Genomic DNA, 71,428 nt, shown 5'->3' on the forward strand with positions numbered 1-71,428 from the left:
TGTTTGAAACACTGCTTGATCAAACACGGGTTTTCACAAAGTTCTGGGTAGTCCTAACCCACCCTTAATCTTTCTTGGTTTGCCTAGGATTTGTTTCAGCTTATCCTAGCTCCAGAAAACCTATCTAGATTTTCCTCAAGAACCTCTACATTCAGCTCTCATGTATCTTCTGTTCTTCTTTAACAGGACAATCAGATCTTTTTCCAATTTAAGCAGACATAATGGAATACACTTCCTTCTTTAATTTCACAATTAGCATTCTGATCGCTCTGATTAACTTGAATATTTCCTGGTTTTCAGGCAAAGCAGAAAGAAAAAAACAACAGTTACATTTAAAGTTTATCAGAGTCAATTTTCCTCCTAATCACTGATCTCTCGTCAACTAGCTTTCTGCCCTCCCAACCAATATTTAGCAGTTTTGCCTCTAAGGTCATGTTATTGATCGGTCTGCATGCCCTGAGTGCATGCTCTGTGACAGGCACTGTGTAAAAGAATATGGTTTTGCTTTGTTTTGTTTAGCAAGAGCAGTTTTATTTTATTTTTTAAACTTTTTTTAAAAAGATTTTATTTATTGGGGCGCCTGGGTGGCACAGCGGTTAAGCGTCTGCCTTCGGCTCAGGGCGTGATCCCGGCGTTATGGGATCGAGCCCCACATCAGGCTCCTCTGCTNTGCTATGAGCCTGCTTCTTCCTCTCCCACTCCCCCTGCTTGTGTTCCCTCTCTCGCTGGCTGTCTCTATCTCTGTCAAATAAATAAATAAAATTTTAAAAAAAAGATTTTATTTATTTATTTGTCAGAGAGTGAGCGAGAGTGAGCACAAGCAGGGGAAGGGGCAAGCAGAGGGAGAAGCAGGCTCCCCGCAGAGCAAGGAACCCAATGCAGGACTCGATTCAAGGATCCTGGGATCATGACACGAGCTGAAGGCAGACACTGACCAACTGAGGCACCCAGGCGTCCCAAGAATATAGGTTGATGTACAGATAGATTATTGTCTGACAGAGGGTCTGGGGCAAACATCAGCCTCACTTACTGCGGGCTTCAGTGCACAGAAGTACCTCCTGTTCTCTTGGCATCTGCAGAAAGTTGTGCTTGGATGAGGACACAGCCGAATGTGCTTCAGAACTTTGCTGCAGAACACGAAGCCCCACCCCTGCTTTTTATGGAGCATGCACGGCAATGAGCATGCGCAGAAGAAACATGGTGGGCTCGGCCATGGTCGCCAAGCACTCTGCGCGTCGGAGGTGGCTGTTGAGAGGAACACCAAAAAAACACTGTCCGTCCAGCTAGATCTCAGGCGCTCGTGAATTGGGGCACAACCTCTCCTGCTGGTGGAAAAGAATTCCTCAAATCTCAGTCAGTCCAGTCAGGCAACGTGGGATGCGAATCCTAGTTCCGCACCTGGACATTGACTGCTCGTCTCCGTCGTTGAGAAGATGGATTGGATACGGTCCTTAAACACAGGGAACGCCGGGTCTAAAATGAGGGACTTTCATGGAATCAAATCATTACGGGGCATGTGTGACGGATACATTCTTTAAAAGCTTGCCTGAAGTCTGTTTTTCTATCCAGTGGTGCTTAGCGGAATCCTGGGGTGAAAATATTGCTCAAGGCCCTTGTTTTCTCATGGAGGCAGCATGAATGCCCAAAGGGCCTGTGAATCATACAAATGAATAGAGTAGGCCACACATAAGAGACCCAGGGTTGGTGGCATGCAAATTCTGGCAAAGTTGATCTGTGGGCTGAAACCCACTCATGGCAATGCCCTCTACACTAAGCTTATTTTTTCAGTCTGGGCCCCTGAGGAAATCCCTCAGCACTGTCTGCCTACATCTAGAAAATGCAGTGAACTTCTCAGCTCATATAGCAGGAATGATGAACCTCCCAGTTTGCAGGTGGCACCAAAGGGAGCCATTTCCTGCCATTTTTGAAAACTGCAAAAACACCACCGAATAGTTTAAACCCATCCAGATTTTTGGCTAAGCCACGCCAAGTTCTTCCACATCAGTTAGGCTAACTTCTATCATAGTTTTCTACAATAAATTCAACCCAAATACTGTATCTATGAACTTGCATCTAATCGATTGAGTTAAATTTTTATCCCGGTCTCTCCTTTGATGCCACTGTCTCTGGGAAGCACTGTCTGGTCCTCGGGTCTGCATTACACGCTCCTCGATGGCAGCTTGGATTGACCTCTATTTGTGAAGGGATCATTGTCAAAAAGTGAAAAACATGCGTCTATGAAATCGCACAAACCCAGGTTTTAAAAAATATTCATTTTATTAATTAAAGGGGGTAGCCAGTAAAGCGATAAAGCCAATTTCAGGAACATTGGAGCAACAGAGGTTTATATAGCACATCATGAAGGCATTTAAAAAAAAAATCTTAGAATAAGATGACTGGGTTAGTTACAAAATTGGCTAATGTCTTACAGGGTGATAAACGGTAAACCTTTGGGGTTATCTTTTCTATGGAACAGAATTCATTTCATTCATATTGGTAATAGACAAGAATCAACTGTGTGGTTATCAGTTTTCAATAAATGAACATCTACCTTTCCAAAACTGTAAAATATCTGAACCGATAGTAAATAGGAAGTCCGATGAAGGTACAGTTAACCCTGGAATGGGTCTGCCGCTACAAGGCACTACACAGCACTACACTGAAAAGACATCCAGTAATCCCTTTTGTCTACTTCTAAGTTTTTGGACAACGTTTGGATGAATACCCGTTTTGGGGAAATCGTTCTTCATATAATAGAGCATACATTATTATTATTAGCTCATAATAATAATAAAACAATTGCTAAGCTTTACGGAGCACCAGCTTTGTCAGGCACATACATTTTCCCATGTGTGTAAAACTAAGAAGCCGTCACTTCTCACCCATTTTATAGATGAAACTGAAGCTTAGCCAAATGAACTTTCCTCAAATCACTCAACTAGTGAACAAGCATTAGAACCCTGATCTGCCTGTTGGACTTAATATCTCTGCTCTTAGCCACTCATAGCATTTATTATCTAGTAGTAAAACAGCCCATTTATTTGCCTCTCTTCTCACTGGACTGTGAGTTCCACAAGGGCAAAGGTTATGGTTTCTTGTTCATTGATATTTTCCTTGTATCTGTTGATATCCAGCACATAATAAGCACTCAATAAATATTTCTTAACATTAAATTGAACACAGGACACCTGGGTGGCTCAGCTAAGCGTCCGACTCTTGATTTCAACTCAGGCCATGATCTCAGCGTTGTGAGATGGAGCCCTGAGTTAGGCTCTGTGCTCAGCACTGAGTCTGTTTAAGGCTCTCTCTCCCTCTCCCTCTGCCCCTCCCCCATTGCGTGCACACTCTCTCTCTCTCTCAAATAAATTTTGAAAAATTAAATTGAACATATAAAAGCAGAGAATCAGATTCCAATTCTAATATATTTTTATTAGCTCTCACACTTCTCTTATAATATAACCACAGTAGCCTTCCTTTAAATAAACAATTCAGTTTGAACATTAATATTCATGTGTACACAATGATGTTGTACTCAGCTTTTTAGGATTTGCTGATTAGGTACATGCAGGTGAACTTGTAACATAAACGATGTCATGGCCTGGAATGCCTCTCAGGGAACTGGGCAGAAATGCCTTATAATTGGTCTTTACTCCAGATTTTCTTGGAGCAGAATTTACTTTTTTTTGGTTTCTCTGACTGCTTCATATATGTATACATGAAAGAAACATAAACAGCTTCATATTTTAGGAGAGCTGGCAGCAATCCATTCTCCTTGCTTTCTGGAAGATTCGAGCACCCTTCTGTGGTAATGGAATGGAATGTGCTTATATTTTGAGCACTTCGTTGATATAGCGCTGGTATGCTTGTTGACAGGTTGTTATGCCTGTCATAATTAGATAAGTATGCCACCAATGGGTAATACGTTGCATATGACACCACGTGCTTGTGTATGTGTGTGTGCACGCGCATGTGTGTTTATAGAGTAGTCATGAAATGAGTTCTGGTTTCTATTCTTGACCTGCCAATTCAGTGAGTCATTGAGTATCACTTTGGTCAGTCATAAGCCCTCAGTGCCCTGATATCATACCTTCCACTAGAACACATAGGAACTCAGGTAAAAGCTACTGTACAGAAATCTGAATGCTCAGGGCTCTCAATTTTTCATCCTCAAAAGGTAGCGTAATTATTTAAGGCTCATATCACTTTGGGAAAGAACGCCTGTCCAGTTTATCATCATCAGAAGAAAAACCGTAGAGGTCACATGTTGGGGCACCACATGTATTTTAAATGAAAGTAAACTCCATGCACCTGGATTGCCTAAGAAATGGACTCGAAGGGAACAACCTAAAAAATGATCATTTTTACTTCTATGGCAGAAATGATTTTGAAATACCATAGCGAGGAATCTTTTGCAAATCTATTCCTTTCTATAGTTTATATGAAATGTTCCATTTGTTACCATGACTTTTAAAAATATGAATAAAAAGAAGATGAGAAAGCTATTTATTGTGTGGTGTTAATAGCCCACCACCACTAGGTATATTTAAGAGAGCATACAATGGTAAGAGTTGTACCATTCATTATACAGCAGTGTGAATAACATAGTAATATATGAATGAATATATTCTCACTGTAAAAGAAATAAGCCATTGGTATGTATAGAGAGTAAATCAGGAACATCTCCCAATCTACCCTCCCTAACAGTTTGGAGGGCTACTTTTTAGTCCATTTCTATGCATTTTATAAATACAGAATACACATATGGTCTCTCTCATGCAAGTTCTCCCTTAAGCAGAAATGGTATCACCCCACAGTCATTGTTCTAGAACTCGTGTTTTTGTATGAAACAGTCTATCTGAGGAGTCACATTTCTTAAAACTTTCCTTTATGTCTTCTGAGTTTTGCCTCTTATTTTAGAAATTCTTCCTGTATCCCACTGGGTATACCAATGGATTTTTAAAGCGAGGGCATAAATGTTCATCCATGTTGGACGGACTGGGCAGGCATTTAGAAAATGACCATCTGCTGGTCCAGAGGTGGGGTAAAGACAGTGACTGTGTTGGCCAGGGCTCTGTGCCAACGCCTCTTTGGTTACTCATAGGCGCTCCTTATTGCTTCACCTCTCCTTGGTCCCTCCCACTTCCTGCCCAGCCCCGTCTTCCCTCCAGGTCATCACTGTCTTTGCTTTCCAGGGGACAACAGTGCTTTCCAGGTAAGTAGAGGGGGCCCATGGAGGGTGAAGGGGGATGGGTAGGTTCTAAAAACATTTCTCCTTTTAGTACGTGAGGAGAGTGGGTCTGGGTCTGTATCCAGATGTGAGGGTACAGGCAACTGAAATGAGAAGTAACCTCCAATTTTATGCTAGTTCAGTTCAGAGAAGTCAGAAGGAAAACTGTTTCTTGTGCTTCGGAAATTTGATCAAGCATTAGCATTTTGGTAAACGGTCAAAACTGGTCAAGGATCTAAATCTCCTTTATCTTCAAGACCAAAAGAAAAGGAATGACAAAAGCTGATGAAAAGGTGTGGTCAAATTTTGAACATTTAGTTACCAATTACCTAGTTTATATGAGCCAAATTTTTTTCTACCTTCTACTTTCTATTGCCTTTCCCTCCAATTTTTACTGCTTTTTAGTCCTTCCTAGCACCTTAAGATGGATGGAGGAGAGAAAAAGAGATGTATTCCATGTAATCAATTTTCCACTCCAGTAGAGTCATATTTTATGTGAAGGTTTAGTTTCCAAAGGGAGAACATAAGGCCAAAATCACATGCAGTCAAAAAGGCCATAAGACCTGGGATATAACCAGTTTTGTTTTGGTTTTGTTTGTTTTTGCCTATGGCATTGAAACAGGTATGTTTATTCAACCAAGCGCAAGATAAAATTATTGATTTGAACAGGTGAAGGGAAAATAAGTACATTTAAACTCTAGACTGATGTTCTGTGTGTTGCGACCATCCACATAATTTGCAAGGTCTAGTGCAAAATGAAAATGTGGACTCTTCATTGAAAAATTATGAAGAATTTCAATGGCAGAAGCAGAGCATCAAACTGAGTATAGGGCTCTTTCAAGTGTAGGGCCTTGTGCACCTGCTCAGTTTGCATACCCATGAAACCAGAATGTAATGGGTAAGAAGCTTGGAATGTAATAAGAAGCTTGGAAACTGAGATCGACTCAGGAAGAGAAGCCTTACAACTCCCCTAGAGAGAACAGGGGGCAAAATCACTGCCTATATTTAAATTATTCTGTTGTGCTCCCTGCACCCTGTCCCATCTGAGGACATATAGTTGAATTTACACTGTGCTTAATCAACACAAGATGCAACTCCACTATATAAGTTAAATGGTTGAGAGGTTGCAAATCTGTATTCAAATTATATTTGGGGATCTTCTGGGTTTTTTCCAAGGACTTATTTTAATTTAAAACTCAGATTTATGATGTGTAAAAAGAAAATAAGTATTTCTATTTCTTCACCTCGCAATAATTTTCATCGGCCCTTCGTCATGTATGTGCCAAAGCAATAGAACAAATTTAGACTATTGTGTAATTTATAGGTGGTAAGCAAACTGCATTACTATGAACTTTCTAAGTAGTTCAAAAAGTAAAGTTAGAAAAAATTAGGTGTGAAAATAAAAAGCTTATTTACTAAAGAGATTGCCTTTTAGACATTTTCCCCAGAAGGTCATGAACATAATCTGAGCAAGGAAGATTTTATTCTATGACTGCCTGATCTCTCTGAGCAAGAATGTGATACAAGGCTTGTTTTTTTAAGGGAATTGCCTAATATTTTATAGTACTATATTTTTTCAAAGTGACTTTTTATATACAAACCAGACTGAGGGCAGTTGGTCAGGTAATTGACCAAAAGGTTTCCAGATAGCAAGTTATTTAATGTCAAAGTAACAGTAGATTGTGTTTCCAGAATATTTTCTCTCTCCAGAGTGGGTCTCTGATGTTACCCCACTTCCTCCACCTTAAGGTTCTCACTCCAGCACATGCTGAAACTTGACTCATCAGCTGTGACAAAAAAAAAAAAAAATGCTTCCTTGTGGTTTGAGAGTTACATATTTGAGCTTTGAAATAAGTACCATACCTAGGGTCAGGCCGCTGGTCACCCAGGTAGACTGGACAACTTTCCTGACTCATGCTCACCTGTTCCAAGTTATGTAATAACACAAAAACAATACTTAACAAGTGCCTATAAAGCTAACAAAAAGAAGCAAAGCCGCAATGTGTCATTGTCACAGTGTCCAAAATTTGGGAGGATATTTTTGGTTAATCCTTCTATTGTGGAGTTTTTAGGGTGGTGATGGCAGTTGTTGAGTGGTGGTTGTTATTTGGCAAGAATCAAAATTGGAGGCTTCTGTTACCCTGACTGCTGATTGCAACAAACAATAGAAACAAGGGCATGCTCACAGGAAAGAACCTATGGGTTGCAACAGCATTTTAGCCTTAATTTCCTGGTTTGTATCAAGTTGTATATTTTAGAAGAGGGGAGAGAGTGGCATAAGGAGACACACATACAAATTTATAGAGATCAGCAGCCAAGTTTGTTCAGAGAGATTTGCCTAACAATTTCAATAACACGGATCAGTGTTTACTGTGTAAGCGCTTCAGATGCTTTACCTCATTCCATCTTCACTATAACCCAATGAGATAGTTATCATTGGTTTTCCATTGACCAAGATCTCATGGGTAGTTAATGTCAGAGCCAGGGTTGAACCCAAAACAAGCCCATGTTGTAACAATGAATTATTCCATCTGGAATAAGTGGCTTTCTATCCTCTTTAAAATGTTGCCTGTCTGGTTTTTTTCTAGAACCAATTTTGCCTCCACAATTCAGACATGATTTCAGCACGAGACAGAAATACTTCAGGCTATACAAAATTCACTTACATTCCTGCATGAAACTTTCTTCCAAATAATGCCAATTTACAGAAGATACAGTGGTTTTTATGTGTGCAGTTGGGGGAATGGTGTTTCTGTACATCCTTGAAGCAAACCCACAAGAGCTGGGGGCTGCTTATTTATATTAACCAATGTTGAAACTTCTCCGGTAGAGAGGTGCTGCCCAGAACTCTAGAGGAAGTGAGATGTTTTATCTTTTGCGTGCACACGAAGTTTACAGTTTAAGTTTTCAGAGAGCCTGGGAGGGTGTGACTCCCAGGAGCTAATCTTTCAGTCCAGCCATATGCAAATCTGGGCCGGTGTTTATGTGGACGTGCAGACACAGAGGTGACAAGGTTGGTTGCTGACGCGCGTGGGAACGCACCTGCCCTGTTTGTTGGGCTGTGTCTGTGCGGACGGCGTGATGGTGGGCACCCAATTTGGATCGCCCCGCCTAGATGAGGGGTGTTCGAGTAGTAAAAGTTCCACCCGCTTGTACCATCATCCACGCTCGCGCTCCGCGGAAGCCCAAGCCAGCCCCGCTCTCTACAAGCACACCCAAGAGGGGACCCAAGAGGGGACCCACGCGCAGCCTCGCCACGCCCCCAAAGCCCCCGCTCCGCCCCAGACCCCCGCCCCCGACTCGGTCCCGCCCCCAGCTCCCGACAGCCCCGCCTCCAACGCTGGGCGCTCCCAGCGGTGCGGCTGCCCCAGTTCCGTAAACACTTTTCTCCCCGCCCCTAGCAGTCCCCGGACCGCACCACTCGAAGCCTGCGGGGAGGGCCGTTTCCTCTCGCATGCAGAACACCGTCAATCCAAGCTCTCCTCGGCCTCCTTCTCCGAACCTGAGTTAAACTATTCTGTAGTAGGTCCAGTCTGTCAGAGCTCTGCGATCGGAGCCTGAAGTGACCTGGATTTCCGCCCCTACCGCGGGCCGTCTTCCCCCGCTCGCCTGTTACACTGCTCCTCCGTGGCTGTCTCCTCAGAATCCCTCCCGGCCCTTTAAATACCGCGTGGGGCGCGGGGGGGAGACCGGGAGGCTAGGGGTTGTTGGACTGGTGAGTTTTCGAGGTGTTTGTGCGGTGCTCGGTGAGGGGACACCCAGAGACCCCTGACCCAGGCTCCCTCAGTCGCCTTTCTCCTCCGCCTGTCTCTGCGCCGGACCCGGTGCGTATCCATCCGGGGGAGGGAGTCGCCGGCTCTGAGGTGACGGGCCCGGGTCAGTGGACCAGGGCACCTCGCCCCAGGGCAGCCCGAGGGCCTCCCCCGACCCGCCTCGGAACTCTGTCCTGGGAATCCGGTCCTAGGGGTGTTAAAGCCTGGCTTCTTGCTCCCCCATCCCCTTGTTTGACCTCGAACCGCCGTCCCGCGTGGGAGCGGGGCACGGGCACCGAGTGGCCGCGGCGGGTGTCAGCGTGGCCGCGGGCTTCTGGCCCCGGCGGCGGGGTCGCGGCCGCTTGGCAGCTGTTTACGTCCTGCTGGATCCGTGCCAGCGACCTCGCAGCGAACGGCTTCCCACTATCCGGGCCCCGGAAGGGAGCCCCCTCTCGCCTGCGACCCCAGCCCAGCGTGGGTGGGAGAGCCGAGCCGCGGTGGGGGCCGGGTGCGGCCCAAAGCGTGTGTTTGGGGTTTGTTGCCGGGGTTTCCCTGGCACTCTGCTCGGCCTCCGGCGTCACCTCCCCCAAGGGTTTGTTTTGACAGGAAACGTGCTGCTGGAGGGGAGGGGCGGCGAGAGGGCTAGGTGTGCAGACTCCTGGTGCTTCCCCTCTAGCCGACTGTCCCGGGGAAGAGGGGGGAGATGCCGGTCAGGCCCGGGGCTCGAACCTCTGGCCTCTCGGGAATGACTTGTGCTTCCCAAAACCGCTCCTCTGGATGGCACTACTGGGGGTAACAGCGCAGATTTGAGGTGGCACGTGGACGAACAGGGTTCTGCGTTTTCGTTAGTATTGGGGAAAAACTCCCATTACACAAGCGATTTCACAATGATATAAAGTTTCCTTCTAAAATAAATGTATTTAAATGCAAAAATCTAGTCAAGATAGAACTGATTGATAAATTAGGGTATAGATGAGGTTGGAGATGTGGAAACAGGAGTGAACGATGGTACCCAAACGACTGAAGTTTGGGAAATAATTGTCTTAGGTGGTTGTCCTGTTCCTTTAACCTTGAGAAACCAGACAAGTTGTCCTTGTCCCCAGTGGGCCCCTCCGCTCCAAGATCCCTGTGGTCCCATGGCCTCCAGCCCAGCCAGAGACCCTGCTCTTTGCCACCTGCCTATCAGAATGAGGCTATGGCCATGGTTCCCACTTTAGGTGGCTTCCTGCCGTTCTTGTCCTCTTGCCTCCAGGGGTTTCATACATCACTCTGGCAGCTTGTGGAGGTTGCCTCACTTGAAGTGGCCCAGGGCTGAAGATACTCAGTCATGTGTGGAAGGAGCTTCAGTGCCATTCTGTGAGGGGTTGAAGCCCCCCAAGGAGGAAGCACAGGTATTAAACAGGCCAGCCAGGGGTGGGAGGAGAAGTGTTTCCAAGTGTGAAAAGTGCCTAGAAATCCTTCTCCCTGATGCTGTAATGTTATGTGTTGCATGAACATCTGCTTTCTTAGACAATGACTGGCTTGTTGGCTTTTATCTAGCTCTTTGTTGGCTCTAATTTGATGAAGACCAGTATTCTCTAGCTGAATGGATCAGGAACCTATCTCTCTGCTCTGTGGTTTATGCCTTGCTGCATATGAATAACTTTTTTGCACTGCTGTTTGGGACTGGTTCTAAAGCAGCATTTTGCAGAATATGGAGATTTTCCACACCATCTACAATTTTTCTTTTCTTCAGAGCCCAGGCTCATTCCTCTGACTCTTGTCCTTTACTACACATATGTGAATGCTTGTCTTTGCATGTGACCTTGATCTGTTCTTCAAGGATGACACCCACTAGATAGCTCTTGAAATTTCTCATTTCCGTGACCCAACCTTAAGTGGTTGGGCTCCATTCCTTGTCCAGAGCACTGCTGGCTTTTCTGAATAATTCCCCTCAAAATGTTTTTGATATTAGTTGTAAGCAGTTAAGACTTTTGATAATATGTGGGTTTTAACTAGGGATTTTGCAGTGATTAAAGAATGGCTCCCTGATAGAGGATTTTCATTTACTCTAGTGGGGTGGTTGAGAATTATTTGGACAATAGACTCTTTCAGTGATGCCCTTCACGGTATAGCACTTTGAGCAGCCACCCCGGGGTAAGGTCAGCTTGTTACCACATATGCAAGTGTCCACGTGGTGTTGGGTAGATCGATTTGGCAGACTGAGAGTGGAAAGAATGAGCAGCACACCAAATTTTCTCCTGCCATCGAGTGGTAGAAAGCATGGGCTATAAGAATCCATGGCCTGGATTTCAGTTGTACTTCTGCCACTGCTGCGATCCCCAGCGCAAGTAATTTACCCTCTCTGGGCCTCAGGTTCTTATCTATAAAATGGGGATAATAGCAATACCTCAGATAACAAGGTTACAATAAAAATTCAAGGAGATAAAACACTTAAAGCACTTATGGGGGCTTGGATATAATAAGCACACAGTAACTATTAGCTCTAATTGTTATTATTTACTATCAATGAGCATTGAGAAAGTGGAAAGACACAATGTAAACTTTCTTTAAGCTCTGGAACTCTGAGCCTTTGCTAGTTTGAGTTATAGGTTCCTGGGGAATGTGTTGAGGTGGGCACTGGGAATTGGAAAGGGGAGACATAGCCTTTCCTGCAAGCAGCTTAAAATTTAGTGGGGAGGCAGATATGTAAACAGCAACTATAGTACTTAAAGTGACTGCATAATGAGAATATGAGCAATGTGAGTGAGGCAGGAGAGAAGGAAACCTCAAGTTGTAATATGAATAGGAATGTGGCTTAATTTGTTCATCAGCGAGACTCCTCGGGCTCCCCCTCTATCCCAGGAAGTGTTCTGAGCTCTAGATGGCTAATTTAGATGGAGTGATGATATCAGAGAATGTCACTTTGAAGTTGTAATGTTTAATTTCAAACCTGAATGATAACAAGGACTGCATCCCATGGAGATCAGGGACAAGAACATGCTAGGGGAGAGATAACATACTCCAGAATAGGAAGTTTGGCATATTTGAGATACGTGAAGAAAGCCACTATGTCTGTAGCAGGACGGGTTAGAGAGAGAGAGAGAGAGTGATATGGGATGGTTCAGGCAGAGGCCAAATGACAGAGGAATATAAAGCATTGCCAGGAAACTTCTTAAGAAAAGGGAAACCACCTGGAGATTAACTCTTAAAAGGGATGATTTATTGTGCCTCTTCTGAAGGGTTCTGGCCTACTTCCTGTTTTATTCTCTAGACACTGTTCAAGAAGGACATTGGGACAAGCCAGACTATCTAGAACTTAGAGAAAAAGTTGTAAGAACACTACAAAGAACTCCTTTTTGTCTACCTTTTACTCATATTCACCTGTTAACATTTTGCTCCGTATGCTTTATTGTTTTCTCTTTTACTCATTAAATTAGCCGTGAGAAAGTTGCATACATCATGGCCCTTTATTCCTAAATATGTAGTCAGAGTACATTTATCAACTTGAGTAAATTTGACATCGTAATACAGACAGTAAATTCAAGTTTGTATCAATGCTGTCAATTGATCCAATAATAGTGTTTTTCCCCCTCTGATACAGGATTCAGTCAGGGATCATCTCTTGCACTCAGTTGTCAAGTCTCTTTTCATCTGGAACATGTCCTCAACATTTCTTTGTTTTTTGTGACATTGACGTGTTTGGAAATCATAATTTCTTTTAGTAAGAATAAAATAATAGTTGACAATCTGTCAAGCACTTACTAGGAGCTTAAGTATTTGCCATAGACTATTTCAGTTAATCTTCACAACAATTCTGTGAGGTAGATACTATTATTAAACCCCTTTTACAATGGCTAAGTTCCCTCTGTCCAGTCAGTAAATATCAAGAGTTAGGACCAAGAACCCAGTCCACCTGATTCCAGAGCCAGTGTTCTTACTGCTCCATGGACATGTACATTGTCACTGGTGGATCTTTGTAATCCTGAACCTGTGCTGGACCATTTGCAGATGAGTTTGCTATGGAAAGGAAATAGAAAAATAAAGTTGGTAGTGTGGACACAGGCTAAGAAATCAACTAGCAAATTAAAAACCCATCTCCCTTCTATCTGTTGTGGGACACAGAACTATCCCCTATGGATCCCTTTACCCATTTCCTCCTCTCTAAAATGTCAGTGGTGGTCATATTGCCATTCATTCAACAATAAATGTTTAAGGGTTGGCTGCATCTCAGTCATTGGTCTTGGAAGGGATTATATAATATTGAACTTATTAAATGAGAAAGAATGTAATGAAAAATGTGATTATGTGCAACTGTAGTGTTGGAAGTTTTGCTTGTAGTTATCCATTGTTTTCACCTTTGACTTTACCTTGGGCCAGCAGTAAATCCTCCAGGTAGGATGAGATGTGGTGTTTCTGAGAAGTTGTATGGTTTGCTTGTGATTGGCAGTGGTGAAAGTTAAGTAGGTCTAAGTTTGTCAGTATGAGAAGCATTACCTTTCTTAAAGAAATAGACTGGATTTATTATCACTATTCTAAGAGAGAATCCAAAATAGTTTTTAAAGCCATCTAATTACCCTCAATGGCTTTTGAGTCAAGTAGCTTTGTCCCCAGATGACTTATATGGAAATCCGAGACCAAGAAAAGTAAGAACAGATGTGAAGGAACTTGCAGAAGACCATTTGCACTGGGATGGGCCATTTGCTTTCAGCTTTAGTGTCTCAGACAAGTACAGGAGTTCTGTTGTAGGTTAACTAGCAGTCTTGTGTATCTGTAGGGGAATATGCTTTTATCATCTTGGAAAAAAACAGTTCTCCCCTCTAGAGTTTTTAATGCCTGAAATGATAATAACAAGAAAAAGATTCAAATAATACTAATCATAGCAACCATCTATATCCTGTTTTTTCTGTCAGACACTGTTCCAAGCACTCTACATATATTAACTAAATGAAGTCCCACACCAACCCAATGCATTGGGTATTATTAGTATGCCTAGAGGAGGAAAGAGGCAATTTCCTTATAGAATAATAATGGGCATTTGGGCTTCAAAGGAAAGTTTCTTCTTGGATGCATTAAAGCCCAGTTGTGCTATGGAGCCTTTTACCATCCAAACAAGAGTGTCTAAATATTTTGAAGCTTTCACATTTTCTGTTGCATTCCCTGTGCCAGAAACTCTACTTCCAGTGAATTGTTGGAAGGAAGCGTAGTTGCACATTATTAAGTATGTCTGCCATGAGCACATTTAATTTCAGAACTTCTAGCAAAGCCTCATGGAACTCTGGGTTTATAGAATTTTAGCAACTCCTAGCTGAAAGGGACCTTACAGCTGGCCCAGCTGCTCAGAAAAATGAGGTGAAGAGAGCCATGTGATGTGCATAAAGTCACACAGCAAATTAATGACAGATTCAGGCCTCAGACTCTAGCCTTCTAACTCATAACCTACATCTTTTTATTTTTAAATCTTTGTACTTTCCTGCCTTGTTAAACACAATTAAGGAACCTACAAAGTGTGCTGTTCATCTGGAGTAGAAAAATGAAATGGACAGTTATATTAACCTAGTTCATAAATTCCAATGGATAAAAGCTTTTATTCACCTTTACTTGGAAAAAAACAGCCAAAGTGAAGAAAAATTAAGAGCAGAGCATACAGAGCACAGTTGTTATGGTGGAATGAACTGAAAATAATAATAATAAAATGAAAACAAAGTTTAAGATATTCAAATAAGAGTGTGACTAGGACCAGGGAATGTTGAGTCTTAAACCTAATAAAGTAGGTTTAGGTGGTAGGTTCTCTGCTCCAGAGTTTTAACTTTGGCAGTACCAGCCCTGTGAGTGTGTAGTGCTATCAGTTTGCAAATGTTCTGGCTGAAGCTGTACCAAATGGGATTCAATGATTCCGATTCAGCTGACGCTAAATGAATACTTGTCACGTACTTGACACTGGCAATGGACAAGACACAGTCACTGCCTTATTAAGGAGAGTCAGATGTAGCCATGGGAAGAAAATAACTACAAGAGACTCAGCTCGATGGTGAAGATATAGGACATGTGCTGCAGATGTAGAAAGAAGAGTGTCATTCACTCTGGCCAGGAACTAAAGGCTTCCTGAGGAAGGTAGCATTTTCAAGAAATGCCATCAGTGAGGCATGAAATGTTGGCAAAGAGAGAGAGAGAAATCTAGAGGGAAGGGCAAGTATTCCATTTAGGAATGGGGTTTGGTGGAAGTGAGAGTTAGAGCGGACCCTTTTCTTCTGTCCTCTAGTCCCTTCGCCCTAGCAGGTGGTAGTTAAAGCTCAAGTCGAACCTAGTTTGCATGTGGTGAGGGAGGTTATTTCCCCACTGGGGTTGCAAGGATTCAGGGCTATTTTTATAGCCTGTGTTGGTGGTGGTTGGCCTTGGGAGTCTAGGACAAGGCCGACCTCTCTACATGGTAGCTTCCTGGCAGCTTCACTAGATTTCCTTGCACAGGCAGCCTCTGAGTTAGTTGTTTTCTCTTTGTGAAAGTGGTGGGCCCAGGAAGGGTGCACTTGTACAATTGGCAGGACTGAAGAAGGTTGTTTAGGTGAGGCCAGGGGCCAATGCCCTTAGGCATTGACCTTTAATTAAAGTCCCTCTGAGGTTCATCCTAGTCTCTGTTACCACCCAACAGATAAAAAATGGTACCATGGTACCATTTCTCTCAGCAAAGTGTAGATTTCCCATAGGCCCACCCTGCCCCTCTTTTCTTGTGCTTCCCCGGCAACTCCTTGTTTCCCCTTTTCTGGTGTTCTAGCCTCCAGCACACACAGTTGTCGGTGACTAGACTCGAAAGCCATGAGAGTAGGGCCCTGTCTCTTTTGTTCACTGTTACCTTTCCTGGTGCTGCTGCATAGTAGGCAGTCAATAAATACAAAAGGAATCATCGAAGAAACTGCGCAGGATTTCCAGACTTACTATGCGTAGCTGTGTTTTCAAGTTTTTGTAGCTTTAAAAGCTCTGTATACCTCATTGCATGGGCGGGTTCAGGTTTAAAGAGACTCAGTGAACCCTTACTATCATTATTGTCTATTCAGGACTTGTGCCTTCCTCCTTGGGCCCAGGTGCCCCTTAGTGTCAACTAACACCATACGTATCAGGGCCAGCTCCCTCCTGGGCCTTGGATGAGGCTCCTGGGCTCAGGCTAGGACATCCAATGTGCCCAAGATCTCCATTCAAGGGGGTGACTGGGCCCAAGTGCCCTGCTCTTACCTGGCAATCTGATGTCCCAGGTACAGCACTGGACATAGATAGAGTCAAGGGATTGGTTTTATGGCATGGTAAGTCCCTTCATCCCTCAGAGTCTGTCTTCTTCACCCGTGAATCAGGATCTTTGGTGCCTGTTTGTTCATCGGGTGGTAGTGGGTACGACGTCAGCTGTCAAGTACAAACCCAGTGTCAGGCTTTACTCTTTGTATCATGGCAGTTCACAGGAAAATGGAGAAGAATCTGAAGACTTGCCAGCCAGAGATTTTAGTTTGTCTTCTCCTTTCCCCAAGAGGCTCACAAGGAACTAAAGAAGCTGATTTCAAAAATAGTTTATTTAAAACAAAGCCATAGGAACAGTAATAATAGCTAACATTTGAGTGCTAAGCACTTTAATAAGATTAATCCTATTTAATCTTCAAGCAACCCTAAAAGTTTAGTCTTTCAGCCCAGTTTTACTCATGAGGTAGGTGGGTTAGTGACTTCCAAGGTCACATGGCAAAAGACAGCATGAGCTTTTAACCTAGGCAGTCTGGCCTCAAGGTCCCACCCTCTTACTCTTACCTTCCATGTTTTAGAAACCCAGGAAGAGAGAGACTGTGTGTCTTCTGCACATTTTTTAAATTATTATTATTTTTTATTATGTTATGTTAGTCACCATACAGTAAATCATTAGTTTTTGATGTAGGGCTCCATGATTCATTGGTTGCATAAAACACCCAGTGCTCCATGCAATACGTGCCCTCCTTAATACCCATCACCAGGCTAACCCGTCCCCCCACCCCCTTCCCCTCCGAGACCCTCCGTTTGCTTCCCGTAGTCCATAGTCTCTTATGGTTCGTCTCCCCCTCTGCTTCCCCCCCTTCATTTTTCCCTTCCTTCTCCTAATGTCCTCCATGTTATTCCTTATGTTCCACATATAAGTGAAACCATATGATAATTGTCTTTCTCTGCTTGACATATTTTACTTAGCATAATCTCCCCTCCCAGTTCCATCCATGTCGATGCAAATGGTGGGTATTGATCCTTTCTGATGGCTGAGTAATATTCCATTGTATATATGGACCACATTTTCTTTATCCATTCGTCTGTTGAAGGGCATCTCAGCTCCTTCCACAGTTTGGCTATTGTGGACATTGCTGCTATGAACATTGGGGTGCATGTGGCCCTTCTTTTCACTGCATCTGTATCTCTGGGGTCAATACCCAGTAGTGCAATTGCTGGGTCATAGGGTAGCTCTATTTTTAACTTTTTGGGGAACCTCCATACAGTTTTCCAAAGTGGCTGTACAAACTTTTCTGCACCTTTTTAAAGGACCTGTTATTGCCAAGAGCTCTTCCACATTCACACTATGTATGTCCTGGGTAAGTTCATACTTAGGACTATGGAGTCTCTTTTCCAGAAGGCAGTCTTGAAGGCCTGGTAATAGCCTGGCTGCTATGGGAAAGATGAGGTTATCTTCTGGGGCCTTTCCAACACTGTGACACATGTGGGCAAAGCTGTCTACACTGGAAGAAGCATCTGTGATGCCGGTGGAAGTACCACAGAACGTTGACGCAGGATCTGTTTGTCTATGCAGGCACTATCTCTTTGCCCACACTTGAGTGACACAAAATGCCCTTCAATGGTGAGAAGCAGTGTGTGGGCGAGGACCAGCCAAGCGATTCAGACTCTTCCCGGTTTTCCGAAAGCATGGCTTCACTTAGTGACTATGAGTGCTCCAGGCAGAGCTTTACAAGCGACTCTTCCAGCAAATCCAGCTCTCCTGCTTGTAAGCTGACAGGGGAGCAGAGATTTGGGGGGGAGGGGGTGTTGGTTCTAGATATGTGTGTTAGATTTTAAAACTCATGAATGAATGAGAGCAAAGTAGAGACTCCCCCTCCTTTGTAGATGTACTGTAATACCACTGCAAAGGCAGGAGTAAGTAGCCACTAAAGTTTACAACCTGCCCGTTTTTATTTTCATTACTGTCTCTGATCTGCTTTGGTTTGACTATAAATCAGGTCCCTAAACCCCGCCTGTCTTTTCTCCCGAGTAGTGGAAATCCACTCCCTCTTGAGATCACTTCTTGGGCCACATTCAAGAATTAATTCAAATTGGTCTTTTCTGACAATTGCTGATTTACATGGAAGGAAGCTTGCCCCAATTCAAGGGTCAGGCAGGAAGTGAAATAATCTAAAGGGTTTCCTGCTGATTTCAAAACCTGTTGTGCAAATCACCCCACAAAAGTGCCCATGAAGACTACACTAAGGGTGTGATAAAGTTAAAAAAGTGGCTGTAGTGAGGGAGATGTCTTTTCCCTTTTTTGTGTGTGGAAGCTTGAGGTGTGTAAAGCAAGTTTGTTTGTCTTTTTTTCTTTTTCTTTTTTTTTTTTTTTAGCTTTTTAACTGACATTTTGTATAGGAAATATAACACCTTAAACAGACTAAGCAAATGCAGAAAGAAGCAGCTAATGTCTGATATAATCAAATGCCCACTTCAGAAACATTTGTTCATTGTGTATATTTTAAATTTATACAATCTCATTTTTAAAAATTTGGAAAATACATAAGCATAGAGAAAAGAAAATTTTGCCCATAGTATCACCCAAAGATGACAGTTGGTGGCACTTTGTCGTATTCATTTTCACATCGACATATATGTGTATATATGTGTAGACTCTTTTCACTGAGAATTATAACTAAAACATGGCCACCTGGGTGGCTCAGTCGATTAAGCGGCCAACTCTTGATTTCAGCTCAGGTCATGATCTCAGGATCCCAGGATCCAGCCCCAAGTTGGGCTCCATGCTCAGCAGGGAGTCTGCTTCTGGATTCTCTCTCTCCCTCTGCCCCTCCCCCTTCCCAAATAAATAAATAAATCTTAAAAAAAGAATTATAACTAAAATATTTACCCATGTTATAACATACTTTTAATACATTAAAACTACTTCATCAAATGAATATACCACAAACTTATTTAACCATTGACTTATCATTGGACATTGAGTTAATTTACTCTTTTTTTTTTTTTTTTTTTTTTTTTTGCTGTTACAAATAGTGCTTTATGACCATTTTGGTGCATTAAGCCTTTCTAGGAATTCCTTTGGATATAATTGGATTATTGGACCCAAGGGTACAGACATTTTTTAAAAGAATCTTAATGGGACAGACAATTGAGAAAAGAATTTACTAGCAGCCAGCTAGCTTTCTGTGCTTTTTCTCACTCTTTATATTATATATGAGGCTGATGCCTCTAACAAGGGGAGCAGGCATCCTAAAGAGGGGTTTTACTGATTCTGTTTATCACCATTTTCTCTTCTTCCTCCCCCTCCTCCTCCACATGGTCTTCCTCTTCCTTCTCCTCTGCTTCTTTGAAAAATTATTTTAGGTAGCAAAATATTGCCAGTCAGTACCGTTGTTTGAGGTAATGATTTTTAGTTAATTGAAGCTAAGAGTCAATAATAATTTTTAAAAGACATGGTTTATTAGAATAATTTTTCAGAATAATCTTTAGAAGTAAGTAGAATAATTCTTTATATACTAGTTCCTACTGAGTAGATTATCCAGCTTACCAGATTAATTTTATTTTAATTATCTACATTTATGAAGTTCTTAGTTTGTTCTTCTTTACTTAAATTATCTTATTTAATCACCTAAAGACAGCCCTGAGGAAGTTAAGTTATGCCTTAGTGAAGTCAAATAATATCTACCAATTGACAAAAATTGGAACCAAACCTAAACGTTATGCCGCAGTACCTATACTTTTAGGAGTTATAGTTGTAAAAAACCAATTATTTCATCTTGAGTCTGCTTAAATTAACGAGTTACAAATTACAGAATTAAAGTAGTCTTATCAAGTTCCTATATAGTATGTGTAATAAATGCAGATATCAATAGGTACTAAAATACGAGGTGATTTAATAAAAGAAAAGTAACTTATAATAGCTTATATTAGTAAGATGGTCTCTAAAACATTGGAGAATTTATTATCAATACCATGACTGAAACTATCAAAGGAGTTCTTGAATTTTTGAAGTCTTAAGTAGTAAGCAGGGACATCTACCTAATTTAGTATGTATTCTTACTTGTAAAACCCTGAATATATATGTTAGAATAACTCAAACTCAGTCTGCATCAGGAGGCTTCATTGGATGACAGCTTTTCCTCCGTGACCTGAACTGCGTTTTGTTTTTATTTCAGCAACAAGCCCTCCCAGGGTCGTAACATTTGACGAAGTGATGGCTGCTGCAAGGAACTTATCAAACATGACACTTGCTCATGAAATTGCTGTAAATGAGAACTTTCAATTGAAACAAGATGCCCTCCCTGAAAACAGGTAACCCGGAGGCGTTTATGTGTAACTGAGCTGCAGAGTCTGACACATACACACACGTTCACACTGATTCCTAGAAGTCTTGTATAATAGCCGCTGCGAGTAAACATTGGTTAGTTCTCTAACAAGGTCTTATACTTGTTTTTAAAACTATTCCTCAAGGGTACATGTTACGTATAATCTTTACAACTCAGCTTATATGTCACTTCCTGAGGGAAGCTTTTCCTGACATTCCTGAGCGTACTAGATTACATTAAATCCCCTTCCTAAAGACTCCTGTTGCCCGCCTACCTCCTTTTTGTTAAGAAGGCTTATAACTTTATGTTCAGTGTCTGTCTTTCCCATGTGACCAAAACACCATTAATGGAGGAACTATGTCTATATTGTTTGCTGCTCTATCCCCACTGCCTAGCAGAACGCCTGACATTTAGAACATGCTCAAGAAATGTTTGCAGATCGACTTCTTAAAAACTGATGTTCAGGTTGTGAAAATAAATAAATGTAGTGGAGCTGCCAAAGTGCTGAGAATAGGTGACTCCGAAGCAGCTGGAGGTGGGAATCACAACAGCACAGGCACCTGGTTAACCTCACACCCCTCCCAAACCCCCAGCCCAGGGACCTCTAGTTAGAGCCATGCCCTTATATCCTACCTCAGCCTCTGTGACTTTGATGGCTCATAAATCCCCTGGGACAAAGAGGAAAAAAGGCTTGGAGCAATAACTATGGATAAATCATCTTAACAGGCAAAGTTAACTCATGAATAATGGCATTGAATCTTCAACCTCACACTGTCGTAAATCCAGAGGCACTTCCTCTATCAATTAAGACAGCATATAATATTTGATTCTATTTAGAGCTTTTATGTTTATTTGTTTTAAAGCAGGAAAGTAGCAAGCATAATAATTTTCCTTCTTCAAAATGTGAATCATAGTCTTCCTGCTCCTGGGGTTATTATTCATAATAATCATTAATATTTTTTAAGATTACTGGCCAAAATAGGTATATCTGTTTGGTTTTCTATGGTAACTGCACTTCACCATAATCCTTTATACCAGGTCTATAGCTACACTCCTAGCCCAGGCCACCATCATCTCTGACCTTGACCCTTTAAGTCCTAGCTAGTTGCCCTGTCTCCATCCTTAGCTCCCCATAATCCATCCTCCATAGCCACATGGTAGCCAGAATGATCTTTCTAAAGGGTTAATCAGAGTAGGTCATTTCTTTGCTTACAGTCCTTCAGTGGTTTTTCTATTACACTTAGAATCAGAACTCAAACCCTTTAGTATGGCAGCAAGGCCCTGCTTCCCCGACCAAGTCTCTTACTCCTTTCCCTCCTGCTTGCTATGCTTCAGCCACACTGGCTTCCTTGCTGACCTCAGAGTACATGAGCCCGATCCTATTCAAGGACTTTGGCCTTCTTCTTTCTGCTTTTTCAGTGTTGTTCCCCTAGATTTTAACTGGCTGCTTTCTGGTTCCTCCTTCAAGTCTCAACTCAAAGGTCAGTGTGTTAGAGAAGCTTTCTTCAGCCACCAGTGAAGTTAATACCCTCTCCATTACTATCTACCACATTGTCTCATTCTGTCTTCCTCATCATTCTGAAATTGTCTTCTTTATTTTTAATGTGTTTTGTTTTTGTCTTTCCATCCCTGCTAACAAATCTTTGAGAGCAGACACTTTTTACTATAGTAACCACAGCACCTAAAACAGGGCCTGGCGCATATTGGATGCCTTATAAACATTTTTGACTGACTGATGAAAATGAATGTTTGAAGTTAAAATTAGTGTGTTTTATGAAGCATAGCAAAAGACAATTTGGAAGTATTTATACTTTAAATTCAAAATTTGCAAATACAGACATTAGTGAAGGCACTTTAGGATCAGACAAGCTCTGGGTTTGAATCCTGGCTCTGCTGAGACCATTTCTGAGCCTCATATTCCCCAAGGATATGATGGGGACTAAAATACTCAATTCAAATGCATGCTCATGGGCATCTGAGTGCCTTGAACATAACTATTTTGATACCATGGGAAATAGGAATGCCTCCTTCCTTCATTTTCTGCCATAGCTGGAAAATGTGAGCAAGGAAAGCAAAATGCAAACTTAGGACAATTATCTTTACCTAAAAACGAAATGGCATATTATGACTGGTTGATTTTTTTAGATGACTTTCCACAAATGGCCAAGTTGTTACTTTTAAACATATCACTGACTCTTGTATTTAACCAAATATTGTTTTTTGGGGAAAAGACTTGGCAAAACATGTCCAATTTCTGATACCCAGTAGGAATGCTTGTAAACGATTTGATTGATCTCACTCTTCCCCACCATCCTCCAGAAAATTAAAAGGCTAAAAAGTATCTTTCAGCTTTTAGGAAAACTTACATTTAAACTCTGATGTCCCTGCAGGAGCTCTAAAGTTGTTGTAGCTCCTTCTTGGTTGCTCCATTCAAGCCAACTACGTGAGGCTTGTAAAGTTCAGAGTAAAAGTCCATGCCAGCAGCGTTTGCCTTTCTTGTTCTGTATTTGCTCGGAAGGGTCAACATTAGAAATAGCATTTACACTGAATGAATCTAGTCAGGCAACCAGAGTAAGTTTTAGCATTTAAAGTTGCTGAGTAGAATATAGCATTTGCAGTTATAGAAACAATTTTAACTTACACTCCTCAGAAAGCTAATTTTAATTTCTCATAGCATTATTGTATGTTTAGCTATTTATACTCTAAAAATTAGGTGATGTGCTTAACTGTCAAATTACTAATTCATTCACCATGCATTCATCAAACACTCACTATATGCCGGGTAGTGTGCTAGGTACAGTGGCAGGTACTTAGAAGAAGAAGCAGTTCTGGCCTCTGCCTGGGAGAGAGGTATGACCTATAGGGGATGGAGACTCATAAGTACAGTGCAGGGAAATATGTGCTTTCTTAAAACTGTTGCCAAATATAGGAGTTCAGTAGGGATGTGTATTTAAATGTGCACCTATTTTAGGGCATTGACATAAGAGGTGAAGCAAAGTGGCCACCAATTCTATTGTGAGCTCTTCCTAGGAAGGTTCCTATTTCAGCAGTTTGGTCTGGCTAACTTTAAATGGGACATCTAAACTGCAGTTGGCAGCAGTTTGCATGCATGTCTCCTTGGGGCCAATCTGTTCTATTCTGTGCAATGAAACTTCAGCTGTTGAGGATAGAGCAACTTTGCCATCTCATCCCCAAAATCTAGAACAAGTCTAAAGATCTAAAGAGTAACTGGGTAAATTATGGCATCTCCTTAAGACAGAATTTTATGAACTTATTGAAAACTATAGCAAGAAAGCATTTTTAAAGCCTTGGGGAAACTCTTAGGACAGAGTATTAAATGAGATGAGTACATAGTGTGCCTACTGGTTATCCTCAACTATATTAAAACAATGCATTGAACAGGGGAAATGTGTCAAAAGTTTAAAAATGAGATTATGGGCCATTTTTATTCTTTTTTTCTGCATTTTCTAAGATTCCTACAATGAGCACATTTCTTTTATGATCAGGAAAAATAATGCTTATTTTTAAAAACAATTCATTTCCTTCCTGTAGCTTAGCCAGTCGAGTGAAGCACATTGTCCACCAGGCCTTCTGGGACGTCCTGGAGTCAGAACTGAATGCTGAGCCTCCCGAGTATGAACATGCCATCAAACTGTTTGAAGAAATCAGAGAGGCAAGTTGATGTTGTCTGTATTGATTAGTAATTTTTCCCCCAAAGACTGTTTTCCTGTCCTCCAAAGGGTATTGGAGATTCTTTTTGGAAAACTGAGTAAGTGCAATCACTGGAAGGGAGTTTTCTGAAGTGCACTTCCTGGGGTGGGGTGGGGTGGAGGCTAGGGAAATAGGGCAGTGGAAAGAGCACAGGGCAGTGTTTAGCACACAGAGTAGTGGCCACAGTAGTTAAGAGCACAGACTCGGGAGCTGGACAGTATGGTTTAGTGATGGGTTTAGCAAAGGTTTTCCCTCCATGAGTCCTAGCATCCTGAGTACTTGCAGGGTAATCATAAGATTCAGGTGATATGACGGTTATAGTTGTAGCTAACATTCACAAAGCACTTGCTCTGTGCCAAATACTAGGTTATTCATTTATTGTTACCATAGTGCTGTGAGGTAGTTACTCCTATTACTGAATTCTTACTGGATAAAAAGAAACTTCATTCCCTTACTCACCCAGGGTCACACAGCTTTGAGGGGTAGAGAGGGACTTGAGCTGAGGCGCTCTGGCTCAGAGCCCATACTCCTAACCATGTGCTGAGTGTGTAAGCACGGTGTCTGCTGTGTGGTGAATACTCAGGATAGGTTGCTTGTAAAATATATAATAAATATTTTATATTTAAAATATACTAATGGAGCCCATGGGGTATTTCCATTTGTTCTTCTTTAAAGGGTTCTTGTGGAGCCATGATCTGCAACTTGTTCTTTCTTTGCATGGTTTAAATATAAACTTTCTGAAGTTATTTCAGTAATACCCCTTCCTTGCCAGTTGCTCTTATTCTGTTAGTTTCAGTAACTTCCCATGGGTTGGGGGGGGGAGCTTTAATTCAGAAGATAGAGCTTTTTTTTTTGAGTTGAGACACTTGAGTGCTCCTCTGACCCACCACCAGTCAGTGTAAGCTTCTGTGGCAAATATGGACAAGGAGCTCAGTCATCTAGACACTGAAGTAAAAAATGACAACCCATATTCACATAACGATACTGTTAACTTTCCTTTCTCTGTAGATTCTCCTCTCTTTTCTGACTCCTGGAGGCAACCGACTTCGCAACCAGATCTGTGAAGTTTTGGACACAGACCTCATTAGGCAACAGGCTGAGCACAATGCTGTTGACATCCAAGGCCTGGCCGACTATGTCATCAGTACAATGGGAAAGCTGTGTGCTCCCGTGCGAGATGACGATATCAGAGAGCTAAAGGCTACCAGCAACATCGTGGAGGTGCTGAGGTTAGCACTTTCACTGCTTACATTTTCTGAGAGTACCTTCGATTTCATTCAAAAGGGAAATATGAAGGGCGGGTACCTTGGTGGTGCAGTTGGTTAAGTGTCTGACTCTTGGTTTTGGCTAGATCATGATCTCAGGGTCAGGAGATTGAGCCCTGAATTGGGCCCTGTACTCAGTGCGGAGTCTGCTTGAGATTCTCTCTCCCTCCGCCCCTCCTGCTCATGCTTTCTCCCTCTCAAATAAATAAATACATATTTAAGAAAACAAAACAAAACAAAAGGGAAGTGTGGGAATTGAGCAACACAGAATAATAACTGGTCTCCCAAAGGAATCCTTGATCCTAAAAGAAAACCAGATTAGCAAAGCTAAGTATTTTTGTGCCTCACTACCCTGTCCTTTTTTTTTTTTTCTTTTCTCTCTATCCCCCCCCCCACCAATTCCCATAGGAATAGAGACCATATACACTTTGTTCAGACTCCTTAAAATTTCAGGGCTTTCCAAGGAAGATTCGTTCTTGAATCTTCTTTGTCTCATTAAGACTCGTTGTTTATGCTTCTTAGTGTCTGTCAGTTTATGGCCAGGTGTAATGGATCTGCTGGAGGTACTGTATTTGCTAACGCAAATACTCTTGAGATCTGTGAAGAATACATTTGGAATGCATGTGTAATGCCTTCTATGAATAGTGACCTTGTCAATGGCAATTGGAATTTCAAAACTATTTCGGGATGTTTTATCTTTTCCAGCCTGTAAAGTAGATCACAGTTAATGAATTTCAGCTTAATTTCATAATCACCTCTCTAACTATTTTAGCTCTAAAATTTTTAGACAAATATTTCATGTTCTGGACCTCATGAAAATGGACATGGTCAATTTTACAATTAGGAGCCTTCGACCACATCTTCAACGCCAGTTGGTGGATTATGAGAGAACCAAGTTCCAAGAAATTTTAGAAGAAACTCCAAGTGAGTACAATGCAGTGTCTATATATTGACATTGGATGGAAATATGATGTTTATGCTTTGACATCTTAAAGAGTATCACTAAAGAATTTTGGCTTTTCTGTTAAACATTTTTTTAACTTCTAAAGTCAGCATCACAAATTTATAGCTGTCTGCCCATGTCCCAAGAACTGTGCCAAGCACTATTCATTTCTTCATGCATTAAAAGTATATATTTATTGAGCACCTGCTGTATCCCATACACTGCTTAGTGGTTGTGAATACTGCAGTGAACAAAACAGTGTTGTGGCCCTCGGGGAGCTGACATTCTAGTAGGCATGGCAAACAAACAAATAACGTATATTGTCAGATGTGTTAAGTGCTGTGAAGAAAAATAGGAAAGAAGGGCAGAGAACAGTGGGGCAGGAGTGGGGGAGGTGGTGTTTTTAAAGATAAGGTAGACTGGGAAAACCTCTCCAAGAAGTAACATTTGAGGAGAGTTTGCAAAGGAAAGAGGAAGGGGCATGTAAAAATGTGAGAGAAGAACATTCCAGCCAGAGGGAGCTGAAAGTGCGAAGGTGTGAAGCTTGCATGTGACGTTGGACAGACAAGGGCAGACAGCATGGCTGGAGTAAAGTAGGCAGGGAGAGACTGGGAAGATATGAGGCTGAGAGGTAGACAATGGCAGGTCCTGTAAAGCCTTGCTAGGAAGTGAGAGTTGAGAGTTGATTCCAAGTGTGATGAGAAGTCCTTGGAGAGTTTTGATCAGGGGGGCAACATATGATTTTCATTTTTTAGGACTACTCTGGCTTCTTGGTAGAGAATAGATCATACGGGAGCAACGAGGGAGGGGAAACAGGGGCCCCAAGGAGGTGGTATTGCAGTTGCTCCAGCAAGAACTAACGGTCCAGGTGGCAATGGTGCAAGTAGTACGAACAAGTCAGATTCTGGATGTATTCTGAAAGCTGAACAAAATGATTTGCTGAAAGTTGGATGAAAGAGAAAAGGGAAGAGTTGAGGATGATGCTAAGGTTTTCACCTGAGCAGCAGGGTGAATAGTGATGGCTGCTTGTGAGGTGGGGCAACTAGGGGAAGACAGGTAGGGAGGTGGTATGGAATCAGGGTTCAGTTTTAGATATATGAACTTTGAGATCTTGTTTGACATCAACATGGACACGTCAGGTAGGCATGTGGCTATAAGAGACTAGAGTTCAGGGGAATGGTGGATACTGGGATTATACGTTCAGGACTCACCAGTGTATTTATGATAGATAAAGCCATGAAACTGAATAATAGCTAACATGTATAAAATACTTACCACATGCTAAGCACTTTAACTGTATTAACTAATTTGATCATTGCAACAACTTTAGGAAATTACTCCCCATTTTATGAATGAGGAAACTGAGGCATAGATAGGTTAGATCCCTTGCCTCCATGACACAACCTGTAGGCAAGCCACAGAGCTGGGACACCCAGATGGTCTGGCTACACCATTCATACTCTTAGCCACAATATAACACTAGATAAAATTACCTGGGGAGTGAGTGTTGATACTGAAGAGGCCTGACTTGGGACTCTAGAGCATCTACAGCCCGAAAAGAGAAGGATCCTGCAAAGGTGACTGTGAAAGAGTAGCCAGAGAGGTAAAGGAAGCCAGGAGCTGGTGATGTTCTGTAAGACAAGTGAACAAAGTGTTTGGAGAATGAAGACATCATCAACTATGACAGTGCTAAGTGGTCAAGAAACATGGAGGCCAAGGCTTGACCATTGCATAAGACTGCATGAGGATCCTTGGTAACCCTGATGCGAATAGGTTCATGGACTAGTGGGCATTAAAACTGGACTGAGAGAAGGATCAAGAAAGCCTAGGAATAGAGAATGTGGAACCTTAATGAAACTTCACAGTTACTTAAGTAGGGACTATTACACCCTTTATTTCACAGGCAAGGGAATTATGATGCCAGATGTTGCACAGCTGCCAAAAGGCTAGCTTACTGATTCCCTCATTGGCAGACTCTGAATGCTGGCTTCTGGGCTTTAATTAACCACACTATAAGGCTGTTAGATGATCCACCCACTTCACCCACACTCCTCGTTTTCTGCCAAGCTAGTCAATATGGTAGCCTTATATAAACAAAGCCAAACAGGTACCACTTTTAAAGGGGCTCCAAGAGTCTGGAGCATGCAGGGAAGAGGGCCTGGGTCGTGGAGGGTCTCAGGAGGGAACAGTCCACGAAGCTGTGCATGTTCTTTTCGGTAACAAGGGGACACATGTGGGCCCTGAGCACTGCCTTCCTGTTGATATTGATTCAGGGACTTTGGGTTAAGCTTTGTAGGGCAGACTAGGATCCATGGAGAGAAATCACAGGCACCCAGTTCTGACCTTTTTAGCAGCTAGAGATGTTTTAAGCTTGAAATGGGCCTCTCTATTACTACTAGTAGTGCCAGCTATCATTTTGTTGAACACTTATTATACACCAAGTCCTTACTATGTGCCAAACATTTTACCTTTATTAGCTCATTCAAGCTTCACAAAGCCCTATGAATCTGGCACTGTTATCACTCACTGGTTACAAATGAATAAATTGGGGCACCTGGGTGGCTGAGTCAGTTCAAGTGTCTGCCTTTGGCTCAGGTCATGATCCTAGGGTGCTGGTATTGAGCCCCACATCGGGCTCCCTGTTCAGCAGGGAGCCTGCTTCTCTGGCTCCCTCTGCCACTCCCCCTGCCTGTACTCTCTCTCTCTCTCTCAAATAAGTAAATAAATAATCTTAAAAATATATAAATGAAGAAATTGAGGTTAAGGTACCTAGGTGACTGCTAAAGCCTGGATAAACCAACCATGTCTCTGCCCCAAAGCATGTACATTGAGCCGCTACACAACACTGCCTGTCTTCAGATAAGATACTGACTTTCTTTAGGGGATCTACATAGGAAGCCCTAGCACTAACTGGCAGATAAGATTAGATGACTTCTAAGGATCCTTCCACAGCAAAATTCTGTGGCTTCAGGGCTGTATTTTTTTAGCTCCAAAGGGAGAGAGGGATTAATGGAAATAGAACCCTATATACAACCTGAATCCGATACCTGATCTACGGTAACTAAGTTCGTAGCAGTGTTTTCCTTTCCAGTGTTTTATTGGTTAGTTTCATTTGTATGCCTGTGCACATGTGTGTACATGTATGTGCAAATGTCTCCATGTCTTGAATCAAGATAGCTTGTCGTCTGGAGTAAATTCCCTAATATTGGTTTGAATTACAATTTTGTTCATCTTAAATGATTTGTTTCTGTCCTTAAGACCCAGGCTTAGTGACCTGCAATTCATTCGTACTTTTCAAATTGACTTGGATATTTTCAGAGATTTAAGAATAGAATAAATCCAGTTGTGCATATAGGTCATTATTGCCCAGCTCTAAAAATGTTCCCAGAGAAATCAAGAGTCCAGGAAGGAGAGTGTATGTCAGCTGTTAATTATATCCTCAAGTCACTCTGCCAAAAGTCGGTCACTGTGCCCTAATATCAAAATAAGAGCCTCATAGTAACATGCAGAAGGACAAAAGTGTTGGATTTTTGTGTGTACATGATTTTTTAATAAAACAATTATTGGAAAATTAATACAAAGATGCACTCTAGATTTCTGAATTCACTCCAGAAAATACTTTATTTTACCAACAGACAGATTTTATTCAATTGCCTGATTTAAAGTACACCCAAGAAAGCCTTAGGCAATGATTGGATGCATGTAGTAAGCATCAACAAGATAACCACGTCAGGTCCAACAACTAAATTACCTGCAGAAAGAGTAACAGATTACTCCTCAGGGACCAGAGCACAAGTAACTTCTAAGATACTCAGAGAAGGTTTTTATTTATTTAGGTAATGTCTTATATCTGATAACACATTCTCATAGAACTTCATTTCATGTGATTCTTTCAAAAATCCTGTGGGACATAAATACTTTCCAAAAACACATTTCTTGACAAAGACTACCTTTTCTTTACTGAACTGCTTTGGCATCTTTGTTGAAAATCAATTGACAATACATTTGTGAGTCTATTTTTGACCTCTTTATTATTTTTTTTTGGTAATTGAAGTATAATTTACATGCCATAACATTAATTTTTTAAACTGTATAATTCAGTGGGTTTTAGTACATTCAAAGGTTATACAACCATCATCAGTATTTAATTCCAGAAGATTCTCATCATCTCAAAAAGAAACCCCATACCCATTAGCAGTATCTCCCCGTTCTCCCTTCCCTTAACCTTTGACAACCTCTGGTCTACTTTTTGTCTCTATGGACTTGCCAATTATGGACATTTCATATAAATCAAATCATACGATGTGTGGCTTCTTTCACTTAGTATAGTATTTTCAAGATTTACCCATATTGTAGCACATATCACTACTTCATTTTTTTTTATTGGATTCTATTCTATCCTATGATCTATATGTCTTCTCTTCACTAAATACCACACAGTCCTGATTATTGAGGCTAAGTCTTGAAATCAGGTAGTGTTAGTCTTCCATCGTTGTTCTTTTTCAAAATTATTTTGCTTATTTTAGGTCCTTTGAATTTCCAAATGCATTTTTAATTAGTTTATTCGTTTCTGCAAAAAAGCCAGCTGGGATGGTGATTAGAATTATGTTGAACTGACATCTTCACAATGAGTCTGCTAATTTGTGAACTGGGTATCTCTTCTTAAGTCTAATTTATTTCAGCAATATGTTTTAGTTTTGGTGTACCAGTCTTGTACTTATTTTTTTTGAAAGATTTATTTATTTGAGGGGGGAGGGGCCAATGGAGAGGGAGAGAGAAACTTAAGCAGACTCTATACCGAGCAGGCAGCCTGATGTGAAGCTTGATCTCACAACCCGATATCATGACCTGAGCCAAAACCAAGAGTCGGACGCTTAACCAACTGTGTCACCCAGGTGCCCCTCCAGTCCTGTACTCATTTTGTTCAATTTAATCTCATTTATTTTATGTTCTTTGATGCTGTTATAAATGGTATTTTATAAAATTTTTATTTTCTGGCATATAGAAATATAATTTATTTTTTAATATTGACTTTGCAGCCTGAGAACTTGCTGAATTAACTTATTAATGCTAGTAGATTTTTGGACTATTCCTTAGGTTTTTCTGTATATATGATCATTTTGCCTGCAAACAAAGACAGTTTTACTTCTTCTTCTTTTTTTAATCTGTGTGCCTTTTACTTCTTTTTCTTGCCTATTGCACTGACTAGGTCATCCAATCAGATGTTCAATAGTAGTCATCAGAGAGGGCATCCTTGCCTTTCTAGGGGAAGAATGTTCATTGTTTGACCATTAAGTCTGATGTTACCTGCGGCTTCTCATAGATGTCTCTTTCTGTGTTGAGGAAGTACTATTTCTAGTTTGTGAGAATTTTTATCTAAATAGGTCACCTGTTAAATTTGGTCACATGCTTTCTTTGTATCTACTGAAGTGATCTTTTTTCCTCCTTTATTGTGTTAATGTGCTGAATTACAGTGATTGATGTTTTTCTAATTAAACCAACCTTGCAGTCCTGAAATGTTCATCCCACCTCCTTGGTCATAGTGTACTGTTTTATCTTGCTAATACTTTACCTTGCTAATGCTTTCTTAAGGATTTTTGCATCTGTATTTTTGGAAAGAGATCACTTTGTAATTTTCTTATAATGCCTTTGTCTGGGTTTGGTATCAGGGCAAAGCTGGCCTCATAAAATGAATTGAGAAGTATTCCCTTCTCTGCTTTGTTAAAGAGTTTACAAAAAACACTTTGTCTTGATTTGCATGTACTGTGTACATTAGTATACGTTTTACTGGATGATGGTGTGGAGGGAAAGGTATCTGCAGGCCTGTAGGACCAATCAGTTTGTTAGTCTGACGGAGACAATTTGAGCCATTCTTTAACCCCATGGTTACTTCCAGAGATGGTGAGTTAAATTGGAAACCTACCAGGTCTCTCATGCCAGACATGGAGAGCAGAGGCTTTTAGAGCACCCACTGTATGACAAGTACCACTGGAAAGATAATCTGAGTATTTTGCAAAGCAAATGTGTCTGCCAAAGCAAAGCCATATTTCACATACCTATCAAATTGTGGTATGAATTAAGTCAAGGGAAAGAGAAAAAATAAGGATCATAGATTGGACTCTTCAGTGATCTCATTAATGAGATGGAATTGAGATGAACACGCATGAAATATTTAATAACAATTTTTTAAAAAATAGAGAAGCTGTTTTTTTTTTTAGATCAGCTGTTTAAGAGAAATGACAGCCAGATCAAAAATTCAAAGACAGGTGCTCTGAGAAGGGTTAACTAAGGATGAGTCCATACGATCAAGAAAGGCTTCTCATAGGAAGAGAGATTTAGGCTAGGCCAGTAAAAGCTGGCAGGATTTAGATTTAGAGAATCAAAGATAGTTCCAGGGGGGTTAGACCAAGCCTCTCAGGCAGGAAACCAGAAGCGTGTATCGGTGGAGAGTGAATTCAGGTACAGTGCTCCTGGGCCTCCACAGCTCCTGGGAAATTCTTAGGTAAATATACCTGTAAAGCCATTGCCTCTTCTTGTGTTTCTCCCTCCCAGTAATCTAAGAGCTTCTGGAGTGCATGGAACATGTTTACTCATCTCTGAATCCCCAGCACTTGGTACAACACCTAATGTACATTACGTGCTCAGTTATCATTGAATAAATGAGTGAATGAGGAGAATTACTGCCTACGTGAAAAATCGAGGATACAAATGTCTCATGGGTTTGACCTTGGTTTGGGGGCCACATAGAGCAGTCACTATACTAGCTTGTGGGAGTAACATCTCAGCAGTTAGATCCCTTATAGGAAAGCTGATGTTTCACTCTGAATTTGTGCTCTTTCTGCTTTACCAGTCACACTCAATTCTAGCTTCCTGCTAGGATCACCTGGGGTATTTAAACACAGGTGCCTGAGCCCCATCTCAGACTGATTAAATCAGAATCTCCAGGAGCTGTGCCCAAGATCTTTCTTTTCTTTTTAAAGCTCCCCAGGTGATTCTAAAATCAGCCAGGATTGTGAACCACTATGGTACACTGTTGCTTTTGTTTGAGATAACTAAATGGGCTTTTAAATGTGTCAGCTGTAAATGATTAAGCTGGCAGTATAAATGCTTATTAACGCCGCCCTGTAATTATATCCACCAAGATTTCCTCTCTCTCTCTCTCTCTCTCTCTCTCTCTCTCTCTCTCTCTCTCTCTCTCTCGGTTGGATGTCCTTTAAACAAAAGACTACAAGTCTTTTACATCTTTATGAACAGAATTAGAAAAACCAAGAACAACATATGTCAACTGAGGAGAAGCAAAGTTGTAAAATTTTGGGGTGGTGTTGCTCTCGTGTGGCAAGCATTGCTGTTCACAGATTACTCCTGTTCAAATGCTGGGTCTGAGGAAGAATTTTAGGGTCACTATTCTTTATTTCATTCTCTGGTGCTTTTTAAAAAGTCTGCAACTGTGTTCGGTCTGCATTTTTTTTTTTTTTTTTTTTTTTTTTTTTTAGCAATTACCACCTTATAAATTCTAGCAAATACACAGGTTTATAAGAAACGTGGTATAAAAAGCAAACTGTTTCTAGTGGGAAGACTTAGAACTGGGTCAAAAGTAAAATAAAGTGTGCCCACTAGCATGCTTGTGCATTTTCGGAAAGGCATAGCTCTAATCAGGGGGATCCAGGATTCAAAAATGTTTAATAATCAGTGCTTTTAGTCTAAATACATTCTCTGCACAAAATTCAAGGTCATGTCTGAGCTGGCTCCTGCTTACCCACCCAATGCCATCTGTTACCATTCTCCCTCGTTTTCTATAGACCGGCAATACAGATATGCTTGTAGCATCCAGAATGTGCTGTATTCTCTCACTGTTCTGGGTTTTTGTATGGGGTGTTCGCCTGGCCTGGGGTGACAGTCCTGTCCTCTGTCTGCTTTGTATTTTTAGGTGTCACTTACAGAGCTCTTCCTCTTAGACTCTGTCCTGGACAACGTCTGCTCCCTCCACTCCCACTGTGCCTTCTCGCATTTATTGTATTCTGCTGTAATTGTTGGTTTATAGCTCTGTCTCCCCATCTGGACTATAAGCTCCTTTAGAGGTGTGCCTATCTTGTCATTTGTGCCCAGCTCCTAACTTAACATCTGCATGTAGAATGCATGCAAGGGATCCATGTGGCCTTTTCACTTTCAGGTGCTCTTGATCAAACTACAGAATGGATAAAAGAATCTGTAAATGAAGAACTACTTTCTCTTTCGGAGACTGCTTTAACTCCTGGGGCCGAAAACAGCTCTAAGTCAAGCCTGAGCCCTACAGTGGTGCTAAATAACAGTTATTTAAAACTGTTACAGTGGGATTATCAGAAAAAAGAATTACCAGAGGTGAGTGGGGTTTTTTTTCTTCCCTCAAGTTCTCCAATATTTTAATTCTATCTGTGTGTCACCTGGTCTGTCTAGTGTTGTGTTGTGGTTTAATGACTTTCCTGAAATCAGATAGAAATGGGAGTTTGGATGTAACATTGCTTGTTTTATATTTTCATGGTATTGAGCTTCCCTTTCTATTTTTGCATTTAAAATAAATATGCTAGACACTCATGACAGATGGAGCACGTCTTCAAGAACTGACAGAAAAGCTGACTCAATTGAAAATTATTGCCTGCCTGTCCCTAATTACCAACAACATGGTGGGTGCTCTTACAGAAGGCCTCCCTGAGCTTGCAAACAGGTTAAAAAGGATTTCAGCTGTTCTACTCGAAGGCATGAACAAAGAGTAAGTTCCAAGTGTTTTTATCTGCTCATCCTCGAATTAAGGCTCTATGTGTGTTTCAGAGACCGTGAACAATCCTGGATGTCTGGGTGTGATATTTAGGACTGTACTTTAGAGAAACTTATCTTATACCTTCTTTTTCTAGAATTTCTTTTAATATCTCTGAAGGTTTAGATGTCCTTTCATGAGAAGGGAGAGATCTTTTCCATGACAAGAGCCAGGATGAGTGTCCTATTTCCACTTAGAATGGGCATGTGCAAGAGCTCTTTTTTGACCGTGCTGTGAAATAAACAAACAAAAACCAGAATTCCAAGCTGAGGGTTTGGAAGGCCCTATCAGGGAGGCTTTCCTACCCAGTTGTTCTGACTCCGTCATTTTTCTGCAATGAAATGTTTACCAGCTTGACTGATCCAGCCTGCTCTGAGCTCTTTAGTAGAAGTAGTGACATCCTCTCCTTCAGAGATGTTACACAAGTCCAGTGAAGGTCTTGTTTTTGCTAAATTCATTGCCCAGTATCAGACCCTGGATCTCATTTAGATCATCCTGTTGCGAATCCCGTCCAAGTCAGAAAATTCCTAATCTTAGTCAATGACCAGATGCTTTCATGGGTCTTATATGCGTCATCTCCTCCTGCTCATTCCCTTTTCAGGTATTTTCAAGGCCTTAGTTGTTCATTCCTGTCTTTGAAGGGAGATGCCTCTATCCCTCCATCCTCTTGCCCGTTACTCAGAAAGCATATAAATTACTTGATAAAATCCTAGAATATTAAGAGCCAAGAGGAGCCTGAGTGATTACAGCATCCAAAGTTTTCAGAGAGAGAATAGGATTTGCCTTGGGTTGCACAGTGAGATAAACCTTCTCTAGGTTTGCAGCTGGTCTTGCCTTAGCATTTTCCCACACAGGGTAACTATTACTTTCCAGAAATGTTTATTAAGCTTTTAGAGAACCCACAGTGCTGCTTAAGTATTCATATAAAGCATATAGCAAAGTGGTTACTGAGAAGTCAAGCTTCAGGTCAGACAGACCAGGGTTTAAGTCCCAGCTATGCTATTGACTTATTAGGTACCCTTAAACAAGTTCCTGAATCACTCTGAGCCTCATTTTCTCACTTGTAAAAAGGAATAATTGGGCCTACTTACAAATGTGGGAACTTAAGATGATTCATTGTGAAGTACTTAGTGCAGGTGTCTGGCACGTGGTGCTCGATAAATGTTCACTTTTAATAACTAGTTGTTAAATCATCTTCTTTATAGACGCTTTGCCTCTCTGATTGCTTTATCGTTTTAATTCCCCATGCCCACCCCTATTCTCTTATCCATTTAATTCCCATTTTGCACAAAGTTATTAAAGACCATTTCTGGACAGTGAGAGACCATTTTCAATCATCGTTCTCCCATAGTGTGGAACTAACACATGCCCTTTCTAATTACCTCTTTTTTCTTACCTCTTAAATAACCCACTGCCCACTACTTCTTATGGTTTTCTGGGATTTTTGACTGGTTACTTGAAAGTAACAGTAGGAAGGAGCTTCTTATCTTTGATCATGATAGGTTAAGAATTTTAGGTAATTTGTCGTTATGGCATTAACCTATAAATATCTTCATTTCTTGTAGGGTTTTTAAAAAGATTTATTTGTGGGGCACCTGGGTGGCTCAGTCATTAAGTGTCTGCCTTTGGCTCAGGGCATGATCCCAGGGTTCTGGGATCGAGCCCCACATCGGGCTCCCTGCTCTGCTGGGAGCTGCCTTCTTCCTCTCCCACTCCCCCTGCTTGTGTCCCTCTCTTGCTGGCTGTCTCTCTCTCTGTCAAATAAATAAATAAAATCTTTGGGGAAAAAAGATGTATTTGTTTATTTTGGGGGAGGAGTGTAGGGGGAGAGATCACAAGTGGAGGGAGGGGCAGAATGAGAGGGAGAGAGAGAACCTCAAGCAGACTCCCGGCGGAGTGCAGAGCCTGATGCAAGTCTTGATCCCAGGACCTTGGGATCATACCTGAGCCAAAATCAGGAGTTGGCTGCTTAACTGACTGAGCCACCCAGGCGCCCCTTCATTTCTTGTTTTTTATTGGTTTTATAGATTCACTGTTTGGCCATGGATAAAGGAATTGATTCTTCCATTTTATAAGCATAGATTTAACAACAACAAAATATCTGTGAATGAATCTGCTCAGACCAAAGGGTTTATTTTAAGAAGTAAATAGGTATTTTCTTTTCCTTTCTGATGGTCCTGCATGAAAATGGGGTTGCAGACTTATTTTCAGGGACCACACTTTCCTGACTCTGCTTTTCCAACTAAACACTACCTACAGAATTGAATGGTTTTAAGCATTTAAGAATCTGCTACACATAAGGGTTGGTGCCTGAGAGGAGTTACTATATTCTAAGTTCATGCTAATAGAAGTACTTACTGTGTGTAAATGAAAAGTGACAGACATCTGAAACAAGTTGGTATATTAAAAAGTAGATAAAAACTGCTGGATAGAAAAACTATTCCTGATACAATTTTGTTTTATGCTTTTTTTTTAGGACCTTTAACTTGAAGGAAGTCCTGAATTCTATTGGTGTTCAGACTTGTGTTGAAGTTAACAAAGCCTTGGTGGAGAGAGGTTTATCCAATTTAAATGCTGAGGTCCAAGCTAATCTCATAGGTCAATTTTCAACCATTGAAGAGGAGGACAATCCTATCTGGTCCTTGATTGGTGGGTCCTCATGTTGTTATTGGTTTCTGCTTCAATTCCAGTTCGCTTTTATTTGCTGGTTTTGAATAATGTCAAGTGTCAGTTACATTTTAGTCTTAAACAGATTACCTGTGCCTTTTGGAGAATAAATATGAAAAATATAAAGAAAGGGGGCGCCTGGGTGACGCAGTCGTTAGGCATCTGCCTTCGGCTCAGGGAGTGATCCCGGCGTTCTGGGATCGAGCCCCACATCAGGCTTCTCTGCTGGGAGCCTGCTTCTTCCTCTCCCACTCCCCCTGCTTGTGTTCCCTCTTTCACTGGCTGTCTCTGTCAAACAAAAATAAAATCTTTAAAATATATATATATATATATATATATATATATATAAAGAAATTGTACTTTCAAAGGTTTGGGACTCACTGCTTCTTCTGTGTGTATAAGTAACAGCATGGGGAAATGTTCCAGGCCCTTCTGTCTTACTATCCAGCCAATAGATTTTTATGAAGAAAATACCATAATGCTACCAGTATGTTAAAATCCTAGATCAATGCAACAATCCAAACCAGCTGGCAGTATGTTTAAGAAAGTAGATCCCAGTTCTGCTGTGAGCTAGGCTAGGCAAGCTGAGGCCTCTTTCTTGGTCAGACTTAAAGAGACAATGAGTAAAGAGGCTATGGAACTGGGGGGCATGATGGTGGGCTTTTTTTTTTTTAATGCTTGATTTCTAGGCAAGTGATTATCTCAGTATCAAGTTGTGTTGGTGAGTTGGGAAAGTGGAGAATTAATCAGTTAGGACTCTTTCTGTTACCAGTGACAGAACTGAACTAGCTTAAGCAAAAAGGAAGTGCATTTTCTCATATTACCAAGAGCAGAGCAGGACTGGCTCCTCTACGGCTTAGAGCTCAGACTGTGTCACTGGCACTAGTTTCCCTACCTCCTCCCTTCAGCCCTGCCTTCTTTTGGGCTGGCTGTCTTCACAGATAGACTCTTTCCATCATGGCAAGACAGCTTTAGCTCCAGCCTGTATCTTTCCATACTGAAGTCAAGTGAAAAACAAGGTGTTGGCTTCACCGTTAGCCCAAATAATGGCCCCAGAATTGAGTCCCATTGGTCCCAGTTGGCGTGACTGTAGGTCAAGTCACATTCTTGAATCAGTCATGGTGGTCAGAGGGGAAGGAACTGGAGATTGAGACGTATGTTCAGTTCCTGAAGCCAGAGTGAGTCCACTTTCCCTGTGGCACCTGGTCTGAAAGTAGAGAAGAGATGATTTCCCCCAGACAGTTCAGGGTGATGTGGCCAGAGGAGGGGGAAAAGTTGATGGGGGCACAAAGCAAGTGTCTGCTACAGAGAGTGAGGAATAAAGACCCGAAGGAGGAAAAGAGCATAGAATTGGAACTATGGACTAATCTACAATTTTTCAAAGTACAACACTGACTTCCCTAGGAGTATAAATACTTGTTATTATTTTTTTGAGGCTCTCACATAGTTTCTCTCATCCTTACCCCTGGGCACATGGAGTGCTGGAGCTCTAGGCCCCTAAAAACTCAAGGCTTTAACCCTTCCCCAGAAAGGAATAGTGCTGGTGTGCAGCACTGTGGGCTACCAAGAGATGACCCTGAACGACACTGACAAACACAGCATAGATGCAGCCACCGGGGCTGAGGCCTTCCCTGCCTGCCTTCACTGCCGACTCCTGTGCGTCCTCATGGCCCTTAGTCTCCAGCAGAACAGCCCATACCTGTGAGGAGGAGGGGCAGACTGTCTGCTGTCTCTGCCATGTACCACTAGCCCCCACTAGTGTGCAGACCTCGTGAGGATGGAATGCATGTCTCATATCTGCTAGGTCCCTGTACCAGGCTAGACCCACAGATGACATTTAATAAATAAAGTTGACCCTTGAACAAAACGTGTTTGAACTGCACAGGTCCCCTTACGTGCAGATTTTCTTTGATACAGTACTATAAATGAATTTTCTCTTCCTTAGAATTTTCTTAATAACATTTTCTATTCTCTAGCTTATTTTATTATAAGAATAAAGTATACAGTCCATATACAAAATATGTGTTAATCAACTATTTATGTTATCCTAAGGCTTCTGGTCCACAGTAGGCTATTAGTAGTTAGGCTTTTGGGGAGTCAAAAGTTATATGCAAGTGTTTGACCGTGTGTGTGTGGGGGTCAGTACCCTTCACCACCACGTTGTTCAAGGATCAACTGTATCTGTGCAAGGGGTGAGCGCATCAGACACTTAGACTGGGTGAGTACCTCATATAACCAAATGGTTGTGGACTAGGGACTCTCAATGAGCCGGTCTGACTCCAGAGCTCATATTCTTAACTACTCCTGGTGGGTACTGTTATTAGAACTGGAGCCCTGCTGTTGGTTGGCATGGTGGCCGGAGCGGCCAGGTGTCTGCTGTACCCTTGCTTTAGATAAGTGAGGCACTTGCAATTTCAAAATGGAGGGATATAGGATGCCCCAGCTGGATGCCCCACCTCAGGCAGGGCCAGGGCCAGGGCAGGGTGGCCTCCTAAAATCTGGTAAAGCACCTTTTTTTTTCACCCAGCTGTCCCCAGTCCAACTTTCCTGCTATTTTGCAAACTAAAAGCATTTTTAACCTCATTCAAAGTATTGTTGCCTAGAAACTCAAATGACTCATTTGAGCAGCTCTCCTTCGACTCTGGAAGCCAAGGGCACGCCTTTGGCAGGGACTCAGTTTGGCTGCTCCTAACTGGATGAACGCTTCTGTCATTTTAGTCTTGGCCTAAAAACTGACTCGTCCACAGAGGAGACAGAGCTACTTTCAGCATAATAACAGTTTTGAAAGAGTTTCTTTCTTTAAACAGTCTTGCAGGAAGGTGTTCGGACCATATCTGTGGTGAAAACAGACCTGGGCTCCTGAGAGTCAGGCAACCAGTTTAACGGGAAATTTAGTACACAACTGACTCTCAGTTTTCTCCTTGCAGAAGGTTTGGAGTGAGTTAAGCACTCAGAGGAACTGGAGACATAAGAAGGACCAGTTAGCCTTGGTTTTCCTTCCCTGTTTGTGGTACTCATAGTCTGCTTTCTTTGTTCTTTTTTTTTTTTAAGATTTTATTTATTTATTTGAGAGAGAGAGTGCACAACCCCAGGGGAGGGGGTGAGGGAGAAACAGACTGCACACTGAGCAGGGAGCCTGACACTGGGCTCCATCCCAGGACCCCTGGATCACCACCCAAGCCTTAGGCAGATGCTTAACTATTGAGCCACCAGGGCGCCCCTGCCTTCTTTTGTTCTTGATGTGCTATTTATTTGTAATGGAATTACAACTCCCGCTGTGTTCTTAGCCTTTTAAAAGGTAACTAGATAAGGTTTCTTTCAAACCAGCTTTTTTCAGAAGTATATGAAAACTAGAGGAAAATTATTTATAGATTACCTGCTATGTCGAATATTTGCATGCTTGTGGCTACCTCTGTTTTTTAAAAGTAATTTTCAGTTGTGTAAGAGATACATACACGAATGATTTCTCCTTGTTGACAAATTACAGGTGATGCCAAGTCCTCTTTGACTGCCTACCCCATTCCTCCCTGACTGTTTTCAGTTAGATGCATTCACCTTTACAGAGCTTTTTCATTCCATTCTCACTTCAGTTCAGTCAGCATCTGTGATGTGCCTGCCACATGCCAGACCTGGGATAAAAAGATAAAAAAGACACAGCCCTCACCCTCAGGCAGCTCTCTGTCTAAGAAGGGAGAGAAACATACGTTCTCAAGTAACCATAACATGGCATGCTTGTCTGACAGATGTTAGGGAAAGCCACAGAAAGGAAGTCACTTTAGCCTCGGCATTGAAGGATGTTTTCGACTTTGGGCAGAGATGAGATGAGAGGGAAGGGTCATCTAGTAAGAGAAAACAGTTCTGGCTAAGACAAGACATGAGACATTGGGAACTTAGAATTCTAGGCCAGACCTAGCTGCAGTGTGTGACTTTTGGGAGAAGCGTTTGGAGATAAGAATTTCATTAATGTCGTTGTGGTCCATATCCTACGGACTATGTTCTCTTTAGTAAACTTTTCTTTGTGATGTTTCCATTTCCAACGCCAAAGGAAGCCCTTGGGGCAGCATGGCCTGTGGTGGGTCTGGTCTGTCCAGTACTATTTGTCCGGTACTACTGCAGCCTCATTTACGTATGCATTTGCACCCTTTCGTAAAGTCACCTCACATGCAGATGTGTTGAATCAGGGAAGTAGGAGGATAGAAAAGATGGCCAACTAGAGTGCCAGTTAGGGCAGCCCCTCCTCAGTGCCTGCAGATTGTTGGCCATGGGTGGGGTAACTGTATAATTTATTGTCCAAACCAAGACACTTTTTAGAGATTCTTGTTAATTATGCCAGCACAACAGGTATAAACTCTGTCTCAGGAAAACCTGGATGTGTGGTCACCCTGGTCATGTGGTAATTTGGGCCCCCAAGGTTGCATCTCTAGATTTTTCAAGAGGAACCAGAAGTTTGGATTTCTATGTGAAATCCCCTGACGTTAGAGAGTTTCTATTTCTAAAACAAAACAAAGCAGCAATATTGCGTGGGGCCGAACTAGCAGTGCCAGTTTACAAGCTCAGCTTTGACGTACATAACTAAAATCATGGACATCAAGTTTTAAGTTTTGTAGAAGAGTCCCTGTCCTGCTCCAAAAGCGCTCTACATTTTTTTGTCACTTAGCCATTGCTGTGTAACAAGGCACCTCAAACTCCATAGCTTAAAAAAACCCATAAATATTTAGTGTCGCTCACAAGCCTGGGCACCTGAGTAGCTCATCGGGTCTTGCTTATGCAGTCAGCTGTGGCGTGGGTAGGTAGCTCTGTTGACCTTGCCTGGACTCTCTCAAGCGCTTGCGAGTGTGTTGGCTATAGGTTGGTCTAGGATGGCCTCAGATGGAACAGGTGGGCTTCCCTCGATATGGTCTTTCATCTAGCCCAGGCTTGTTCATGTGCAGGGGTGGGTAGAGAGAGCAGATGTGAACCATGGCACTTGGAGCCCCTGCATGCAACTAGCATAACGGCACTTCTGCCACATTCTGTGTCAGCCAAAACAAGCCGTAAGGCCAGCCCCAGTTCAAGACATGGGGAAACAGCCTCCAGCCTTTGATGGGAAGAGCTGCAAAGCTTACCTCGTAAAGGGCGTGGATACAGGGAGGACAAAGAATTGGGAATATTATGACAATTCACCTACCATAATTACTATTCTCACTTCTTTTTAAAAATCATGTTCTTTAATAATGGGACCAATAAAGATATCTTCTTTTTCCCCAGATAAACGAATCCAACTATACATGAAAAGCCTACTTTGTCTTCCAAGTCCTCAAAAATGCATGCCTCCTGTGCCAGGAGGCCTTGCTGTCATTCAGCAGGAGCTAGAAGCGCTAGGCTCTCAATATGCAAACATTGTGAATCTCAACAAACAAGTGTATGGACCATTTTATGCAAATATACTTCGAAAGCTGCTCTTCAGCGAGGAAGCCACGGGAAAGGCAGATGCTTCATCTTCTAACTAAAGAGGAACTGACATTGGATGCGAGGTTGGAAATCCAGCACTTTGGTACCCAGTCTGTTTCCACCAGTGGCATTACAGATGCGGCACATTCTCAGTCCTGTTCGTGGTGCAGCGTTAGCCTGAATTTGTGTAGTCCAGTAATATTAGCGTTGCAGAAAACATGCACATCGTGTAAACCCTATTCATACATCATTTTCAAGTTCAAAAGAGATGTTTTTAATGGACAGAAAGCAATTTGTAATTAATGATATGACCTTATAATACTTGTAAATGTTTTCTTAAGCGTTCATATATGGCTTATTCATTCAACCTTAAGAAGTTGTATTTCCTCACTTGTCACTATCAAATCTAATGATTTTTAATTTTGGTACAACTTCTTAAAGCGTTGGAAGTCGTGAGAATAACCAAGGGGATTGATGTTCTGAATAAATGATGTGAAGTAAGCATAATTGTATTTGAAATATACAATTAAATATTATTAACGTGTAATAGAAACTTACATAGTAAGTCTTCAAATTCCACAAATGTACCAAATCACATTTTATATTACCAATTGTCAGTATTTGTCTAGAACTTAAATTTATTAAAAATATTTTAAAGCTATGTACAAATTTTAGATAAAACTTGTATTGTTCATTTAGTGAAAATAGAAAAAAAAATCCCTTCTAAAATTTTATTCTAGAGGTTGGTTTTTCTGCCTGCAACTTATCCTGCTCTCTGAGAGAAACAACTTTTGCACAAGTATCTTAGTGAACGTCCTTGCATTTCTCAGGCCGTTGGTGAAGATTATATAAGATTTTGATATTTTTACATAAGGCAGGACTGATTTGAACTGATTTATTTATAAGAAGAAGGAAAGTTAACAATAAACCAGATCCCCAGGAGATCCCCATCCTCAGTGAAGTTCACATCTGAAAAAGAAATAGTTGAACTTCGGATTTTTTTAAACCATATAACTTGCTAGCAGATGCCTCCTGTGCTGATTAAACTCTTACCCCGCTATGACCAAGTATCATTATCATTTGACATTCTTGAGCATTAAAGCAAAACTTGGCCAAGCTGGCACTGGCTGTCATCGAGATTTTAGAGAAATCTGCTTGTCCTGGAATTACATACTTCTTTTGAAATGTTAAGGGAAGCACTACAGACTGGGCAGACTCCCGTCTATAAAGTACTTTATTCCCATAAAACACATTTTGATTATTTCGTTCTCTAAGGACTCATTGAATCTTCGTAGCCTGGTAGGAAAGAGTGGGTAGGACATAAAAAGGAGTATTCCTTTCTTCCTTACCTCCTTTTCCTCGCTATGACTTCCACCATTATGGTGCTACTTAATTATTTGATAAAGTTCTAGGAAATGATTGTGTGAATGAATTATCTCCAATCTTTACATTTTGGAGGGATCTGCCAAAATTTGAGAAGTTTTTGAAAGTCTTTTTTTTTCTTTCTCACGACAACCAATATATAAATCAGCCATTCTATCCATCTGAGCAGCTGTGTATAGGTAGAATTTTCCTGAAGAGCACGTCACTGGTCTTACCCATTTTCCAACCCCTCTTCCTGTATTTCCCTTCTGCCCGCGTTGTCCTGTGCTTAGAAACTATAAGGTGCTGAAGATTTTTGTTTTCGTTTTCTCTGAAGTTGGAGTAGTTTTCGAAACCGTGTTCACTTTGGAGTATGGGTGGCGGGGAGGGTCTGCCACGGAAAGGTAACATGTAGTGTGACTTGTTGTTGCTTTCTGGGGTAAACTGTATACTTAACAGGAAGACCAGGTGGTGTACTTTCTTTACCATCAGATTGGAATCCAGCTGGTATCCTTAAATACTTGATTATACTGCAATTTCCAGCAGGAAAACAATGTGTAGACATTTTTTTAAAATGCATTTAAAATGAAGGGCATTCTGCTGCTTTATTTTTCCTTTTTTAAGTCCCAAAGGAGATCTCAATGTCTCAAGTCTGGATTTAGGCAACTACATTTATTAGGATTTTTAAAAACATATCCCTTAGCATGTTGTTTTGTGTTTTGTTTTTTTGTTGTTTTTTGTTTTGTTTTACTTAAATGTTTACTTCTACTTTCGAGGTTTTCTGAATGTCTTGTTTTGTAATGTCAGTTTTATTAAACACCATACACACATTTTCATTCTTCTGCTAAAACATGTATTGTGTGCACTAAATTTCAAAATATTAAAAATTATTTCGAGATAGTCAGTGTCTCTTTGTTTTCTAAACCACCTTTGCATAGCTCAGAGCTGGGGTATTGTAGTTGTTCTAGAATGACTCTTCTGGTGATTGTCAGAGCCTTCCAGAGATCAGGTTATGTTCACTCAGCCGGTCAGTCAACAAATACCTACTAAGCATATACTATAGGCCCAGAGGTATCCTATGTGTTGTGATGCACAGTGACTAGACAGACACTGTCCTCAAGAAGCTTCTAATGTAATAAGAAGGACAAACTTGTGAGCAATTACAACAAAGTGTAATATAGGCCATAAAACAAGTAATATAGTGCTAGAGGTAACACCATCAAATTCTATTTCATGGAGATCATTCTTGAGCTACAACAGGAAGGATAGGCAGAATTGCCAAGGGGCTAAAAAAGGGGAAGGCACAATAGGCCAAGGGCATGGTGAGTACAATGGGTAGAGAAATGACAAGGCAAGGACCAGCACCCAGGAGAAAAGTAAAAGTGAGGGGAGGCAAAACGAGAGAGGTAAAAAGGTTCTGGGATGTTATGCTAAAATTTGTGGGTTTTGTCCAGAAGTAAAGAATCTGAATCTTTTGAAACAGGAGAGGGTTATGTTTTAGAAATTATGTATTTGGAAATTATGTTTTGGAAAGATTACCCCGGCAAAGAACAGTTGCTCTTGGTGCTGGAATATTCCTCTGTGTGGAGTGTGTACATATACATGTACTCGCAGAAGAACACATGGTATAAGGAACAGGAATGGACCCATGCCAACTGGAGCAGAAAGCGAGCTTATTGCATAGCTATTAAGTACTCACAGAATCTTCTTAATCTGGGGCATCAGGCTTGGAAAATGGGTAGGAACCAGGGCAAGCAAGCTGCAGGACTTTGGCCAAGCTGGATTCAGTCTTATGGCTTCAGAGATTGATTTCTCAACTGCCCTTGCTTCTTTGCCTCATTTTCTCAAGATTTAAAGTCCCAGATATCAACAAGCAGTTAGAAGAATCTAGGCCAGGTGCCCAGGCTCTGATTTGCAGGGGATGAGATGAGTGAGTAGCTGACCGTTAGACTCCCGTGGTCCCATCAAGGTCACCCAACTAGAGGTTTCTTCCCAATGCAAAAGGTTTGTTGAGGAACAGAAAGAGAAAAAAAAAAATCCACCATCATGTACATTTTGTGAAGTCTTTAAAATTAGAATGTGAGAAATGTATGAGCCCACCCAATCTAGCATTGCCTCTGAGAATAACACCATAAAATGATTCATAGGCATGTGAAGTCAGCCTTTATTGGTGTGTGTAAATGAACTGTTGAACAAATAGCTCCCATGTCTCAGTGACCCCATAGACCCACATTTCTCAAATTCTAGTTCAAAGCAGGGGGTAGATTTGTGGGCTCGGGGGAAGGTGTTACTCCATTCAGCCTTTCGGAAGCCCAACTTCCATCCATCCTGTGACTGCTGCCCCCCTAGCTCTTCGAAATGCCCACTCACTCAGAAGATAGGGAAAGAAAAGGATTGCCCACTTCCACTGATGGTTCATCGGCCAGAACTCAATCATGTGGCCTCATCTAACTCCAAGGGAGGCAGGACCAGGTGCCGAGGAAGAAGAGGCTGATTTGGATATATTGGGAAGCATTAGCAGTCTCTACCTTGGGTCCTTCCAGCTTCCTTAAAGAAGCCCCATGAACCTTCTTTTCCTGAAAAAAGTTTTAAAACCATGTGCCTGCTCTGATCTCTGACTAGTAGTTCTCCGGAGGACTCTGTTGAGATGATTTGAAAGCCAGGCCCAGGATAAGCAGTAGAGAGTGCCGTGCCTGGATGGCGAAGCATGCCGCGGCCGTGGAATGTGCCACCTGTTGTGCAACATATTTTTATTTCTAACTCGAACTCTTTTTGAAGCTAAAGTTCAGTCTGTTCCACCTCTGGGGATGGTAGGTTCCAAAATTCTCCACTCATTGTTTAATGAAAGTAGCATGGGACTGACAGTCACAAGGCCTGAGTTTGAATTCACTTCCTCTACTTAAGAGCTCTATGAACTCAAGCCAGTTTCCTTCATTTCCTTGAGCCTCTGTTTCCTACCGTACCTCACAGAGATGCTGTGAGAATCAAATGAGATAACATATTCAAAATCGTCTGCAAACTCTAAAGCATAATGTAGTCAGAAAACATTAAAATAACTGTAATTTATTAGTCCTAAATCTCTTTCAAGCTTCAGGAGGTTTTAGTATTGTGAGCTGTGATGGTCAAGTACTTAAATACATCAGAACAGAAATGGTCATATCCCATCAGAACCATGGTTCGTTAAGCCCACTATTGTCATTGGCAGAGAAGCTGAAGGGTATGCAGAAGGCAGCAGTAATTGTCCTTGGTGACAACTGCAAAGGAAAGTGACAAACCCAACATGTTCTAATCGTATCTAGTAATCACTTATGATTTAATCCTTTAGAAAGTATGTTTGTATTATTGACTTGGGTCCTCCTGTTCTTTACTTTTGGGGTGAAGCCTTCTCTTTCTCGTTTCTAAGCTTACTATGTTAGCCTCTTTCAGATTTCAAGGGAAAGGGACCGAGGGATTTATTGCAAGGCTTTATAAAGAAGAAAACCCGGGAATCTATCTCAGCAGCTGCATTGGGAGGCTTGATGGAGAACCCGAATACAATTCTTCTATCTTTCAGGAATATAATAACATAATAATAATAATTAATAAAATAATAATAATAGCAGCCACTGAGCCACTTAGCATATGGCAAGGAATACTCTGTGCATTTCATACCCTGCTCTGTAACTGCATGACACCCTGGGAGGCAGGCTTTATCACTATTTCCATATAGGCAAATGAAACTCAGATTGGCCAAGGAAGCTGTCCAAGGTCACAGAGCTGGTGTCTTTGAACCCAAAGAGTCTAACCCTGGAAAGTGTGCTCTTAAACTACTTGCTATATTGGCTTCCTAAGGTCATTCAATCAAAAGTATTTCTATTATGATGCTACCAAATGCTTCCTTGGCGTTTTACTTCTCTGCTTCTTTCTATGTCTGCCCTCCCTTTTGGTTCCTCTTAATTAATAACATCCCAGAGAGAAATGATTGGGTCTAATTGCCATTGATCAGTAAGGACACTCCTCTTTCCTACTCTCCTGCATTTGGTGGGGGTCTCATGCCTGACAAGCCACCTCGGCTCCCCTACCTCGCTGTCTTTGGCAGGTTCCTGGCCCTATCAGTTCTCACAGTATGGTCGGATCTCATGACACAATACAAGGCTTTTCAGAGAAGGGGCTGGTGGGCATGTCAAGCAGCAAGAGGTTTTTGGACCATCCACCCTTGCTCAAAATGCAGGCTCTTCTCTGGTTACAGCAGAGGATCCCGTCCATGTTCAGCCTCACCTTGCTGTTTGTGAAATGATAGGATTCATGGACTCCCTCCTTGCCCTTGCCTTTTCAGACCGAAGAGCCCATATTCTTCCCCCACCATTGTTTTAGTCTTTGCTAGTTCTATTATGAATGTATTCAGGTTTAGAAATCAGGATCACACATGTTTTCTCCCAGTCTGGATGCACCAAGTTTTTGAAAAACAGAGGACAATTGTTTTCTTTTGTTTCTAGTGTCTTCTTGTTGAAGCCTCTCAGAATAAGGTCTGATTTCTTTAACATGGCATAAAGGCCAATGATGGCTGAGCCCCAGTGGATCTTTCTAGTGTCATCTATAGACACTTCCCTATGGAGAACCACACTCAACTGTCAGGATTTGGTACTGTGTAAAGCTCTCGCGCCATTGCTCACGGTGTTTTTCTCTGCTTGAAATGTCTTCTGTCACCCCATCCATTCAGTGTGGTATTATGGTAGAGTGGTTGAAAGCATGAGCTCTGGGGGCAGATAATTACGGATTTAAATTCCAGTTCTGCTTGGCAAATTTCTTAATCCCTACGAACCTTAGTCTCTTCACCTGTCAAGTGGAGATAATCATACTTACCTCCCAGCAGTTGATCATTACATCAGAGAACACACACAAAATGGTTATTCCAATGCCTGGCAAAGAGTAAATGCTCAGTAAATGAAGTCCAGCTTGGAAACCTCTGTTTTTCTCTTTCTTTTCCCCCTATTTCCCCTACCCACTTCTCCATGGCATTGGTCACCTTCCCATCTGGCTATCACAACACCTTTTAAGTGATGGCACTGTATTCCAAGATGTCAGACATTTTTCCCTCCGAGATTTCCCTTTCCAAAATGCCCAGCCTTCTACTCAAACCATGAGTCTTTTCGCACTAATATCTCAGGAAAAGGATGTGACAGCAGAAAACACAGAACTCAGGAGACTGCTTCTGGCTTTTTGGTTTTTAAAATTCAGTTCCTTAGGGCATCAGAAAGAAGTCATGGATTGACCTGGGGGCAAATGCCAATACGGGGGCGGGGGGGGCGGTGCGGGAGGTGGGAGGCAGGTGTAACAAGGGAAGGATTGCAAGGATGGTGGCAGCTGTGGTCTAAGGGTCCCGACACCAATCAGCGTCAGCTAATTGTTGCCATGCAGGATTCTGGGACCCCTGCTACCTGATTATTCTCTTTTCAAGAGAAACTGGGGGAAAAAAAACCACAAAAAAACCACAAAAAATAAAAAAAAACCAAGTTTTTTAAAACATGAAATATCAAATTTATTAATATTCATTGCATTACTTTTTTTAAAATTATTTATTCAACAAAAATTTATTCAGGAACAAACAGTGGGTTAGATCCTGGGAATGCAAAGACAAGATGGTTCCTGTTCCAGGAGCTTCTGGTCTGAAGAAGAGGTAGATGCAGAAACAGAGGATATGGTACCCAGCGATAGGTCTCGTGTTGGACAGTGATTCCCCAAGTGTGATCACCGGGGCAGCAGCAGCAGCAGCACCTGGGAACTTGTTAGAAACACAAACTTGCAGGTCCCAGCCCAAATCTGCCTAATATGAAACTTGAGGTTGTTTTAACAAGTTCTCCAGGTGATTCAGATGCTAAAATTGGAGAACTGCTTTGAGCATGGAAAGCCAAGAGGACTTTGGAGCAGTAAGTCAACACATTTGGGCCAAACTTGAGAACTCTGCCATCCAGAAATCACCTCACGGACCCTTCCAGGCTAGATTCTAAATAGGCTGCTCTCTGGTAATTCACAAGGATGATACAAAAGTATATGTGTCTCTTTAAGTAAACTGTAAGATCTTCAAGAACAGGGTTAAGATTCTTCTTTTAATTAGCTACTTCAAGTAAATTTCAGTGCCTATATCTCCTAAGTATTGCTAATTCAGAAATTAAACTAACAGCAGGCAAGGGTTATACACTCATGATGAGAAATGGCAAATGTTTGTCTATAAATTTTCATAAGTCACTAGGGCAAAATATACAGAAAATTTACCATTCTATTTGGGAGTATGCAGTTCAGTGACCTTAAGTACATTCACACTGTTGTGCAATCCTCACTACTGCCCGATTTCACAATTTCTGCATCTTCCCAAATGGAAACTGTGTACCAATTAAACAATTGTTGGTATCTTTCGCCTTGTTTTCTTCCAATGGGAGTTTTTCCTACTGATCTGTAGGAGTTCATTTTAAATTAGGGCTACCAATCCAATATCTTTGTCTTCTTCCAACTTGTGTTTGTATTTATTTTTATTTTTTTAAATATTCAGTCGTTCATTCATTCATTTGTGAGAGACAGAGAGACAGAGAGAGAGAGGATCAGGCAGAAGCAGGCTCCCCGGAGAGTACGGAGCCAGATGCGGGACTGGATCCCAGGATGCTAGGAGCATGACCTGAGCTGAAGTCAGACGCTTAACTGACTGAGCCACCCGGGCGCCGGCAACTTGTGCTCTAAAGAATTCTATTCATGGTGAATTTTAAAAAATCTGTTCAGAAAGAGTGCCTGCGTGGCTCAGTAGGTTAAGCGCCTCTGCCTTTGGCTCAGGTCATGATTCCAGAGTCCTGGGATCAAGCCCCAGGGTTTGGCTCCCTGCTCAATGGGGAGTCCACTTCTCCCTCTGCCTCTCCCTCCCACTTGTGATTGCTCTTTCTCTCTCTCAAGAAAATAAATAAAATCTTAAAAAAAATCTATTCAGAAAACTTTGCATTTTCATGAAATCATAAAACTATCGTTACCATTATATTACCAAATCTATGAGTATTTCCCTTTAGGGTTTCTGTGCTGCTGTCCTTGAAGACTTTCACAATCTCAATCTCACATTTTCTTTTAAATTTTTAACATTTAAATACCTAAGCCATATAGGATTTACTTAAATTTTTTTTCCTAAATGGCTAATCAGCTGTTCCAATACCATTTATTGGATAACCCATCTCTGCCTGATTTAAAATATCATATTTTCATATTAAATTTCTCTACATCCCGGTATTTGTTCTCGGATCTTTTCTCCAGTCCTTTGAGAATATAACATTGTCTTAATAACTGTCCTACTCTACTCTCTAGTGAGTTAATCCCTCCTCACTTTAGGTCATTCTGTTGGTTGCATAATATTCCATCACACACAGGTACCATAATTTTTTTAACCAATCCCCTAATACTAAGCATTTAAGTTTCCTATTTTTCCACGCCATACAATGTGTAGTTTTGGATTGGATTAAATGAATCCTCTGCCTCGGTGACTCAAGTTGCGCAAATTATGTTTACCCTTTTCTTTGAATTATTAAAAAAATTACAACCAATAATGCTTTACTGGTCTCAGTTATGGGATAATTGGCACTAAACCTGTCCGCTGGTTAAGATTAGCCGGAGGAGACCTCCAAGCAACAGCAGGGGGCGCAGTTCCCCAGCTTCGCCTCGGCCACATCCGGGTTCCACCGCAGGTTTGGGCTGGGAGCAAGCGGAACGTTTCTGTCACACCACCAGTTAACCTGCGCGGCGGGGACCATTTAGGCCTCCGCGCACCGTCCTTCACGGGTGCTGCAGTTTACTTGGGGGCAGCGAAAGCGGGCGTGGGGGTTCTCCTTGTGTCTACCATCGTCGTGAGCAGGGCAGCATGGACGTGCTTGCGGAAGAATTCGGGAACCTGACCCCGGAGCAGCTGGCTGCGCCCATCCCCACTGTAGAGGTGAGTACGGCGGGCGGGGAGCGGAAGAGGCCGGGAGCGTAAGAGGCCGGGAGCGTAAGAGGCCGGGAGCGTCGGCAGGAGGCGTTGCCCCGAGAGCTCTCGTGGCGGAGCGGCGGGGGCGGGGGGGAGAGGGAGCTCTGCGCATGCTCCGGGTGCCGGAGCGGGTCTCTTCCGGTGCGGGCCGCCGCTTGCACGTGGAGGGGCCCATCTCCGAGTAGCGCTCAGCCGGCGGTGTGCGGGCGGAGCAGCCCCGCGCGCTCGCCGCTCCGGGCTGGGGGCCTCTTCCGTGTTCGTGTGTGTCGGGGCGGGATTGGACCTCGCGCCCACTTGGGGGTGCGTAGTGCATCCGCGCGGGATTAGAGAGGACGCTTTCGTGAGGTCCACATTTGCTCGTGGCGGTGGAACCACGTCTTCTGAATCCCGGGCTAGTCATCCTTTTAACCCGTAACTCAAGTTTGGGCTGCAGGAGTATTTTAAACGCTCTGAAAATTTATTCAGTATCTTTTGAATAAAAAAAAATAAAATCTGTATTTTGGAGGAGTAGCCCCATACCTTTTATCAGAGAAGTTAGCCCTCCCCCGAGCTCCCTAATGAAGTTCACCTGTGGACATAATTTTACTTTCTGGAAAGGCACACATAACCCCTCTGGGCCTGTCTTGATTGGCATGGAATGGGGGAAGTGGAGAAACTGGCCAGAGAGAGCTTTCAGGTAGAGGAACAGGACACTTGAGCACCCGGGTAGGTAAGATTGTCAGACCGTCTGATGTTTTCCAGGAACTGCAGCCCCGTAGTACTAGAGTGAGGAAAAGTAGAGGAAGAAAGAGGAGAAAAGGGTAGGTGAGGGTCCTGACTATGGACGGTTTCGATCTGTAGACCTCCGAAGGAGCAATGAGATGCTATTGAAGGGTTTAAGCAGGAGAGTGACATGATCAGTAAATCTGTTGGATTATAAGAATTTATTTATAATTATTGGCAGATTAGTGAGTTGCATTATGATTAGTCCATCGGATTTAATCCATGAGTGCCGCACACTGATGATTGTTGGGCAATACTGGATTTTTATGTATTTATTTTTTAAGTTGAAGAGTTAAGAGCCAGCATTTACTGACCACTTGCTATCTGACAGGCTCTGTTTAAGCCTAACATGCATTGCATTATTTTAATTCTCTGAAATAAGTACTATTTTCATCCCATTTTGCCAACGAAGATTTTTGAGGTCCAGAGAGGTTATGTAATTAATCCAGTGTCAGAAAGCTGTTAAGTGGCTGATCTGGATTTTGGACTCTGGCATTCGGATTTTAGTTTTCATCCTTAACTACAGACCAACTGCTTCTCTGAAGACCTGAGGGGATAAGCCTGAAGGATTTATATATCTTGGTTGAGTTTGCATAGTTGTGAAGGAACCAGAACCATAGTCCCAGGCTTCTGAATCAGGAATAGCAATTCCTCTTCCTGGCCTTCTGTGTTCAATCCACCATCACATATTAGGATCCTGCCTACTAAGTAGGCAATAAAATCCTGCCTACTCAAATCTGAAACTTGCCGCTATTCTCCAAGTTGGAATCGCTGTCCTCTCTTACTTCCTAGGCTGCCAACTTGTCTCACTCCCACTGTTCTCTGCTCTGTAGCCAGAGCCATCAGTAATATTTTACCATCAGTTTAAATACAAAAATATGATTGTGTTGCTCTCTTGATTAAAATTCTTCAATCTCTGCCCTGTGCTCTTAGAGCAAAATTTAACATCTTACCCATGTTTATAAGGTTCTCCTCAGTCTGGCCACTATTTACTTTTTTAGCCTCTTCCCACCGTTCCCACCTCCTTCCCCATTCTGCCCTCAGATCTTTCTTCTCTACTCACATAGTTCCTTCTGGATTTTTCTCTCATTCCTCTTTGTAGATTTACATATAATAAAATGCACCGATCTGAAGTGTTCATTTGTATTTGTTTTGACAGTTACGTATACCCAAATAACTACCACCCAATACAAGATCTAGAGCATTTCCATCATCCCAGAAATTTCCCTTATGAACCCTTTTGAATTTATTCGATTTCTATTCTCATAGATTACTTTTTCCTGACTGCCTTCTACTTTTTTAGAGCAGTTTTAGGGCCACAGCAACATTGAGAGGAAGATACAGATACACCCCCTGCCCCCACCTTTCTTCTTTCTTAAAAAATGTGTTTTACTTCCCTCCCTGACCACTCCTTGTCACTCCTCGTTGCTGGATCTGCCTTCTGCTGCTCCTCTACACGTTGGAGTGTTGGTGATCTCATTGCATGGAACTCTTCTCCTTCCACACTCCTGAGGTGATCTCATCCATTATGTGGCTTTCATTGTTCTCCATCCATGGATCTCTCCCTCATTTATATCTTTAGGCCACTCTCTTCTCAAGTTCCAGACCCCTATTTGTTGTCTCTTTGACATGTCCCCTACTGTCTAATGGATATACCAAGCTGAACATGCTCCCAGCCAAACTCCTGATGGCCCCTCCACTCCTTACCTGCTGCTCAGCAGTGTCCCTGCCTCCTCGTCTCCACGAATGGCAACTCTGGGGTGTCAGTCCTGACTCCTCTTCTTCAGAGTCTCTATCTAATCTATGCTCAGGTCCCGTTGGCTTCGATTGTGTCTCCTAACTACAATTTCTCACTATCCGTACTGTTACCATTGGCCTGGAGTATTACAGTAAACTTCTTCTCTGCTTCTAACCTTGTCTGTTCTCAACCCAGCAGCTAGAGTGAGCCAGTTAAGATGAGTCATCATCACATCACTCTTTTGCTCAGAACCTTCTGATGCTTCTTATGTCACTCAGTGTGAAAGTTAGAGTTTTTATAGCTGCTGCCAGGTCCTGTGCGGTCCTTAGGCCCTTACTCAGAAACTATGTACTCTTACTTTAGACTCGTTTCTAACCATTTGTCAGATTTCCCATTAGCAGAGTAGATGCCATACATGAAAAGAGACTGAGCATCTCAGCCGTGGACAACCTCAGGAAGGTATAAAAAGCAGGCCTAAGAACTCGAGCACTGCGTGTGTTTGCAGGTATTTAATAGGAGACAAATACCTCGTATGCCATCCTCCTGCGGCCGTGAGATGAGCTTTGACCAGACGCTAGTTGAGAAAATATGGGAGGGAAAAAACACTTTGTGGGCCAAGAGATCCAGCTTCCCGGGACTCTGACAGTAACTTTCCCTGTCTCAAACTGGCAAACCTTGCTTGCTCAGGAGGTGTCACGACAATAAAATAATGTATGAAAAGTGCTTGGAACCTTGAATCATCAAAAGATTGAAGTATATTCTGTTTAAGAACTGGGTGGTATATGTGTGTATATATATATTTGTATGCACACACACACATCTATGATTTTCCATAAAAGTGGTTACAATTTTAAAATTGTTCTTTTCATTTTGGTTTATGTTCTTTTGTTCTTTGTGATAAAGTAAGTCATTTTTGGTTTAGTAGAATAACTTCTTATGGAAATATCGTGGTTGCTGCCACAGAGTGCTGACACTCCTCTTGTTATGTTTCACAGGAAAAGTGGAGGCTGCTTCCAGCATTTTTGAAGGTAATTGTTTAACATTTAATAATAATTGTTTGTTTTTCACATGAAAAAAGTTGAATTCATCTCTCTTAAAGATTGTTTATTACCACTAATAATTTTTGACTTTGCACAACTATGTAATTTGCTGTATTTTAGAAATACAAGGGATTATAAGGGAGTTTCCCTGACTATATGTAAGGTGCTGGTTGGGGGAGTGGTCATCTAATTTTAGAGATAGGATGTCATAGACACAGTAGCGAAGTGGGGTTGGCAAGAGAGACACGACAGGTGGTCAGAGAAAGTCTCCCAAATGAGGTGAGACACAAACTCCATCTTAGGAGGACAGGATTTACATCGGCTGAAAGGTCTAATGCAGGGAGCATGCCATGATAAAAGCCTCCACAGAGTCTGTGAGGAATGGTGGCCAGTCTGTTTGGCTGGAACGGATGAGTGGATAGTCACAGGAACTGCTGAATATAAGGTTAGTGGAGGGCTTCAGTTCACTTTTAAAGAGCTTATACTAAGGGGGCGCCTGGGTGGCGCAGTCGTTAAGCGTCTGCCTTTGGCTCAGGGCGTGATCCCAGCGTTCTGGGATCGAGCCCCACATCAGGCTTCTCCGCTAGGAGCCTGCTTCTTCCTCTCCCACTCCCCTTGCTTGTGTTCCCTCTCTCGCTGGCTGTCTCTCTTTCTCTGTCAAATAAATAAATAAAATCTTTAAAAAAAAAAAAAGAGCTTATACTAAGACATAAGGGATGCCACAATGATAGATCACTTGACACCCACTAGGATGTCAGTGATCAAAAAGAACGGTAATAACAAATGTTGGTGAGGATGTGGGGAAATTGGAACCCTACTGGTGGGAATGTAAAATATTGCAACTACTATGGACAACGGCCTGGCCATTCCTCAAATGGTTAAACAGAGTTACCATATGATCCAGCAATTCTACTCCTACTTAAGAGAAATGAAAACACATGTCCGCACAAAGCTTGTACATACATGTTCATAATAGCCAAAAAGTAGAAACAACCCAAGTGGCCATCAGCTGATGGGTGGATAAATAAAATATGGTCTGTCCATACAGTGGTGCTGCAGTGGATTATTTGGCAAAAAGAAGAAATTCAAGTGCTGATATGTAGTACAACGTGGATGGATGTTGAAAGCAGGCTAAGTGAAAGCTTGGAGACTTGAAGAATAAGTAGAGTCTTATCTGACTTAGTTTTGTGTTATAGGCAGAAGGGAGAGTGCTGGGGGGTGGTTCTGGGGAGGCTGTCAGGGCCAGATTGCTGGCCGGATTTGAAAGCCACATTAAGGACATTGGCTTTTCTTCTAACAGCAATAGGAAGCTGTTAAAGAGCTTTTAAGAAGAGTGACCAAGAATGAAATAAAATGGTAATAAGGTCAAGGGAAGGGATGGGTTTTTTGTTTTTGTTTTTTTAATTATAACTTTTTTTTTTAAGGAAGTATATATAAGCAGAGGAGAAAGGTGATATTTATGATTAAAAAAAAAAGAGGAGACAACTGATGTCATACAGTTCAAGAAGAGAGTGAGAATTCATAGAGACCTAAGACTTTGGTCATTATATTTATTCATTCGTTCATTCACTCAAAGTTGGGATTCTCCTTTACTCAGACCACCTTGAAATATAGTTGTCCAAAAATAAAGGTACAAAGATTTTAATACATAATTGAAGACAGAAACGCAAAGCTTATAAGGCTGCCAACGCTGTTGGCCAACAGAATCAAGACTCAGTTCTTAGGCTGGGATGACAACAGTGAAGAGGGACGAACGTAAATCCCTGTACTTGGTTTTGTACAAATACCAAATTGGATGTGTTTGACTCAGTAGCATTGTTTTGTGAAAATAAACATTACTTTTTGAGTTTTAGTTGATGAGTCAGTAACGTGGCCTTGAGTTTTTTTTTTTAATAGTGGTAGTATAATATCCAGAATGAGGGAGGCAGTAGCCCCACTGTGGGCTGGTCGGACTGTTGAGAACCTTGTCAGTGAGTTCGGGGTGCCCACATTACGAGGAACATTGACCAACTGGAGCACGCCCAGGAGCAGGCCATCTGCTGCTGAAGGAAGGGTCTGGAAGGCATGCGTGTGAGACACAGTTGAATAGGTCATCCTGGACGCAACAACATGAAGGAGAGTTGTAAATTTTATGTTGTAAGTAAACAGACTGTCTGAGAGCACGGCTTTCTCTCTAGAAGGACAGTTAAGTCCAAGGGGTGGAAACTGGAGGAAGGCAGACCTCAGCTCAGTATATAAGGTTGAATTTTATCCCCAGTAATTAGGACTGCTTCTAAATGGGATGGTTTTTTTGTAAGCCAGTGAGATCCCAATGAGGAAGTATAATTAAAGCGAAGGCTCTGATTATGTGTTAGGAATGTTCTAGCAGTGCTGAACCCATTGTGCTTGAAGATTAATATTGAAAAAAAGAACACATACAGGCCTTTGAAATTCTCAGACTTTGGAGTCCGTGTTACTGTTTCACTGTTTTCCGTAGCACACCGCACTATCTGCGTGGTTGTTTCTGACTTCTGAGATGAAAGGGAAGTCTCCGCTGGCTCGTATCTGCTTTGAGGTCCTGTGAATTCACCTGCCTTTCAATTTCTAATGCAGTGATTTTCAATTTTCTTTTTTTTTAATAATAATTTTTTTATTATATTATGTTAGTCACCATACAGTACGTCCCTAGATTTTGATGTAAAGTTTCCATAATTCATTACTTGCGTATAACACCCAGTGCACCATGCAATACGTGCCCTCCTTAATACCCATCACCGGCCTATCCCAATCCCCTACCCCCCTCCCCTCTGAAGCCCTCAGTTTGTTTCCCAGAGTCCACAGTCTCTCATGGTTCATTCCCCCTTCTGTTTACCTCCCCTTTCTTCTTCTCTTTCTTCTACCGATCTTCCTACTTCTTATGTTCCATAGATGAGAGAAACCATAGGATAATTGTCTTTCTCTGCTTGACTTATTTCGCTTAGCATTATTTCCTCCAGTCCTGTCCACGTTGCTGCAAATGTTGTGAAATCGTTCTTTTTGATGGCTGAGTAATATTCCATTGTGTATATGGACCACATCTTCTTAATCCAGTCATCTGTTGAAGGGCATCTTGGCTCCTTCCACAATTTAGCTATTGTGGACAATGCTGCTATGAACATTGGGGTGCATATGGCCCTTCTCTTCACTACGTCTGTATCTTTGGGGTAAATACCCAGTAGTGCAATTGCTGGATCATAGGGTAGCTCAATTTTTAGCTTTTTAAGGGACCTCCACACTGTTTTCCAAAGTGGCTGTACCAGCTTGCATTCCCACCACCAATGTAGGAGGGATCCCCTTTCTCCACATCCTTTCCAACATATGTTGCTTCCTGCCTTGTCAATTTTTGCCATTCTAACTGGCGTAAGGTGGTATCTCAATGTGGTTTTGATTTGAATTTCCCTGATGGCTAATGATTTTGAACCTTTTTTCATGTGTCTGTTAGCCATTTGTGTGTCTTCATTGGAAAAGTGTCTGTTCATATCTTCTGCCCATTTTTTGATTTGATTATTTGTTTCTTGTGTATTGAGTTTGAGAAGTTCTTTGTAGATCTTGGATACTAATCTTTTTTTTTTTTTAAGATTTTATTTATTTATTTGACAGAGACAGACAGTCAGCGAGAGAGAACACAAGCAGGGGGAGTGGGAGAGGAAGAAGCAGGCTTCCAGCGGAGGAGCCTGATGTGGGGCTCAATCCCAGAACGCTGGGATCACGCCCTGAGCCGAAGGCAGACGCTTAACGACTGTGCCACTCAGGCGCCCCTGGATACTAATCTTTTATCTGTAATGTCATTTGCAAATATCTTCTCCCATTCCCTGGGCTGCCTCTTCGTTTTTTTGACTGTTTCCTTGGCTGTGCAGAAGCTTTTTATCTTGATGAAGTGGGATTCCCCAGGGAATTCTACCAAACATTCAAAGAAGAAATAATACCTATTCTCCTGAAGCTGTTTCAAAAAATAGAAACAGAAGGAAAACTACCAAACTCGTTCTGTGAGGCCAGTATTACCTTGATCCCCAAACCAGGCAAAGACCCCATCAAAAAGGAGAATTACAGACCAATATCCCTGATGAATATGGACGCCAAAATTCTCAACAAGATCCTAGCTAATAGGATCACAGTACATTAAAAGGATTATCCATCATGACCGAGTGGGATTCATCCCTGGGATGCAAGGGTGGTTCAACATTTGCAAATCAATTTTCTTAATAAAAATCCTCATTTTTCGAAATTGCCCAGATAGGGGAAGACAGAAAAGAAAACAGGCGTTTTTGAGGGTTGAAGAAACGATGCTCAATTGCTGTGTCTTGTTTCTTGGATTTTTTGTAAAATAAAAGTATGCAGAGAAAATCTTGCCTCATTTGTTAGCTTATGGGGAGTCATTAGGTATGTTCAAATCCTCCTATCTTAAATTCCAAGGGCCAGATTGATTCTCAAGGAGGAAAATTTGAGGATGTATTAGGATGGGGGAGACATGGAATGAGGACACATAAATGTAAAGTTCTACCAAGTGACATTTGTGGATTTTTTTTCTCACTTTAGTTTTGAGAAAAATCTGAAGATCACCTATGGTTAGAGTCTATGACAGTATGCTGTATTGTTGCTAACCTACTTTCTATTTTTTGTCTGTTTAGGTGAAAGGCCTTGTGAAACAGCATATAGATTCATTCAACTATTTCATTAATGTGGAGGTAAGCAGCAGGGCTTAGAAGCAGAGAGAGGGTCGCCTGGTGGGCTCAGTAAGTAGAGCAGGGCACTCGATCTCCGGGTCGTGGGTTCGAGCCCCACCTTGGGTGTGGAGCCTACTTAAAAAAGAAAAAAAAGTAGAGACGAGAATTGGTGGAAGCCAGAGACGTTCCTAATGGTGCTCTTTCCACTGCAGATAAAGAAGATAATGAAAGCCAATGAAAAGGTCACGAGCGATGCCGACCCCATGTGGTACTTGAAGTAAGGAATCAGCTACTCTTGACTTGCTGCTTTGATTACATCTAACGTTTTTTAAAGTGAATGTGGTTGTTACCAAACCTCTATCAAAATAACTGTCTTTATCTGGTTAATAAGATAAGTACTCAATTTTTAATTGGTAAACTAATTATAACAAGTAGAGTTATGCTTGAAAAGGACTGAACCAGGTTTAAACACTTTTTTAGAACACTTTTAAATTTAGAGAAAAATTACCAAAATAGTACAAAGAGTTCCATATTATCCTTCGCCCAGCCTGTGCTAATATTAACATCTTATGTAACCAAACCACAATTAGCAGACCCAGGCAGTTAGCACTGATACAATATTGGCAACTACTCTGCACGTCTCATTTCAAGCTTTCCCACTCATGTCTTTTTTCTGGCCCAGGATTCAATCCAGAGCCCAACATGATGATTAGTTCTCATGTGTCTTCAGCCTCTGCCAGCCTGTGACAGTTCCTCAGACTTTCTTGGTCTTTTATCACCTTGACACTTTTGAAGATTTCTGATCTGTTGTTCTGTGGGAGGTCCTGCCATTTGGCTTTTGTGTGATGTTTGCTCACGATTCAGTTGACTTATACATTTTTGGCACAGAAGTAACGTTTTTTGCTATTTTCACTGCATCGTATCAGGGGTACAGCTGTCAGTATATTCTACTATTGGTGGTTTTAACTTTGTTCTCCCAATTAAGGTGGTATATGCAGGTTTGTCCACTGTAGAATTACGATTTTTCCTTTTGTAATAAGTGTCTTAGGAGGACATCCTTTGATATTATGCAGATAGTTTACCCACTAATTTTAGCATCAAGGAAGGTTCTTGTAACAATTACTGCTGTGTGTTTACCTCTTGGTGAGGCTTTCTTGCCATCATTCCATCGTTCATTAATACTGGAATTCTGTCGGAAGGAGGAGCTTCTTCCTCCCTTCATTTATCTCTTTAATTTTATTTATATTAATATAAACTCATATATAGCTTACTATATGTATCATAATCCAGTAGTATCATTTTACTGCTCAAATCATCCCAGCTTTGACCATGGGAGGGTTGACTGCTGTGTCCTTGCAGCACACCCTAGTTAATGTTTAAGTACCACTTCCCTTTCTGTCACCATGAGACGTGGTTGATCTGGTATTTTCCCTGCGCCAGCCTGGAATCACCCATTTCCCCCAAGGAGTCCTAGTCTCCTTTTCTGGACAATTGTGTTTAAATACCAAGATAGGGATCCTAAAGCCTTGGTAGATGGAGCAAGGAAATATGTATGTATATGTATACTAACAGGCACACATACCTTGATATTTCAGTATCCTATCCATTTTTATATAAAAAACCAGCATACCGATAGCTCCTATTTCAGTTCAACTGCATGGGACTCATTCTAACTGACCTCTTTCCTTATTTGTAAGTTCTGTCCCTAAAATGAGAAACCTGGCTCTCATTACCCACACTATTTATACCTATTTATTCAGTCCTAGAATATACATAGTTTCAGAATTGCTAATTGATAACCTCTGTGAGAATAAAATTTACTAATTAGAGTACAATATCTGTATATTGCTTTTTTGTCTTTATCTCTACAGCATCCAAGCAAAATACCGTTTCCAAAGCTACTCAGACTTGTTTGCTTTTCCACCTTCTCAGTGCAGTCACATTATTCATTTGTAAGGCTGTGGCGTTTGTGTTCCACTTTGGGTCCCCTTGTGCATCCTGCTCGATTTTAATTATGCATTTACTTGTTGAGTGTGTGAAACATAATTGTAAGAGTTAGACCTGTAGAAAAAAGTGTTTTCAGGAAATTGTCACTCCCATCCCCGTTCTTTCCGTCCTGTTGCCAGACACTCCTGGTAGGTATTCGTTTCTGCTTTCTTCCTATGTTTCTTTTGCCATAATGGGCGCATTATATGCTCATTGTATGCACGGTGGTTCCTATACAGTGATTCAGCTTAACAATTTTTCAACTTTACGATGGTATGAAAACTAGACACATTTGGTAGAAGCTGTACTTTGAATTTTGATCTTTTCCCAGGCTAGCGTGCAATGCTCTTGTGCTGGGCAGTGCGGCCACAGTTCCCGGCCAGCCCCGTAGTCACGAGGGTCAACAACCGACACACAGTCATTCTGATTTTCACTTTCTGTCCAGTATTCAATGAATTACATGAGGTACTTAACACGTTATCTTCAAATAGGCTCTGTGTTAAATGATTTTCCCCAACTATAAGCTAATGTAATTATTCTGAGCACCTTTAGGGTAGGCTAGGCTAAGCCACGATGGTTGATAGGTTAGGTGTGGTAAATGAATTTTTGACTTCATAGTCTTTTCAACTTAGGATGGCTTTGTTAGGCTGTCTCACCCCACTGTAAGTCAAGGAAGAGCTATGTTTTTCACCCTTATAGCCTCTTCTTTCTTACATGAATAATAGCTCTTTTCATTAAATATTACCTTTAGAGAGCTATCTTTCCAGTATTTTTAAAGAGAGATTTATAGTAATTTCTTTGAAAAGACTTAGATAGTATTTTCCCTCCTTCGTAGAGCTGTATGTACTATCACAGCAAGAGGATCTCAAGTTATAATTTTTAATTTGTTTGTCATTCTTAGCAGGGTAAGTATTTGTCAAAGTATAACCCTTGCATTTGGGAGGAAAATAGCTTGTTTGTTTATATGTTCTTTGAAAAGGTATACTTGGTCATGGAATAATTTGCTTTTCAGGTATCTTAATATCTATGTGGGGCTTCCTGATGTTGAAGAAAGCTTCAATGTAACTAGACCAGTATCCCCTCATGAGGTAATAGTCTACCTTACCATAATTGGATTTGTTTGCCTTAACTCAAAGAGTTTGCCTTAATATATGCTCTTAAAATGATTTAAAAACAGGGAGAAAGTGTCTCCTGTGAGACAAAGATAACCAAAATAAATTAGCATTTATATAATACCGTATTTGGCAACAATTCAGCACGATTTAGTTTGTCATTGAATCCTGGTTAACGTGTGCTGTTGCATAACTGTGTCCTGTCTGCCTCCCTGCTTCTGCACTTTTGAGCAGCCCTCCCCTTACCCCCACCCCAGGCAGCCACCTGTGCCTAGGACCCTGTGCTGTGCATTTGCAGAGGTTACTGACCACATTTTTTGAGGGTCGGCAGGCGCTGTGTTAGGGAGAGGAGACCAAGGGCAGGGGCTCAGAGTCTGTTGTAAGAGATGGATGGGAAGGAAATTTGAATACCAGGATTTTAGCAGAGCTGCAGACAAAGGATTGTAGAACAGGCCTGTTTATTGGCTTTTAACACATTCTAGATTCCTCTGGAAATTCTTCCACTTAGTGTCCATAATTTGGAATTGATTTAGGAAAAAAAGTGATTTTTGTAGATTTATGTAGCTTGTGTTAATGTAAAGCTAAAGTGTTGAGCAATTAGGAAAAGTGGCAGAGGAACCTTTATTAAACAATAAGTAAGTTGTTAAAATGTTAGGGTTGTTGTCTGAGCAACGTCAGACGAAGTATAATCATGGAACCAGACATTTCACACAGCTGAATGTTGGTGTTACTTAATCACTGAGCGTCGAGTGTCGATTGAACATTTATTTTGTGCCTCAGCATTGAGAGATACAAAAGCAGTGAGACCTTCTCCTTCCTCAAGGAGTTCATACTCTGTGGAGAGAGTAAAATAACAGAGCACGTGGAACAGACAGCAGGGGTTGCACACTGGAGTGCCTAGAAGGCGCAGGAAGGGAAGTTGTGTTAAGTAGGAAGTGGTGAGGTTCGGAATGTTGGAAAGCATGTGCACCACTCTAACTTTCCCCACTTCGCATTCTGTTCTGCTGGAGTTTTCCAATTTTTTAAGAACTAGGCAGCCAATTAGCAATTTCCAAGTCGTCTTTTGAACTGTATTACCAAGTGTAGAGAGAAGACAAAGTAGGTTGAAGTAGTTTGAGAAGCCTGAGGCCACAGTTGTCATAATTATTCTTCCTGATGTTGGAGAAAACACGTGTGCGTGTTATTGTAGTCAGGGAGAGAGGGCACAAAGATTTCTTGGAGGGATTTTGAGCCTTGGAGAGGCGGGGAGAGTGGGAGAGCAGGTGAGTGGGCAGTCAGGGGACCCACGGCAGGAGTGCCGGGGTGCTGGCGTTGCAGACCCCCCCCCCAGCCCAGCCCCACTCCTGTGATGACAGAGGCGCTGAGGGGGACAGAGAAAGCTCGTGGGGTAGTTTGGGGCCAACGGAAAGGGTCCCCGTTTTTACCACATCTGTCAAATTTCATTTCTGTTTGCAGGAGAAGAGTTTGTTGAAATACACAAATGTTTGCCCATCATGGGCATTATATTAGTTTTTTTTTTTTTAATAAAAATGAGTAGTATCTGTATAATACTCTGTACCAGGCACTATTCTAAAAATATATGTTCATACTCTCGAGAATTAAAATTATTCTCATTCCCACTTTACGTACGATGAGACCAAGGCGCAGAAGGGTTATTCAAAACTGAGGTGATAGAGCCAGGATTTGAGCACAGGCAGTAAGGTGCACACTCCAAACCTCCATGCCATGTCATCTTTGGTGTGGCCTAAAGAGGGAGGCTCAGTCTAATTAAATACAAAATAAGCAATTTTCATTCATCATTAATAGCGATATCTAATATTTTAAGATCCCAGGCACTGGGAAAGAAAGAAAAAGTTTAAATCTGCCTTCAGTTCAGTTGAAGGCAGAGAGGATTCAGTGCCATGAATTGCCATGGTTGATGTTGAGAGAAATTCTCTTTGAGAGTACGAGCAACCTGATGACCATCTACAAAACAGGGAAGCGTCAAGAGTTTCGTGGCTTTGCCGGTCTGATCATGGCTCAGGTAAGGGCATCGTTTAGCGAGTCATCACCTCGTCAAACTAAAGCACACACCAGTAGTTTCTTTTCTTTTCTTTTTTTAAAGATTTTATTTATTTGTCAGAAAGAGAGAGCGAGCACATGGCAGAGGGAGAAGCAGGCTCTCCACTGAGCAAGGAGCCCAATGCCGGGCTCGATCCCAGGATCATGGCCTGAGCCGAACGCAGCCGCCTAACCCACTGAGCCACCCAGGCGTCCCCATACCAGTAGTTTCTAAAGTTCCCCAAATGATGCAGAAATTGTTAATATGATGTGTTGAATGATTTGTGCTATAGGATACTGCTTGTTAAGGAATTTTGTGATAGAGTAGTTTATTTGTAGAATAAAAGGCAGTATAGTTTAAATTTTTTAGTTTGTGTATGTGTATATTTTAGGTATCATACTGGTTGTTAACTTTCTGAATAAGGTAACCACATTGATTACTTTCCATGGACCCAGTTTTCAGGGAATAATCTAGTTTGGTTCAAAGATGGGAACAGACTGGTGATGGCATCAGATAGCGAGAAGATGGTCAGTACCAGAGCTATTGTGTCGTTTCTGGGCTGGCGGGGGCAGAGAGGCTGTGGGGGTGTTTAGATCAGTGGCTGGCGTCATTCCCTTCATGGAGAAGGCAGGCTCATCACTCCTGATGCTGTTCGGGCAGCACCTGCAACAGCTCAGTTCAGTGTGTACTGTCCTTCTGCTGGAAATGGAGCTCTTGGAGGCTTCAGGACCCTTTCTCTCCCAGGGAGGAGGAGCAATGGCTGTCTGATTGTCTTCCAGTGCCGTCTGCGGGACATGACGTACTCTGCCCCCATCACAGTGGACATCGAATATACCCGAGGCAGCCAGAGGATTATCCGTAACGCCTTACCCATTGGCAGGTGAGGAATGATATCCGAGTTGGAGCCCGCGTGCTAGCCCTGTGGGGTGACCTTGAGCAAGTGCTACAGCTCCTTTGCCCAATTTCCTCACCCGAAAAATGTGGGGAACAGTGCCTACTTCGTGGGAGTCTTCGGGGACCCAGTGAGTCAGCCCAGCAGAGCGCTCGGAGCAGTGGCCCGCGCACGGCTATGGTGGTGCTTTTTCATTGTGAAACCTCTTCTGTCAAGCTAAGGAGAATGCTTCCATTTCCTCCTGAAATCCCGGCTGTTAGGGAAACATTAGTTAAGATAGCATTTCAGTGAACTCTCCTGGGCTAGTCTTCTTGGTGTATTCATGTGTATTTTAAGTTTGACTTTTCTTGGGAGTTGAACTTTTCCAATATCGCAGTATTAAAGGGAGAAGTTACTTATTTGCCTGGAACGGGTTTGGAAATGATGGATCTCGTCAGCTAGCATTGTCGCAATCTGCTTTTCCTTATTAGGAAAATACACTGGCTCACCTGTAGAAATGGACGAAACCCACAATATTGTGAATCTGATAATGGTGTTGGACTTTAAACTTAGTGTGAACAATTCCCACCCAAGTGTTTCCCCCCCCCACTTCTAAAGTGCAAAGAGCTTAATAAATATCCATTGGTTCAGGAAATATGCACCAGTTGCCTGTCACTTGTCCTGCACTGTGCTGGGTACTTGGCTCAACAGAAGATACTTAGACACAACTCCTGTTGGCTTGTTCATCCCCAGCTGCCGGGGAAGGCAGGCTTAAGGATCTCTAGTACCACTTGGTAAGTGCTATGACGGAGAGGTCCAGAGTAACCTGGAAACCCACAGGATTAACAGATCCTTCCCCTGTAGTCTCCCAAAGGAGGGGGCCGTGTGTATCGCTCCTGTCCACACTCTTCAGTCAGGAAAACAAGTTGGGATTTCAGAATATTAATCTTCATTTTAGACCTTCTCTTATTCTCATGTATGGACCATAGTCATGTCCAGTTAAATCTTGGATCGTTAATAAATTATTTCCCAGATTGAATATTGTGAAGGGGGCAGACTGGAGAGGCAGGTGCAAAGCATCACTGGTACAATTTAGGGTTTACATCCTGGTTAAGAGGAGGCAGGGAAGGGTGTGCATGTACCCAGTGTTTGGTGAATACCTGCTACGTGCCAGACTCTGGGAGAGGTGACTGCATTTACTGCACTCATGCGAGTGACCTTTGGGGGTCAGAGTGCTTGTACGTACCATGCCCTGCCACATTATACACGACCTCGTGTACGGGTTGTGGCTTTTGGGTTTTATTTGTTTGGTTTTGTTTTGTTTTTTCTTTGTTTTTTTGAGTAAAAAATATTTCATTTTAATCCAAGTAATATTCCCACTTGGTAACAAATCAAATAGTACATGAGAGCACTTAATACAAAGCAGTAGCCTCCCCCGTTCCTCACCCCAGTCCCGTTCCCATCTCGTGACCGTGTCTCTTATTCTGGTGGTTATTGCATCCGTAACTTTAAGTGCTGTGTATATACCTCTGTTTCTTGATACATCAACTTTAGACACTCTTTGTTAAAAACTCCGGATTTCTGCTTTTGTCTGAAAATCTAATTGGAGATGGAGTATGAGTGCATTCATACGTTTTTTAATTAGTATTTTTCATGTGTAGAAGTTTTGCTTAGGTCTTAAAATTGCCTGTAAGTCTTGATAGTCTCTTGTTCCTCATACCGTGTTCATTGTGGTATTTCTACGTAACGAATGGGAGTCCCTTTGCTGACCTTGGGTGAAGAGTTGCCGTTTCTGACTATTACCAAGTCTGTCCGCAAAGTTGAAGGAAACCAAACATTTGAGTTTTTATTCTCTGAACCAGAAGAGCAGTATACCTAAGGAAGTGCTTCATTTCACTTGGCTCTTAATGTAACTGGCACTCCTGTGCCTTTTCTAAAATGTCCAAGAGGAATGTGGACCCCTTGGTGATGTGTACAGGGCACGGTTCCTCCTCTTTTCACCTCTTTTGCCAGTGACCATCTTTATGTGATATTTTCTTTTGTTTTCAACAGAATGCCTATAATGCTGCGTAGTTCAAACTGTGTTCTTACGGGGAAGACTCCAGCAGAATTTGCCAAACTGAACGAATGTCCTTTAGATCCAGGTATGTGTGATTCCTTAGATTTCTGCCCCCCACCTCTTCCCCTTTTTGGGCCTTTCTTTTGCTGTTGCTGTTGCTTTAATTCTCAAAAACAATACCAGCCTTTCTGCTTTATAATGAACTTGGATTAAACTGTTCACAGAACATGGGGCACCTGGGTGGCGCAGTTTGTTAGGCCTCTGACTCTTGATTTCAGCTCAGGTTGGGATCTCCGGGTCCTGGGATCAAGTCCTGCATGGGGCTCCCTGCTCAGCGGGGAGTCTCCTTCTCCCTCTGCTGTTTCCCTTGCTTGTGCTCTCTCTCTGTCAAATAAAAAAATCTTAAAAAAAAAAAAAGATTCTCTTTCTCTCCCTCTCTCCCTCCTTCTGCTCCCCCCACTCCCACCCTGGCTCACACATGCATGCTCTTTCTCTTAAAAAAAAAAAATAGGGGCTCCTGGGTGGCTCAGTTGTTAAGCGTCTGCCTTCGGCTCAGGTCATGATCCCCAGGGTCCTGGGATCCAGCCCTGCATTGGGCTCCCTGCTCCACTGGAAGCCTGATTCTCCCTCTCCCACTCCCCCTGCTGGTGTTCCGCCTCTCACTGCGTCTCTCTGTCAAATAAATAAATAAAATCTTTAAAAATAAAAAAGGAAATAAAAATAATAAATAAAAATAAAAATAAATGTTCACAGAACATCCAGAAATTTGGCTCCAACTTTNGCTCATAGCGGAGGAGCCTGATGTGGGGCTCGATCCCATAACGCCGGGATCATGCCCTGAGCCGAAGGCAGATGCTTAACCACTCTGCCACCCAGGCACCCCTTAGTCTGTATTTCTAAAAGATGTACTGTTGCCTCTTTTATTTTGGGTTTAAAACTTTAACATTCCAAGATGTGATTTATTATTATGGTTTGTCAGACTTTTGTCTCTTTGCTCAGTGGTTTCTTTTCGTATGCCTGAAAATTCAAGAATAATCATACAAAGTTACTTGTTTAGCTGGTCAATAAAAACTCAAGTAGCTCACTTCAGGCTGTTTTAAATACAGTAAAGGGGAAAAACCCAAAAGTCTTTCATTTAAATTCTTAAAAATTATATGTTTGTACCTAGTTCTAGGCAGTTTATTTTGTAGTTTCACGCTTAGCACATAACAGAAAATTTTTCTTAATTCCTTAATTCACACTTCACATTTTTTTTTTTTAAAGATTTTATTTATTTATTTGACAGAGATAGCGACNACAGAGATAGAGACAGCCAGCGAGAGAGGGAACACAAGCAGGGGGAGTGGGAGAGGAAGAAGCAGGCTCATAGCAGAGGAGCCTGATGTGGGGCTCGATCCCAGAACGCCGGGATCACGCCCTGAGCCGAAGGCAGACGCTTAACCGCTGTGCCACCCAGGCGCCCCCACACTTCACATTTAATTTGTAGTTGTTTTCATCTATTCCTTTAAAGTCGCATTGACATAGAATCACAAGGTTTTGGAAAGAGGTTGACAAAGGGACATGACTTTGTTAGGCTATAACAAAATGTTACACAAGTGAAATGTATTGCTTGTTCTTGTTTATATTCTAAAAGTAAAATGAAGTGTCACTTTATCTTATTCTGAGTTGTGTGCAAAAGAAGGTTGTATGGTAATGTTTTATGGGTTTTGTTCAGTATGGAATACTTAGGAGACCTAATCCTAGTCTACCGTTGTCACTGAATTGTTAGAAAACGTAGGGCAATTTTGACTTTATATTGAAGATTGTTGGTTATTTCTATGCTTAAGAAATTTGAAGACCGATTTATTTAACATATTTTTCATTTGCCTCTGGTATATGTCACGTGCTGGTGATAGGTATACTAGTAAGATCTGTTCCCTGACCTCAAGAAGTTTATTTTCTTGTGGCTCATTTGTATAAAATCATGTGCTGACACTGTCATCAATTCATAAAACAGTATCAGCAAACCCCTTCTAATTGAGTGTTGGTCGGCACCGTGGAGTAATGGAAGAGGGTTCTCTAAATCAGGAGGTCACTGTCATTACTAAGTCACACTGTCGGAATAGGCAGTGAAACTTTCCTTGCTTCCTTTGGGCAGGTGGCTACTTCATTGTCAAAGGAGTAGAAAAAGTTATTCTTATCCAAGAGCAGCTGTCTAAGAACAGGATCATCGTGGAGGCTGACCGGAAGGGGGCAGTTGGTGCTTCGGTCACCAGGTACGGAAAGCAAGGATGGTGTTAAGAAACATTGATAATTCCGTCAATATCAGATGACTGTCTTTCAATACAGAGATAGCCAGTTATTTCTGACTATCATAGACTACTGATTTATAATTTTCAGCGATGAAAGTGTGAGACATTGGTTGCAAGGCCACTAGTTGTTTTATTCAAGTTGAATTTTGTTGCATTACAGGAACGTTGAAAAAAAATATGAGACCACTCCTTTTT

General features: G+C 41.9%; 2 protein-coding genes across 8 annotated transcripts in view; both read left to right on the plus strand.

Moving 5' to 3' along the window:
- Positions 1-8,669: 8,669 nt before the first annotated feature.
- On the plus strand, positions 8,670-45,579 carry TCP11L2 (t-complex 11 like 2). 6 transcript variants are annotated; one of them, XM_034643549.1, is made up of 11 exons: positions 8,671-9,051; positions 10,232-10,370; positions 17,759-17,950; positions 20,361-20,496; positions 24,063-24,183; positions 25,230-25,450; positions 26,259-26,410; positions 34,600-34,787; positions 34,994-35,175; positions 37,697-37,869; positions 43,135-45,579. In XM_034643549.1, the coding sequence occupies exons 3-11, from the start codon at positions 17,794-17,796 to the stop codon at positions 43,374-43,376; spliced, it is 1,572 nt and encodes a 523-aa protein (XP_034499440.1). In that variant the 5' UTR covers positions 8,671-9,051; positions 10,232-10,370; positions 17,759-17,793; the 3' UTR covers positions 43,377-45,579. The 6 variants fall into 6 exon arrangements, with proteins under 6 accessions (XP_011233591.1, XP_019663916.1, XP_034499440.1 ...); XM_011235287.3 differs by lacking the exon at positions 10,232-10,370 and having other exon boundaries at positions 8,671-8,942; XM_011235285.3 differs by lacking the exon at positions 10,232-10,370 and having other exon boundaries at positions 8,672-9,051.
- Positions 45,580-52,368: 6,789 nt separating this feature from the next.
- Positions 52,369-71,428, plus strand: part of POLR3B (RNA polymerase III subunit B) — a 106,765-nt gene continuing 87,705 nt past the window's right edge. Inside the window, exons 1-8 of one of the 2 annotated variants that reach the window (XM_002927641.4) lie at positions 52,369-52,618; positions 56,147-56,179; positions 60,838-60,894; positions 61,086-61,150; positions 63,872-63,947; positions 66,792-66,892; positions 68,936-69,027; positions 71,080-71,197. In XM_002927641.4, coding sequence (XP_002927687.1) covers positions 52,547-52,618; positions 56,147-56,179; positions 60,838-60,894; positions 61,086-61,150; positions 63,872-63,947; positions 66,792-66,892; positions 68,936-69,027; positions 71,080-71,197 — 614 coding nt within the window. In that variant the 5' untranslated portion in view covers positions 52,369-52,546. Of the gene's footprint in view, positions 52,619-56,146; positions 56,180-60,837; positions 60,895-61,085; positions 61,151-63,871; positions 63,948-66,756; positions 66,893-68,935; positions 69,028-71,079; positions 71,198-71,428 lie in introns of those variants that run through there. The other variant, XM_034643431.1, reaches the window with a different exon arrangement.

Source organism: Ailuropoda melanoleuca, chromosome 15 (assembly GCF_002007445.2).
Source record: "Ailuropoda melanoleuca isolate Jingjing chromosome 15, ASM200744v2, whole genome shotgun sequence".
In the NCBI taxonomy this organism is placed as follows: domain Eukaryota; kingdom Metazoa; phylum Chordata; class Mammalia; order Carnivora; family Ursidae; genus Ailuropoda; species Ailuropoda melanoleuca.

Excerpts from the sequence above, each read along its gene's own strand:
- TCP11L2 (XM_034643549.1), top strand. The coding sequence starts at position 17,794 with ATGCCCTTCAATGGTGAGAAGCAGTGTGTGGGCGAGGACCAGCCAAGC. Across the intron at positions 17,951-20,360 it reads CAAATCCAGCTCTCCTGCTT|CAACAAGCCCTCCCAGGGTC; the intron begins GTAAGCTGACAG and ends TTTTTATTTCAG. Across the intron at positions 34,788-34,993 it reads AGAAAAAAGAATTACCAGAG|ACACTCATGACAGATGGAGC; the intron begins GTGAGTGGGGTT and ends TAAATATGCTAG.